This window comes from Capra hircus, chromosome 15 (assembly GCF_001704415.2).
Source record: "Capra hircus breed San Clemente chromosome 15, ASM170441v1, whole genome shotgun sequence".
NCBI classification, from domain to species: domain Eukaryota; kingdom Metazoa; phylum Chordata; class Mammalia; order Artiodactyla; family Bovidae; genus Capra; species Capra hircus.
In genome coordinates this window covers 44071669-44143757 of record NC_030822.1, presented here as the reverse complement: position 1 = coordinate 44143757, position 72089 = coordinate 44071669, and the positions used below count along the sequence as shown (strand labels likewise).

The 72089-nt window shown below is 37.2% G+C and overlaps 2 protein-coding genes across 2 annotated transcripts; both read left to right on the top strand.

Annotated features, from left to right (window-relative positions):
• PSMA1 (proteasome subunit alpha 1) lies at nucleotides 16527–29761 on the top strand. Its single transcript, XM_005689592.3, has 10 exons — nucleotides 16527–16673; nucleotides 18264–18308; nucleotides 18564–18665; nucleotides 18785–18888; nucleotides 20754–20842; nucleotides 21465–21535; nucleotides 21651–21780; nucleotides 24463–24542; nucleotides 28191–28301; nucleotides 29391–29761. Exons 1-10 carry the CDS (start codon nucleotides 16671–16673, stop codon nucleotides 29445–29447), a joined length of 792 nt encoding a protein of 263 aa, XP_005689649.1. The 5' UTR covers nucleotides 16527–16670; the 3' UTR covers nucleotides 29448–29761.
• Nucleotides 36210–70502, top strand: COPB1 (coatomer protein complex subunit beta 1). The gene is made up of 22 exons (XM_005689593.3): nucleotides 36210–36331; nucleotides 37073–37241; nucleotides 40543–40772; nucleotides 41191–41360; nucleotides 42987–43101; nucleotides 44308–44400; nucleotides 46117–46254; nucleotides 48098–48217; nucleotides 49580–49687; nucleotides 49771–49917; nucleotides 51204–51349; nucleotides 52808–52904; nucleotides 54321–54481; nucleotides 55341–55461; nucleotides 59706–59933; nucleotides 60090–60269; nucleotides 62619–62763; nucleotides 63720–63839; nucleotides 66335–66480; nucleotides 67085–67174; nucleotides 68115–68270; nucleotides 70159–70502. Exons 2-22 carry the CDS (start codon nucleotides 37151–37153, stop codon nucleotides 70216–70218), a joined length of 2862 nt encoding a protein of 953 aa, XP_005689650.1. The 5' UTR covers nucleotides 36210–36331; nucleotides 37073–37150; the 3' UTR covers nucleotides 70219–70502.

Below are 72089 nucleotides of genomic sequence, written 5' to 3'. Positions count from 1 at the left end.
TCTTAACTATGTACACCTTATGGGTGGAAATCAATGATTCTTTTCTCAAGAAAATACCTGTGTATGACACCAGCTGCTTCTAAGTTTATTTAAAAGAAAGCCATTGTCTGCCAATCCAGGGAGGGCTCAGTCAGAGCTCTGGAAAGTGTTTTAAGGGGTAGAGGTGACACAATAGGGGAAGGAAATGTTTTCTATTGAAAAGCAGTCAATTGCCTTCAACAAGTTGCCAACAAACTGGGAAAAGCCTTTTTCTTTTTTTTCGCTCTGGTTTCAGTTGAATGCCAACTTTCAGAAGGTAAGGGGGCTAGATTAAAGGGTCATAAACACGACCAAATGAGGGAGGGAGTTTTTTTCTAGGAAGTTAGCAGGAGAGATGCCATACATGCAAATAAGGTGCCATAACTGAAGTTATCAAAGGGAAATCAGGAAAATACATTCAAATCTTTGCTTTCACAATTGAAAAGGAACTTCTACAGTTTTACAATCGATCTTCCATATTCCTTACCTTAAAAAAAATGTTTTAAACATACTATGAAGGGTCTTAAGTATATATTAGTTGGGGCTCTTTCAAAATTAGTTAATTAATTAATTGATTATGAGATAAAGTGTTGGAATTTTTAAAAGCTTTAACATCAGTTTTTTAAGCTCTTTGATCACTGTCTATATGCATTGCAGTTTTTCCTGGAATCTATTTCCACACAATGGAACTACAGATCATAATAATTACAAAAAGTAAGAAAATGTTTTTAAAAATCCATTAAATATGGAATTTTAAAAAGATTATAGGACATTTGCAGAACAACTACCATAGTCTGAGATTTGTATGTTACCTACCCCATGCATAGACTACACTAAATTCTGTTTCCACTAATTTGCAAGTCTTTCATTGACATCCATTTAAATGAACAGTAACATTTATCAAGCAGGGGGAAAATACCCTTAGGGGCTTGAATGTCAGGACTTAACACTTTTCCTCTCCCCAGCACCTTTTCCTCAGGCTCTTCCCCCTTCCAAGAAGGACCAACAATGTGGGGAGGAAGAGTGTGGCCAGAGAGGAAGTAGGGTCAGAGCTCAAGAGCCCTGCCAATTAGTCAAAGGTCAGCACAGAAGGGACTGTCTGTGAAAGGACAAGGAAGCTGGCGTCTCTTGAGCCAGCTGAACTGGTCGGCAGCCAGTCTGTCTCTTCGGCCAGAGTGGAGTCCCCACGGTTTTGTGTGGCACCATAAGGAAAAAATGCTCTGTAGAATAGGGTCTAGCTTCACCTTTTTAGGTGAATAAAGGGTTTCAGCTGGGGGTCAAGAGACAGAGGACAGAGAAGACTCTACTGATATTTGCTGGCTCAGAAACTTACAGACTTATTTGTAAAGACTGAAACTAGTAAAGACTGCTTAGAACAAAAATTATGAAATCTGATCAAAGGGTTGTATGCAAAGATGCCATTTTTTTTGTACATGTACTCTCATGGTGATGGGGGAAAATAGTGAAAAACATAGCATTCTAACTAGGGGGAAAAAAAAACTATTGTTTTTCATAAATTCATAACATTTCTCATGCCAACAATTTTCTTTTGGCACTAGAACACAGGAATGATGCCCCCAAGTTTTTGCCCCTCTCCTCAAAATGAAAAGAGAAGTACAATTCATTTCTCAGGAACAAAATGCACATTTCAAAAAAAGAGCATTAAATTAACTTCAGATAACTTATTCTAAACTATGCCCCCCTTTAATTGGACTTTTCTTCAGATTTACTAAGAGAAAAAGTTGATCTCTAATCTCCATGTGTTAGTTTCTTTTTTTTTTTTCTCTCACATATACTTTCTCATGCAAGTAGAATTTTACTGTTCTGTGAAAATCCAGTTGCAATCTGTCCGTTATCAGTATCAGTCATTAGACATTTACGTTCAGAAGTGATGGACCTTTTTGCTCTTTCTGCATTTAGATGACCTCAGCCTATTTTCTGGGAAATGATATCCTATCCCCACTGGGGACAAACCTCTCCTAAATGCCTGTCTAGCTCACTACATTTTTCACAGAAAGAAGAGTCCTGAGGACTGGGTCCAATGGGGAGGAACTGCCCAAACTGGCCTGAGACAACATGGCTGGATCAATTCAGTTCAGTTCAGTCGTTCAGTCGTGTCCGACTCTTTGCAACCCCATGAATTGCAGCACGCCAGGCCTCCCTGTGGCGAGTCCTTATTTTCATCATCTTAGTTGCAAAGAGACAAGGTCATGGCCTGGAAACACAATCTTGTGCATTTGAGAGCCAGCCAAATGGAGAGAAGCAGTTGGGATAGCTGAAACCAGGGGAATGGTCTGAACAGAGCTGGGGAGATGGAGAGGGTCAAGGGAAGGGTTTCAGTTCTAAAGTCACAAATGCAAAACCGGTGCCAGAGCGGTCTTTCATGTCAACTCTTGAGAGAGGTTCTGTTGCTCAGAGGAGCCACCCAGCACTCCAGGCTAAACACAGCAAAGCACCAGATAGATCAGATCTATTTTTATTCTCTCTTTTATATATTTTATTTTCATCTCAGTACTCTATTTTTTTTTTAATCCTTTCAGTCTTCCTTCTGTGAGTTCCTGTGTTTAATCTCTATCCTCTACAGCGCTAAGCTCTTTTTCGGACTTTTAGTACTTTTGCTGTTCTTTTTTTTTTTTTTTTTCCCTTTTTTCACGTAGTCTGATCTGGAAACTGGGTCTTTTTGTTGGCCTGGATTTCTCAGGTCTCTAATCAACTCTGTGGAAAGTGGAATAGCTTGGCAACAGGCATAATAATAATAATTAAAAATAACAGTGAGCACAGAACTAAGAAATGAGATTCAAAAATAAGGAGACTGATACAGGCTTTCTTGCTGAAAATACCTATTCTTGCCAACAGAGAAGCACCCTTACAAATCAGTTAATAACATCTCTCTATGTGGAGAAAAGCAAAATCATAGGGAAATTCTGCCTTCAGGTGTAACGTTTGCTTTGTGCATTACCTCCTGGTGAAATTCCCACGTATAAACACACCTCTGAAAAGCCAAGACGAGAACAATTGCTGCCACTAGTAAGACTTCCAAGAATACTTTTAAAACACAGAGTAGGTTTGTTTTTCTGGCACAACTGCTTCAGAGAAGCTCTCTTAAATCCATGCATGGTCATGGTATATCTCCCATTTATGCACTCTTGTTTGCTGAACTTAAGTCTTGTGAACGAGTTATTTAAAAAAAAATACACTTCAAAATTACCCACACCCTGAACAGCAGGACTGCTGTGTGTCTACTCATGCTCTGGAAAGGCACAAGTCAGGTATTGGGTGTAGGCACAGGACAAACCGCATGGTCTGCCTTGGCAGCCCTGACCTCACCTGCAGACTGCCCACACACACTCCCTTCCAAACGGTGCTCCTCTGATGCCAATCGGCTGACTGAGCTACTGTGGGCAGGAGCCTATGGGAGGGGAGGGAGGAGGGGATGTGGATAAAAATTTTATAAAGTAAACTTCGAGCTTAAAACTTGATTTACCCTTTCAGTCCAAATCACAGTGGAGGTCCCAACTCTTCTTAAACATCTTGGACACTGAAGAGTTAATAGGGTATGGAAGCTGGTGCAGCTGGGGGCTGTCATCCAAGGCCAGCAGCAGGAAGGGCTTGGTTCTGGCCAGGCTACAGACGGGCCATCTGGATGCAGGGAAGGCCTAGAATGCCAGGGGCAGCTTTTCTTTTTGGTGTTCGGCTTCATTAAGTTCAGCCTGGGGAGAGTCTGTCTGGTTTAAGACCTAAACTGAGAGTCTTCTTTGAACAAGGATTTGATATTTTGAATTTTATATAAAACCAACACCCACTGCATACACTCTTGGTAAAGAAGGTCATGAAACACAACGTCTCTGGTTAAATACTTTTTAAAAAGGATGTAGACGAGATTCAGTCAACTTATAAATAGAAACTATGTGTAGTCTTTAAATAATTTCACTAAGAACAGATAAATCAGGGCAGGTTATCTGAAAAAAATTATTATTTTTTTGTATAATACCACTCTGTGAGTCTTATGAAAAATTCTTTCACTGTTTGTCCTGTAGTTCACTTGAAAAAAGCAGTTTCACCACACTGAAATAAAAAAATTATTTTCTTTATTTTTATTTTCTATTTAATTATACAACATTTGGCATAATGGTAGTGTGGTCCAGTTGTAATTCCTTTCACAGGAAATTTTTCTTTACTAAAATTGAGAAAAACAAACCTCTGCAGGGAAATTATAACAACTTCCTACTCTATATCACTCATGAACATACACTCTGTTTGGAAACCACCCTCTTTAAGAGATATGATCTATCCTTCTCGAGCTATGGCAGATTGTGTTGGCTTTGTATGTGATATTCTTAACAATTAAAGGAAAAGGTGAATGTAAATTCACTCGGACAAAACAAAGCAGGAAAGAGAAAATTATCCTTAAGAAAATTCTTACCTTAAGTGAAAGAAAATGCACGTATCTTTCTGGGTGGGGAAAGATGAGGGGGAGGGCAAGGGATGGGTGGAGATTTTTTTCTCTCCAAGGCATTAATTGCCACCTAGCAGCAGAGAAGGGAATTGCACATATAACTTTGGACTTCAATTCTAGAAAACATCGGTTTTAAAGGGCACATTACTTTTATTGGGGCTTCTTTGGTAGCTCAGATGGTAAGGAATCTGCCTGCAATGAGGGAGGTCTGGGCTCGATCCCTGGGTCAGGAAGATCCCCTGGAGAGGGAATGGCTACCCACTCCAGTATTCTTGCTGGAGAATTCCAGGGACAGAGGAGCCAGGGGGTTGCAAAGAGTCAGACTTAGCGACTAACACTTTCACTTACTTTTATTATGACCAGTATCTAAGAAATTATTAGACTACTTACTGGTCGACTATGGATTGATTTTTTTTCTCTCTTGTAGGGAGGAAAGAAAAAGAGATACAACTAGTGAAAAATTTTGCCTTATTTATAAGAATACACTTTTCATCCTAAAATGTCTCTATTCTTTTGTTTCTTAATGGTTAGGTTGCCCTTGCCACCTCAGCAATAGGCCAAAGGAAAAGAAATTCTGAAGCCATTCTGATACTAAAAAAAATTGCTAGTTTTGGCCCATTAAAGGAAGAAATGCCTGTTTTTTATATAGAATGTGGCTTTCCAAACAATCTCAGGGTGATTTATATGAAAATAAGATCAGAATGTATTTTATTTTGCTAGGGCAATAAGAGATTAGTTATTTTGAGAATTAAAAGACATTTTTAATAAAAGGTGAAATAATTTCCAGATCAAATGATTATTCAAATGTGTTAAAGAAGAGTGTCCTTATTTCAAACTTCACTAACCATGTTTTCATTTTTAGAGCAGTGAACTGAATGCCAAAGCTTACAAGGAGAGTCTCTATAATTGCATTTCATAGATCTTAGCAGCTAAATAAAAATACCTAAAAATTTTCAAATCAAATTAAAGCAAAATTAAACAGTTTAGAGAACTTAAAAAGCAAGGTGAAAAAACTCAGCTTTACTCATGGCTAAAAGTACATCTTACTTAAGATATTAGATATGAGGGGAGGGAGCGGCTTACTATATACTTTCAATTTGTTACTTTTTATTCAGATAAATAGCAGGCATTGCCACTATATTGATTATGTGATCATAGTATCACTAAGATAGTCAGCAACATTTTTTTTAATTTTAATTTTTACTTTATTTTGCTTTGCTGCTACTACTGCTAAGTTATTTCAGTCGTGTCCGACTCTGTGCGACCCCATAGACGGCAGCCCACCAGGCTCCCCCGTCCCTGGGATTCTCTAGGCAAGAACACTGGAGTGGGTTGCCATTTCCTTCTCCAATGCATGAAAGTGAAAAGTGAAAGTGAAGTCACTCAGTCCTGTCCGACCCTCAGCGACCCCATGGACTGCAGCCTACCAGGCTCCTCCATCCATGGGATTTTCCAGGCAAGAGTACTGGAGTGGGGTGCCATTGCCTTCTCCTTATTTTTGCTTTACAATACTGTATTGGTTTTGCTGTACATTGACATGAATCAGCCACGGGTGTACATGAGTTCCCAATCCTGAATCCCCCTCCCACCTCCCACCCCATATCATCTCTCTGGATCATCCCCGTGCACCAGCCCCAAGCATCCTGTATCCTGTATCGAACATAGACTGGCGATTCATTTCTTACCTGATAGCATACATGTTTCGATGCCATTCTCCCAAATCATCCCACCCTCTTCCTCTCCCACAGAGTCTAAAAGTCCATTCTATACATCTGTGTCTCTTTTGCTGTCTCGCATAGAGGGTTATCATTACCATCTTTCTAAATTCCATATATATGTGTTAGTATACTGTATTGGTGTTTTTCTTTCTGGCTTACTTCACTCTGTATAATAGGCTCCAGTTTTATCCACCTCATTAGAACTGATTCAAATGTATTCTTTTTAATGGCTGAGTAATACTCCATTGTGTATATGTACCACAGCTTTCTTATCCATTCATCTGCTGATGGACATCTAGGTTGTTTCCACATCCTGGCTATTATAAACAGCGCTGTGATGAACATTGGGGTACACGTGTCTCTTTCAATTCTGGTTTCCTCAGTGTGTATGCCCAGCAGTGGGATTGCTGGGTCATAAGGCAGTTCTATTTGCAATTTTTTAAGGAATCTCCACACTGTTCTCCATAGTGGCTGTACTAATTTGAATTCCCATCAACAGTGTAAGAAGTTTCCCTTTTCTCCACACCCTCTCCAGCATTTATTGCTTGTAGACTTTTGGATCGCAGCCATTCTGACTGGTATGAAATGGTACCTCATTGTGGTTTTGAGTTGCATTTCTCTGATAATGAGAGATGTTGAGCATCTTTTCATGTGTTTGTTAGCCATCCGTTATGTCTTCTTTGGAGAAATGTCTATTTAGTTCTTTGGCCCATTTTTTGATTGGGTCATTTATTTTTCTGGACTTGAGCTGCATAAGTTAGTCAGCAACATTTTAGAAGACAAATGCTGGTTTAAAAAGTAATAATAATCATCACTAATATTTTCTGAGTATTTACCATGTGCCAGGCAGTGTGCTAAGCACTTTAGATGAGAAATTTACTTGGATGAGAAATTCACTTGGTCATCACAATAATCATAAAAGATACTGACCAATATTATCTCAATTATGTAGCTTTAAGCAACAACAACAAAACAAAGGTTCAGAGAGGTAAAGTAAGTCACTGAAGGTCTCAGAGCTTATAAGTAGCTAGGCTTAAATACAAACCTGTTTGCCTTAAAAATTGGAATGCTCCAGGGTTCAGCTTTCGGAATTCTTTTCTATCTACTCTCACTTCAATGTCACAGCTCTGAATACTTCTCTACGATGATGAGTCGCAATTTTGTATCTCTAGCCTGGACCTCTCCACTAATCTCCAACACATGTGCCAACTAACAATTCCATGTCTCCATTAGAATGTCTAATAGATATCCCAGACTTGAAATATGCAAAACTATAGTCATCACCTTTCCCCCCAAACCTATTCCTATCTATCCTTTGTTGAATTTTTTTAAAGTATTTATTTATTTATTTATTTATTTATTTATTTATTTATTTATTTGGCTGTGCCAGGTCTTAGTTGCAGCCTATGGGATCTTTAGTTGCAGCATGCTAACTCTTTAGCTGTGGCATGTGGGATCTAGTTCCCCGATCAAGGATGGAACCAGGGCCCCCAGCATTGTGAGGGCAGAGTATTAGTCACTGGACCACCAGGAAAGTCCCTTCTTTGTTGCATTTCATTGCAACTTCTTTATTCCATTTACTCAGGCCCAATACGTAAGCTATTTTGAAACTTCTTTCTCTTACATGTCATATCCAGTCCATTAGCAAAGCACTGTTGGCTCTGTCTTCAGAATATACCCAGAATCCAGCTGCTTACTACAATCTCACCATTACAACTTTGGTTCAAGCCATTGTCATCACTTGCTTAGATTACTGTAGTAGCCTTGATCTTGTTAACCTGCTTGGCCCCCTGTAGTCTCTCTTCAACACAAAGGTCGGGATAATTCTTTTAAAATGTCAATCTTGAAATATCTGTGTTCAAAATCTTCTAGTAGCTTTCTCTCTCACTCAGAGTTAAAGTCCTTACCGTAGCCTACAGGCCCTATGATATCAGCAACCCCTAGTCCATTTCCTCTTTGATTTCATCTCATAACACTCTAACTCAGGGATGTTTGTCTGTTTCGTTTACTGAGGTATTCTCGGCATCATAGTAACAATGCTTGGCATATAGTAAGATAAACGACAAATATTTGTTGAATGAAAGAGAAATACCCGACTCTAAGACTTGTCTTTTCCATAATTCCTTTCTATGCGTACATTGGTGGCTTTGCAAGTTGAAGGTGACTGTCTGGATCATTCCGAGTAGCTCTTGTAACAGAGCAGCACTTGTGGACCAAGAGAAAAAAATATTTCAGTCTCTTGGGGTTCCAATGACTTTTAGCTCCTTTAAGCATGATTTAAGGATTTGGCTCAGGGTATATCTTGATTTTTAACCAGCAGGTGCAAAATTGATCAGTAAGGGTATTTTGCAGAAAGAATAGGCCAGAAAAGCACATTACTTCTCTGTTTAAAGACCATTATTGGTCACTTCAGGATTTTTTAGAATTAAACAAAAGTAAATTTGAATATGAGCCAAGTTGAAACTTTCCTATGGACATGTAACATTCATCGTTACTCAACTGTCCAGATGACATTCTGTAACCATTGCTTAATTTCCGGAAAAAAATTTTTTTCTAAATAACTCAAGTATGCCAATGGCTTTTGTACAGGCCTCTCATTTGGTCACACACACTGAGGAGGAAAATTGTATTATACACTTTAGATAGAATTCTAAAGTGTTATTCTTCTAAATTATGTCTTTTGCTTTCAATTTGCTATATTCCAAGTCTTAGCTATTACCAGAAGAGAGCTTTAACTTCTGAGCATTAATTTTTAAAAAAATTAAAAAGTTGTAGTGGATACAGAGAAGGCTGCCTTTAGAGTGAGCCATCTAAAAGTCTATCAAATGTTGGTTAAATAAATTATGATGCATTCATATGATGGAATACATTATGGTTATACAGACACTTAAAAGCATGTGACATGAAGAAATGTTTGTGGTGTCATGTGCAAATTAAAAAGTAGGTTAAAAATAAGCATATATATAATTGGATATAAATTTCAGTGGCAGTTTATTTTGTTGAGGTACTAATTCTATGTTTTCCCCTATCCCCTTAATTCTTTTCTTTCTCTTGGCAGCACGGTGTGGCATGTGGAAATTCCCCCACCAAGGATGGAACCCCTACTTCTTGACCACATCCAAGCAGGTATCCAGACCCCAGATTCCTATAAGGCAAACAGCAAAAGCTGCATGGAGACAACAAAGGCTCACTCTGACTTTTGAAATGAGAAGGGGGGGGCGGAGAAAGACAGAAATGCCTTTGAGGGTGACATGGAAGAGAGATTCCTCGAGATTTAGGAGATGGCAGCCTGTAAGTTGAGTGAATAGCTAAGAATCCTATCTTACTCTGTGACAAAACCTCAGAGAGGAAGACTGCACCCAGGTGCTGCTGCTGCTGCTGCTGCTAAGTTGCTTCAGTCGTGTCTGACTCTGTGAGACCCCATAGATGGCAGCTATTTCAGAGCCCACCAGGCTCCCCCATCCCTGGGATTCTCTAGGCAAGAATACTGGAGTGGATTGCCATTTCCTTCTCCAATGCATGAAAGTGAAAAGTAAACCCAGATGGCAAATTCACTTACTTGTTTCCAGACTCATGAGTTCTAAAGGTGGTAAAAAGAATATTGGAGTCAACAGATCTGAAGGGAAGATGGCACAAAAAGGAATCTCAGCAGTAAATCAATGTAGATGGATGACCAAATAATTTGAGGTAATTCTAGGTATTTCCACAATGATTAAGACCCTAGAAACTTGTGCAACCCTGGATGGAAAGGAAGTACTCGATAATAACAGAGGTTGACTTTCCCACCAGCATGGTAGGACAGGAATTCAGTTAGACTCCTGTTGACCTAAAAAAAAATGCAGTATTTCTTTCTATGGAATGAGTCATACTCCACAACTTGCATGTGCACACAGAGACAATATATGCATATTATAACTAATGGAAAAGGTATCATCAGGATAATTTCCCTCCCTTCTTTGATAGATATTTCTATAGGGCAAAAAATGACTAAATTTCTAATAGTAATTTTCTCTACCTCATGGATTAAATGGGGTTATTTCTCATACTTTTTGCATTTGAAAAAATAAATGTTTATTCCTCTTATTATTGGAAAAGTATAAAACCAACTGTAAGCTGAGTTTTTCCCCTGTACTTTTGAGTAGGGAGCAAACAGGAAAGGGTATATGTCACAATTTTAGGTTCTATTTTCCAGCTATTTCAGAGTCACCAATATTAATATGCCTAGAAGTATAGCAAAAACTAAATATCAAGAAAAGACAACAGATTTTTTCTCACATTAAAAAAGTGTTGTATACCTCCTGCACCCTGTAAAAACTGAAAATACTATTCTATCTGTCAGGTTCCAGCAAGAAACAGATGACACACTTGAAAAGGGCAACTGAAGAGAATATAATCAGAACGTGAGCAAGGAAACAGCAAGAGATGACGTAGTACCACTGCCAACCTGTGGCCGTGGAGGGAGAAAGGGTAATAAATACACTGGCCTCTGTCTCCTACTGCCTTCTGATCTTTTGCTAGTGCTCTCCATCAGCTTCCCTCATAGCTCAGTTGGTAAAGAATCTCCCTGCAATGTAAGAGACCCGGTTCGACCCCTGGGTTGGGAAGATGCCCTGGAGAAGAGAAAGACTACTCACTCCAGTATTCTGGCCTGGAGAATTCCATGGACTGTATAGACCATGGGGTCGCAAAGAGTCAGACACGACTGAGCAACTCTCACTTACTTCACTCACTTACTCCATCAGCTGAGCTCAACCGGAAGCCAGAAGGGAATAAAACTTGGGGAAGTAACCCATAAATGGTAAAGTAGGGGCAGCAGAGAATATCTAGCATGGTGACATTAAAGTGCAAGCAATTCTGTCATTTTGCTATAAATATTTGCAAATGCAAAGATTTCTGCTAGAAGAGTACTAGAAACAGAGTTTGGGACTTCAATCTTTGAACTTACGCAATATATGCAATAGATATATGCATAGATAAGGAATATATGCAATAGATTTGAAATTATTATTACTGCTTTCCTGGTGGCTCAGACGGTAAAGAATCCACCTGCAGTGTGGGAGACCTGGGTTTGAACCCTGGGTCAGAAAGATCCTCTGGAAAGGGGAATGGCTACCCACTCCAGTATTCCTGCCTGGAGAATTCCACAGACAGAGGACCCTGGTGGGCTACAGTCCATGAGGTCACCAGGAGTCAGACATGACTGAGTGACTAACACACAACTGCTAAAGTACTCTTATTCATCCATGAATTCTAAACTTTATTGAGTACCTAGATTGCATGATATATTAGATATATATACAAAAAGAAATATAACAAAGTTCCTGTCCTCTGCAGGCTTGATTTAATAGATGGAGACAAACTGTAAGTAAATAAATACTATTGTTAATATGTGTAGCAGGATGTTAAAATGGGATTCTTTCTGTTTCAGTTTTGGCTGAAGCTCTAAAGAAAGTAAACTATCTCCACATTCCACAGTAAAGTGGAAGACCACGAAAATTAAAAATTTTAAAAAGGAGGGAGGCTGTTTTTGCCATTTTAAATTGTCTACTGACTTCCTTACTGCATGTCTAGGGAAAGAGGCTTTAATGGAAATCAGATATACGACCCCTAAGCTGAGTGTCATAGTGGATTAGTGTCTGGCTCATATCTGAGGAAACCATTCATTCAATACTTATAGAATATTTATTAAGTATTCTTAATACTTAATAGTATTCACTATTCTAGGCACAGGTGACTTCAGAGGTAATTTGTTCACCTCTGCCATTTAAATCCTCTGCCTTCATGGAGGTAACATTTTAGGGGAATCTAGGCAGCAAGATTGCCGGAAGAAATATCAATAACCTCAGATATGCAGATGACACCACCCTTATGGCAGAAAGTGAAGAGGAACTAAAAAGCCTCTTGATGAAACTGAAAGAGGAGAGCGAAAAAGTTGGCTTAAAGCTCAACATTCAGAAAACAAAGATCATGGCATCTGGTCCCATCACTTCATGGGAAATAGATGGGGAAACAGTGGAAACAGTGTCAGACTTTATTTTTGGGGGCTCCAAAATCACTGCAGATGGTGACTGCAGCCATGAAATTAAAAGACGCTTACTCCTTGGAAGAAAAGTTATAATCAACCTAGACAGCATATTCAAAAGCAGAGACATTACTTTGCCAACAAAGGTCCGTCTAGTCAAGGCTATGGTTTTTCCAGTAGTCATGTATGGATGTGAGAGATGGACTGTGAAGAAGGCTGAGCGCTGAAGAATTGATGCTTTTGAACTGTGGCATTGGAGAAGACTCTTGAGAGTCCCTTGGACTGCAAGGAGATCCAACCAGTCCATTCTGAAGGAGATTGGCCCTGGGATTTCTTTGGAAGGAATGATGCTAAAGCTGAAACTCTAGTACTTTGGCCACCTCATGTGAAGAGTTGACTCATTGGAAAAGACTCTGATGCTGGGAGGGATTGGGGGCAGGAGGAGAAGGGGACGACAGAGGATGAGATGGCTGGATGGCATCACTGACTTGATGGATGTGAATCTGAGTGAACTCCAGGAGTTGGTGATGGACAGGGAGGCCTGGCGTGCTGCGATTCATGGGGTCGCAAAGAGTCGGACACGACTGAGCAACTGAACTGAACTGAACTGAGGCAGCAAGAAATTTTGATTGGCTGTGAAGATGAGTTTTTAATTTGGAAATGCTTATATTCCCAGAAATGTGAGGCAAAGCCATTCTGTGGGTGTTTCGTTGAGTCAGATACCGGCTACCAGAGAGGGGTCAAGTGGAAGTATGAGGAATCCTCCAGAGAAAGAAGCTAAAGGTGTACACCTCAGATGCTTTAGAGCAGATGACATGTATTTACCCAAGTGCAAGTAAGAAATTTGAGCATTTGCTCATTGGGGATGGAAATGTTTCCAAAGAACTCATAAAGAGTCAAATATAAACACCTGCTAAGCTCAGAGAGCATCAACAGAACTGTACTAGTCTTGTTAAGAACTCTCTTGCCATTTCGTCTTGGAAGAAGTAAGGCAACTGAGTTGGTGGTGGTGGTCGGAGGGGCATGAAGAGAGATTTTAGATTGGGACATAGGAAGTCAACCATTCCCCTTTAACCATGGCAAGCTCAAGCTGGCAGACAAGGAAAGGGACATTCTAGAAAACATATTGATATAACTTTTCTTCTTTGCTATTTAGCAGTATTTATCATGATTGAAAATTTAGGTTTCCTTTGAACTACAATTCTATTTCTATGAATTCATCATTAGGAGTTAGTCAGGAAGCTACACAAAATGTGTGCATGTACAAAAAGCAACAGTTAGAACTGGACATGGAACAACAGACTGGTTCCAAATCAGGAAAGAAGTATGTCAAGGCTGTATATTGTCACTCTGCTTATTTAACTTATATGCAGAGTACATCATAAGAAACACTGGGCTGGATAAAGCACAAGCTGGAATCGAGATTGCCGGGAGAAATATCAATAAACTCAGATATGCAGATGACATCACCTTTATGGCAGAAAGTAAAGAACTAAAGAGCCTCTTGTTGAAAGTGAAAGAGGAGAGTGGAAAAGTTGGTTTAAAACTCAACATTCAGAAAACTAAGATCATGGCATCTGGTCCCATCACTTCACGGCAAATAGATGGGGAAACGATGGAAACAGTGACAGACTTTATTTTGGGGAGCTCCAAGATCACTGCAGATGGTGACTACAGCCATGAAATTAAAAGACGCTTGCTCCTTGGAAGAAAAGTTATGACCAACCTAGACTGCATATTCAAAAGCAGAGACATTACTTTGTCAACAAAGGTCTGTCTAGTCAAAGCTATGCTTTTTCCAGTAGTCATGTATGGATGATCATGTATGGATGTGAGAGGTGGACTCTAAAGAAAGCTGAGCACCAAAGAATTGATGCTTTTGAACTGTGGTGTTGGAGAAGACTCTTGAGAGTCCCTTGGACTGCAAGGAAATCCAACCAGTCCATCCTAAAGGAAATCAGTCCTGAATATTCATTGGAAGGATTGATGGTGAAGCTAAAACTCCAATACTTTGGCCACATGATGGGAAGAACTGACTCATTTGAAAAGACCCTGATGCTGGGAAAGATTGAAGGCGGGAGGAGAAGGGGACAACTGAGGATGAGATGGTTGGATGGCATCACTGACTCAATGGACAAGAGTTTGAGTAAACTCCAGGAGTTGGTGATGGACAGTGAGGCCTGGCGTGCTGCAGTCCCTGGGGTCACAAAGAGTTGGACATGACTGAGTGACTGAACTGAACAAGAATATTCATTTTAGTATTTTTACAGTAGCAAAAACTTGGAAATAATTTAACTTCCCACCCATGGTGGTGGTGGTTGGTGGTTTAGTCACTAAGTTGTGTCTGACTCTTGTGACCCAGTGGACTGTAGCCTGCTAGACTCCTCTGTCCAGGGGATTTCCCCTCGCAAGAACACTGGAGTGGGTTGACATTTCCTTCTCTAGGGACTCTTCCCCAAGCAGCTACTGAACCAGGTCTCCTGCATTGCAGCAGATTCTTTACCAGTAACTGAGCCACCAGGGAAGCCTAGAGTTATGCAAATTATTGTATTTCCACACAACTAAATACTATACAATTATTTTAAATTATGAATATTTAAGATGACAATACTTTTTATATCTAGTATAGAAGAGTTTATCATTTTGCTTGTTAAAAAGTTATACATATATGTGAGGCATATCAATACACAGAGATATGTAGAAAAGAACTGTCAAAATTTTTATGTGCTAAATAATAATTTTAAGCATCCATTCAACATTCATTATTCACTCATTTAGCATTATTTATTAAGCTCTTAATATGTGGTAGGCATTATGCTAGGTGCTGGGAAAACAAAAAAACATTTGTTTTTTTAATCTACTAAATTTTTAATCTACTAAATTTACAGTGATTTTGAAAAATGACAACAAGCAATATTGGTGAATTTAAGAAAGGGATCACTCATAGACAACGGTTGAGAATACATTTTGGTAAAACATTTCTCCAGAGCAATTTAGTACTTTTTATAAAAGCCTTAGAAATATCCATTTCATTTGACCCTACAATTCCATTTTCAGGAATTTATTCTAAAAAAAGGAGTGCAGATGTGTATACAAAAGATATGTCATAAATAAGCTGCTTGGGAGAGGAGTAACCTAAATATTAAAGACTAGGAATTTGGGTAAATAAAATATCCAGTGCATAATACTAGGGAGTCATGTTTAACCTAGAAAATGTTTAACATGAAGAAATGTCCAAAATATATGAGACAAGGTTTAAAAAAAGAGTCTGATACTAAATTGCTGGGAACTTGAGCAAATCACTTAAGTGAGCTGAGTCTCTTCTTCACCTGCAAAGCTTAGATACTTAAGGACCCTCTCAACTCTTCCGTTATATGACTCTAGGTATCCATCCTTTCTTTTTTATAAAGAAAATACCATCCTTTGTGGTTCAGTTGGTAAAGAATCCGCCTGCAATGCAGGAGACCTGGTTTCGATCCCTGGGTTGAAACGATCCCCTGGAGAAGGGAAAGGGTACCCACTCCAGTATTCTGGCCTAGAGAATCCCATGGACAGTCCATAGGGTCGCAAAGAGTAGAACACGACTGAGCGACTTCACTTCACTTCATCATTGGCAGTCGGTAAATGTTAGGTTGGCAGCTGATTGCACAACTGTCCTAAACTATTTCATTTGAGGATTTACTAAAAATTGCTCACAAAAGAGAAAATATGTGTCTTGGAAGAAAATGTCCACCTTTTTCCATAGTTGCCTAATCTTTCAGCATCGTGCTTGGTTTTGAAGGTACAGAAAGACACTGGCGCCCTCAGAGCGTAAAGTCTCTTGGGGTAAAACCAATAATAATGTTAAAAAGACTGATGATAACAAATCCTTGAAAGATGAGTTCTCCAAGGAGTAGGAGAAAGGATTCCAAAGTAGAAAGAAAAGCATGTTCACAAACAAGATAGAGAGAGAGGATGGTTGGCACAAAAACGGACCATTATTTGTGGCCTTTCTTTCAGTATCGTTCTTCTCATATTACCCAACACCTCATATATCGTTTAAGGGGAGACTGAGCCACACACTCGATCACCTGTAGTCTCTGGTGCATCTGGTCAGGCCGGTGAGAAACTGACAGGAGTCAGCAACACGGAGGTAACTTCACCAAGAACCCAAGAAGGGGTACTTGGTAGCGGCAGCCCAGCAGCTCCTAGTTCCCGCGGGCACTCCTGGCCCAAGGTTTCCAGCCAATCTCAGTTCCTCTAGCTTCCCAGGCCCCTCCCACTTCTGAGCCGCCTGAGAGCTTTGAGGGCGGGGAAGCAAGGGAAGCCTATCGATATCTCTAGAATAAACTATTCTACCCTGCGCCGCCGCCGTCAAAGTCCGCAGTCTTCTCTGTAGATCGCCGAGCGGAAGTTTCGGCAGTGCTGTTCCATCCGCAGGTTTGCAGGAGGCCGAAGCCAGGCTCGCGCCGGAACCATGGTGCGTTGGATTCCGAGCTTAGGCAGGGTTGGGGAAGAGGTCCGCTGGCTGGGGGGTAGGGGGAGCTTCTTCTCATGCCTTCCTTAGAGCGGCCCGGGGCCATGGGACTTGGGAACCGTTGCCGACGGGATGGTTCAGGCGGTGATTCAGCATCTCCGGCCTGGCCGGGAGAGTGGAGGTCGGTAGTCTGTGCTGCCGCTGCGACCTTTCCCTGGGGTTTGTTTCGCTTTCCACGGGGTCTTGAACAGTATCTTCTCGGTCTACCCCCCGATTTCGCTCCTCAGGTTCCTTCAGTCGAGTAAATTCCGAGCGGTCCAGAGAGGGCCCTAGTGTTCTGTGTGGCAGAAAAGAAAAATAGGGACTTAACTTCAGACCTCCTTGTACTGCCAAGTGCGGACTTGATTCCAGGGTTTCGGTTGCTGCCTGGACCGCGTTCATTTTCTTGGCGGGTCCCTCTGCAGTCTTTTCCTTAGAGCTCTGTCAGAAAAAGCCCTTTTCAATCACTTTGTCTGCTGTTGCTGCTGCTGAGTCGCTTCAGTCGTGTCCGACTCTGTGCGACCCCATAGATGGCAGCCCACCAGGCTCCCCCGTCCCTGGGATTCTCCAGGCAAGAACACTGGAGTGGGTTGCCATTTCCTTCTCCAATGCGTGAAAGTGAAGTCGCTCAGTCGTATCGACTCTTAACGACCCCATGGACCGCAGCCTGCCAGGCTCCTCCGTCCATGGGATTTTCCAGGCAAGAGTACTGGAGTGGGGTGCCATTGCCTCCTCCGACAATGAGTCGGACAATGAGTGAACCGAAGCTGATATTAGTGATGAAATCAGGGTTATAGTATAGAGCTCAGGGATTCCAGGCCTGTGCCTGCCATTCCAGCGCTCAACCTTCTCACCCCCATGATTAGTCTCCCAAGTACTGTGCTGGTGGACTTAATACCGTCTTTAAAGCAGTAATGGGTCTGTTTTTATGGCAGTTTGTGTCCACTTATGACTTTCTGGGGACATTCTTGTGTTCTCATTCAGTATGAATGAATGAAAGGCACGTTCAATGTGAATGTTTTAAGTGCAGTGAAGGTTCAAGGATAAATCAGACATATCCCAAATCGTAGTATGAGGCAGAAAAGTAAGTGTAGATAAAGAACTGGTGGGAGTATGTTCTGAGATTTGGGGAGAAAAGATGAAGATTTCAAGAGGTAGACATTTGAGCTGACTTAAGAAAAGGTAGTAATGTTTTTGACCATTTATTAGGGTCTGATATAAGGGAAGAATATTAGCAAAGATAGAAAGAAAAGTGGACACATAGGAACTTTAGTAATTGACTAAACCCAAACCAAGTACTATGAACAGTGTTAGAACTGTAAGACTGATTGGGAAGCTAGGTACCATTTAGATCCGCCCCCCCCATCTCCTTATAAATGTAAAATTGACTTGCAACTGATTACAGTAGTAATCTTCCAATGAGACTGCAATAGCAGCTTTTCCTTAATGCTGGATGGAGAGAGATGGGAGAACATTTTTTTAATGATAGAGCTTGTGAAGATTTTGAATTTGTAATGTTCTTGTGTTAATAGGTCTTTTTTCATTTACTTTCAGTTTCGCAACCAGTATGACAATGATGTCACTGTTTGGAGCCCTCAGGTAAACTTTTGGTTACTGCAGTGTGTTTAGAAGCTTATGGGATTGTAGGAAGTGAGAAAATGGAATATAATCATTTTATACGTTCCTGAAACCTAAGTTTATCATTAAAGTCAGTCTTCTAGTTTTAAGAAACAGCATTTGAGATGTAACTATGCCCACTTGAGATTTGGGATTGCTAAATTATGTTAAATATATAAAAGGGTCTTGTAATGACTACGGTGTGTTGGTTTTTCTTTTTTTTTTTTTCCATTTTAGGGCAGAATTCATCAAATTGAATATGCAATGGAAGCTGTCAAACAAGGTTCAGCCACAGTTGGTCTGAAATCAAAAACTCATGCAGTGTTGGTTGCATTGAAGGTAAGTAAAGCAATAAATATATCTTCCTCCTTTAGAAAACACAGTAAAATGTTAGTTTCATTATATAAATAATAAAATTATAAACTTACTCTTTTGTCTTAAATGATGTTTCTATTTAGAGAGCACAGTCAGAACTTGCAGCTCATCAGAAAAAAATTCTCCATGTTGATAACCATATTGGTATCTCTATTGCGGGACTTACTGCTGATGCTCGACTGTTATGGTGAGTATGATCCTGGAAAACAAAAGAAATATCCCTTTTGATTCATAATTGATTACATATCTAGAAACAATCCAGATATTTTAGGAAGTTGTCTGCTAGAGTGTTTATAAGTTAAGATTATTAATACCTTAATGTATTTGGGCTCAGTTACTAAGTATTCCATTTCTTGATCACTGTAGCAGTAATTAATAGGATTAACCACATTAACATTAATGCTTTTTAGAAGTCATTGAATAATGTATTACTTGTTAACTCAGTATATATAGTTTGATGTTAGATCTGGGAAGAGCTTGACACCAGGTTTCTGAAGGATCAGCTGAACCACCTTTGCTGTCTTTAATATACCAATATTCATTTGACATTTATTTTTTGCAAAGCTCAATACTGGATACAAAGAGTATACAAAGGTGAATCAGACATAGATCTCATCTTCTAGGAGCTTAAAATCTAGTAGAATATCTGCAGTACAAGGTAGAAAGTGGAGAGCAACAGGTATGTTTCTTTGGAGGGGGTGGGGGATAAAGATTATTTCCAGTTGAGAGGCATATTGCAGATGAAGAGCTGGGGCTTTGGGATCACACAGTCTTCAATTCCCGCTTTTAACACTCAATCTGATGTTGCTCTAGTTACTCAAACTCTGAATTTTTTTAGTATTTTTTTCCAAGGTTACTGATAAATAGCCTAACATGTAGAACACTTCATACAGCATCTTTCAATGTATGTGTTGTAAGTAGGAGGTAGTTAGCCACAAATAATCTCATCTGTGATTTAATTAGGAAAGGAGGAATATAAACACTGAAGACAGTTAATAATGCTGATGTTTAAAATTTTCAAGTTATTTGGTGAGTTCCCTGTTCTCTTAGGTCAGCAATATAGTGATTACATTAGTGTTTTCTGTTAGCTGTTGAAAATATATGTTGCATTGTCAAACATTTTACTTAACCCAATCTTTCAAAAATATTGTCACATGTAATCGTTTAAAAGCTTTATTGGATATTTTACGTTATTGCGCAAAATCTTTGAAATTTTATGTATATTTTGTACTGAAGATACATCTTAATTCAGACTAGCCACTTTTTCAGTGCTCACTAGTCACATCTTATTAGTGCCTGCCATATTGAGCAATGCAGTGTTAGACAGCCTTGGGAAAGGAACTTAAGTGAAAGTAGTGAACAACTAGCTTGGTTACAGCAGTGAACATTTGATCATCGGACGTGACACACACATAAACTAGACAGAGCAATATGAAAGAAAAGGTTATCCTCTTGGCTTTCATAGGTGTGAATTTTCTTTTCCCCAGTGTTGTATTTGCTTGCATCTTGTTGGGTTTGAGACTTAACAGTGTAGTGTCTCCTCTAGAGTACTGCTATGGAGAGAAGTAACATTGACAGGAACATGTTAACAGCGCCCTAGTATGGATTCAGTTTCTTCTGTTTGTTCTTTTGGGGAAATTTTTGTCAGCTTTCAAGGAAAAAAGCAAAGTTATTCTTTTTGCTAGCTCAAGACATGGAATTAAGACAGTCTTGCTGACAGTGGGAAGGGTAAGAGGAGAGATTGCTCTTTTCCTATCGTGCAGCCTTTTCTTCTCTGTTATGTAAAGTGCTCTGAGGCAAAGGTTATCTAGAGCTAAGAAATGTGTAGTCATAAACTTAGGTAAAATTGTGAAAATTTTAAGGTTAGTCACTTTCAATAATAGAACATTTAAAATATAGAGATTTGATAGAAAAATTTATCCTTGTCATTATATGTTTATGGTTCCACTGTATGGATGTACGTGTAAACATCTGGAAGAAAACCAAATTACTTTGTTTGATTAGAATGACTCTGTGATTTGAAATTACCAGTTTTTCTTGTTTCTTTTTCAGTAATTTTATGCGCCAGGAGTGTTTGGATTCCAGATTTGTATTTGACAGACCTCTTCCTGTGTCTCGTCTTGTATCTCTAATTGGAAGCAGTATCCTTTTCATTTATGCATTTATTGTAGCATTTATGGATGTAGACTTTAAAGGGTCTTGATACTTAATTGTTATATTTCTTATTAGGAATATGATAATATATAACATAGGTAAGATTGTGCAGACTTTAAGTTGAGTCACTTTTCAGTAAAAGAATGCTTTAAGTCTTTAGAAGGAGAATTGTAGGGAGTTTTACTATGGAAGAATAGATTCTAACTGAGTTGGTTTGTTCCTTTTATCAGCCTTTATAGATAAGCAATTAATATGTTCCAGATATAGATAAGCCCAATTTCAGAAAAACTGAGCGTCAATTTTAGAAGAGATTTAATGTTTGTTTATTGGTGGTTATAGATGCTCCCCCTAAATCCTTAGATCCCTTAGATCCAAAATGAATGAAATTCTCTACACCAGAAAAGATCATCTTGCTAGCACTCACTTGGGGTTTGGTGGATAGTCAAACATCTTTTAACACTAAGCCAAAGAAATATTTATTTTCTTCTTCTTGGGGTAGTGGATTATGCAGCACTTAAAAAAACCAGAACTCTTTGTTGATAATATTTAATTTGAAATTAAAGACAGTACTTTACTTCTTGTTAGAACAAACTCTTTAACTAGTTTAAGAAACCCAGATACCAACACAGCGATATGGCCGGAGACCATATGGTGTTGGGCTGCTTATTGCTGGTTATGATGTAAGTTAATAGAGTATTGTTATATTTTAATGATTTTTTTGAAACTAACAAATTTTCTAATTTTTAGCTCAATCAGAGTCAAGAATTATGCAGTGTATTTTTCTTCTATTTGTAGGATATGGGTCCTCACATTTTCCAAACTTGTCCATCTGCTAACTATTTTGACTGCAGAGCTATGTCCATTGGAGCCCGATCTCAATCAGCTCGTACTTACTTGGAGAGACATATGTCAGAGTTTATGGAGTGTAAGTAATTTTTCTTTTTTGCCCTTCTAGTCTTTATATAGTGAATAAACACAGTATCCTATGTGAAAAAAAGCTCTACTTTTCTTAAAAAGATTAAGCCCATGAAGTGTATATTATTTCTGCCATATATACTAGTTTTTACTTTCTCTGGCTACCGGGGCAGTTTCAGTCACCGGTCAAACTTTTTTAAAATATAACTATGTATTCCTTACCTTGAAGATTTTTTATTCAATTGGTCTGAAGTGTTGTCCCAGCCAGAGTTGAGAGCCACTGTAATAGTTACTACTTGTAAATTCTGTTTACAGCTTTTATTTTCTGTGATTCTTATTTTTAGCCACATAGACATTTCTGCAATAAGTAGTCCATAAATAAATAAATCAGTTTAGTTGTGAGAAAGAAAAGTAAAAGATGTAACGTGATGATAGGGCAGGTTTTCAAATGGTTTGCTTATGCCAGGGTCTTAGATTTTAACACATGCTTTTTATGCATCAAGGTAATCATGCATCCACCGCCACCCCACCCCCCACCCCCCAGCATTTTATTGTGGTGTATTGCATTCATTGACTTTTTTTAAAATTTATTTTTCTATTGAAGGATAATTGCTTTACAGAATTTTGTTGTTTTCTGTCAAACCTCAACATGAATCAGCTATAGGTATACATATATCCCCTCCCTTTTGAACCTCCCTCCCATCTCCTGCCCCATCCCACCCCCTCTAGATTGATACAGAGCCCCTGTTTGAGTTTCTTGAGCCATACAGCAAATTCCCTTTGGCTATCTATTTTACATACAGTAATATAAGTTGCCATGTTACTCTTTGTATACATCTCACCCTCTTCTCCCTTCTCCCCATGTCCATAGTTCTGTTTCTCCATTGCTGCCCTGAAAATAAATTCTTCAGTACCATTTTTCTAGATTCTGTATATGTGCATTAGAATAAAATATTTATCTTTCTCTTTCTGACTCACTTCACTCTGTATAATAGGTTCTAGGTTCATCCACCTCATCAGAACGGACTCAGATTTGTTCTTTCTTATGGCTGAGTAATATTCCATTGTGTGTGTGTGTGTGTGTATATATATATATATATATATATATCACAACTTCTTTATCCATTCATCTGTCAGTGGACATCTAGGTTGCTTCCATGTTCTAGCTATTGTGAATAGTGCTACAGTGAACAACATGTGTCTTTTTCAATTTTGGTTTCCTCAGGATGTATGCCTAGGAGGGGATTCCTGGGTCATATGGTGGTTTTATTCCTAGTTTTATAAGGAATCTCCATACCATCTTCCATGGTGGCTGTATCAATTTACATTCCCACCAACAGTGCAAGAACATTCCCTTTTCTCCACACCCTCTCCAGCATTTATTGTTTGTAGGCTTTTGATGATGGCCATTCTGACCGGCAGAGAAGGCAGTGGCAACCCACTCCAGTACTCTTGCCTGGCAAATCCCATAGACAGAGGAGCCTGGTAGGCTGCAGTCCATAGGGTCACAAAGAGCTGGACACGGCTGAGCAACTTCACTTTCACTTTTCACTTCCACGCATTGGAGAAGGAAATGGCAACCCACTCCAGTGTTCTTGCTTGGAGAATCCTTGGCAGAGCCTGGTGGGCTGTCGTCTGTGGGGTCGCATAGAGTCAGACACGACTGAAGCAACTTAGCAGCAGCAGCATTCTGACCAGTGTGAGATGATATCTCATTGTAGTTTTGATTTGCATTTCTCCTTAATAATGAGCGATGTTGAGCATCTTTTCATGTGTTTGTTAGCCATCTATATGTCTTCTTTGGAGAAATGTCTGTTTAAGTCTTTTTCCCACTTGGAAAAAGTTTGATTGGGTTGTTTGTTTTTCTGGCATTGAGTTGTATGAACTGCTTGTATACTTTGGAAATTAATCCTTTTTCAGTTGTTTCATTTGCTATTATTTTCTCCCATTCTGAGGGTTGTCTTTTCACCTTGTTTATAGTTTCCTTTGCTGTGCTTTTAAGTTTAATCAGGTCCCCCTTGTTTACTTTTGTTTTTATTTCTGTTACACTAGGAGGTGGGTCATAGAGGATCTCGCTTTGATTTATGTCATCGAGTGTTTTGCCTAGCATTCATTGACTTTTGAATGTTCAGCCAGCTTTGCATTCCTGGGACAAATCCTTCTTGGTCATGATGTATAACATAAATTATATATATGTAAAATGTTTATGGAAACATAAACATTGCTGGATTTAGTTTGCTGATATTTTGTTGAGGTTTTTGTGTGTTTGTTAATCAGGGGTACTGATCTGTAGTTTTACTTTCTTCTGGTAGCTTTGTATAGTTTGGTATCAGGGCAATACTGACCACATACAAGCAATTGGAGACTCTTTTATAAAGAGCAAATACAGTGACAAACATTTCACAGAGTACATTTTACAAAACTTTGAGCTGTAAAATCCTGAATTTAACTTAGCATAAGAAAAGGGTAACTTTAGTAATAAAAATCATGTATTCTCTCATTAAATAAAACAATAGCAATCTAATAATAGATTGTTAGAAGATTATATGGCCAAACATTAGACTTTTTTTTATTATGATATATTTAGTGTGTGACTAAAACCATGATTTCAGACTATAGACCTGACAAATAAATAAAGGAAGCCTAGCATGAAAATAGAATTAAAAAATAATTGTTAATTTATTATATTTAGGCAATTTGAACGAACTGGTTAAGCATGGTCTGCGTGCCTTACGGGAAACCCTTCCTGCAGAACAGGACCTGACTACAAAGGTAAATACCACATTTTCCAATTGGGGATACTAACATTATAGTTTAATCATTTATTATACAAATGTAAGTAATAGAGGTGTGTCTACTTATAGTTCTTTAATTTGTAAGATGGTTTCCTCGGCTCATTCTTTCTCTTTAAGGTATTCACTAAATGACTGATTTTTAAATATTTCTTTTTGGTATAAAGCAATAAAACATATAATTCTGTTGCAGAATGTCTTTCATCAAGAGATAGGAATATCTTTGTATTTTTAATATACATTGAGCACCAATCACATGAAGGCAGGAGGCACGGAGAAAATATAATGCATACAACAAACATCTTGGCATTCCTGGGACATACATCCAGGTGGGCAAAGAGAGACAGTGTACCCACAAGTAGATTATGTAGGATATTAGAATGTGATAAAGGCTTAGAAAAAATAAAACAAGTTTAAAAGGAGAAAGAATGGCCAATAGGGTATAAGAAGGAGACAGGGTGGGTATAATTTAACATAGAGTGGTGAAAGATGGTCTCACTGAGAAAGTGAAATTTGAGGGAAAGATCTAAAAAAGTTGAGTGAGTGAGCTATGCATATGGGGGCCTTGAGTTCAGAATGTTGCTAGTATTCAACATAAGGAGGCCAGTTGTGTTGGAGTCAGTAATCAAGAGGAGAAGAAGGAATAAAGTCAGAGAGGTAATGGAGGCCACAAAGCGTATGTCCTGTAAACATTGTAGGCACTTTGGATTTTACTCTTGAGTTTGAGCAGAGCAATACTGTGGCTCGATGTAGATTTTAAAAGTCACTCTAGTTGCCATTTTGAGTGGGGGCATGGGTGGAAATAGTTTCAAGGCTGTTAGAGTAATTCAAGTCATAGACTGTGGTAGATTAGAGCAGAGCCATAGAGTTGGAGATGATGAGAAGTGGTTCGCTTCTGCATGTTTTGAAATCGGAGCCAGGAAGCTTTGCTAATGAATTGGTTGTGAGGTGTGAGTTTAGAAAATGCCTTTAGCATTTTTGCCTGATTAGAGGAAAGATAGACTTATGATTTACTGAGATGGATGAGACATTTGGAGGAAGAGAAGATCAGGCAGTTAGTTTAGAACATACAAACTTTGAAATGCCTCTTGTTTGTCCATTTGGTGATACAGTATAAGTGATTATTGGATGTTCACCCCCTAGAGTTTGGTGGAGATTGGTTTATCCTAGAACTAAGGTTTTGAAGTCTTTGTGGAAAAATGGTCTTTAGAGACTGGCTAGGATTAGATTTCTGAAAGATTAGAATAAGTTTGAAGACAAGTTTGAAGACTTGGTCAAGGGTATTCTATCCGTTAGAGATTAGAAGGTGAGAGTAGGAATCAGCAAAAAGGGGCTGAGAAATATGCCAGGGAGGTAGGAGGAAAACATAGAAAATGAGGCATCTTTAAAAGGAAATGAAGAAACTGCAGTCATCCATTGGCATCAGTGGTGGGGGCATTAGTTCCAGAATCCCCTACCATGGATCCCTAAATCCAAGGGTGCTCAAGTCCCTTATGTAAAATGATGTCATACTTGCATATAGCCTATACACAGTCCTCCTGTATACCTGAAATTATCTCTAGACTACCTGTGTCACCTAATAAAATGTAAATGCATGTAAATAGTTGTAATTGCAATATAAATGCTGTGTAAACAGTTGCCAGGGCACAGCAAATTTAAGTTTTGGTATTCAGAACTTTCTGGAATTTTTTTCCCAAAATATTTTTGATCCATGGTTGGTTGAACCCACAACTAACAAATGAAGAACCCACCAACAGAGAGGTAAACTGACTTTTAAGGAGAAGAGAGTGAAACATTGCCAATAGGCCATGAAAGATGTGGACTGAGAATTAACATTTAGACTAGCAGTGATGTTACTGAAACTTGACCAGACAGTCTTAATGGAATGGAGGAGAAAAGTGTGCTAGGAATAGAGTCAGGAGAAAATGAGAGAAATTGGAGACAGCTCTTTGGAGGAGACTTTCTGTTAACGGATCCAGAGAAAGAGGGTGGTGGTTGGTAGAGAATGTAGTGAAAAAGGGTTTTGTTTTGTTTTTTTAAGATGGGAGAGATTACAATAGTTTGCTGCATGGTTATAAAAATAATCCAGTATCAAGAGGTGTGCACTAAGTAGATTAAACATCATTATTAAGAAAACACAGATAAAAACATCTGTATAGGATAAAAATGAGAACTGCTAGACCAATCACCAGTAGCACCTAGGTGAAAAGGTAGGCTTCAGAGAGGACTGGGGCTCTTCATTCCCAGTAACACGAAGGGAGAGACTCTAGGGACATAGATATAGGAAAGGTTGGATACTATGGGAGCTTATGAACATTCTCTTCTGATTGCTTCTGTTTTTTCAGTTAATTAGAAGCAAGGTAGGTTTTGAGCTGAAAGAAATGGAGAATGTTAGAAAGAGTTGTCCAGGGAAGGGGAGATTGAATGATCTAAAACTTGTATAATACAACAACAATTAAAGGACTCCTTGAGCTTAATGATCACTAGAGAGATCAGTTACCGTATTATAAAATATGTCTTGTTATGATTGGGTAATTAATAGTTAATATGTGTATGAAGACTTTCAGTTCAGTTCAGTCGTTCAGTCGTGTCTGACTCTTTGTGACCCCATGAGTTGCAGCATGCCAGGCCTCCCTGTCCATCACCAACTCCCGGAGTTCACTCAGATTCACGTCCATCGAGTCAGTGATGCCATCCAGCCATCTCATCCTCTGTCGTCCCCTTCTCCTCCTGCCCCCAATCCCTCCCAGCATCAAAGTCTTTTCCAATGAGTCAACTCTTCGCATGAAGTGGCCAAAGTACTGGAGTTTCAGCTTTAGCATCATGAAGACTTTATAACCTGCATAATCTTTTTAAATAGCATTTCCTATCATAAAAATAATTTTCTTTCAAAAAATTAGGAAAGTTACATTAAAGTACATTAAATTGTTTTTATTTGTTTGTTTTAAAAATACCTATAATGCCATCACTCCAAGATGACTGTCTTTTAAATTGTGGGTATACAGTTTACTGTTGGCATTTACAACTTGGAAAAGTTGGCTCAGGTATCTGGCTTTCTGATTTTACATTTTTACTGAATCATAGAGAATGCCATATATATCCTTAATGTCTCAAGTTCTCACTGAAATTTTAATCTTACAGGAACTCTACTGTACTGGTTAGCATTCACTGAACATTTTTAAGAGTTGCTTTTTAATTTTTCCATGTAGAACACAGTTCTAAGTTCCCTAAACTCAATATTTTAGAATCCAAAATTTATTTCCTTAAGAACCATTATGTCTTAACATATACAGGGGTAGGCTTTACCTCTCAGATGGTAAAGAATGAAGGCTTGCTGCCTAGCAAATGGTTTGTGTCCTCACACTGGTCTTCACATTCTGACTGTGAGCCAAGTTGCAAATTTCTAGGTGACATTGACCTTCAGAATTGTTCGTGGTTATCAAAAGTGAATATTAAATCTGCAGATTACAAAAGTTTACTAGTTTTCTTCTTTTTTCTATAGGTTTTTTTTTTTTGTCTCATTCAAGTGGTACATAAATTTTTATTCAACTTTTTTTCTTTTTATCATAAGCATATTTCTAACCTAAATTCTCTTGATTTTTAAATTCTACCTTTTTTTCCCCTTCAGAATGTTTCCATTGGAATTGTTGGTAAAGACTTGGAGTTTACAATTTATGATGATGATGATGTGTCTCCATTCCTGGAAGGTCTGGAAGAAAGACCACAGAGAAAGGCACAGGTATATAACTAATTATAACCAAGAGACTAATTCTATTGTAAATTGCTATTCCTACCACAACAGTGTAAATCTACTGTTTTTGTCTTTAATTTTTGAGATAGGCTTATAATTCATGTGGCAGTAGGAAAACTAAGAACTAATACTGAGGGGGTCAGTGATCTCTAAAACACAAAAAGGGTGATTTGGTTCTCTGTTGTAGCTTCTCAGTTCTGTGTGTTGATGGGCTCAGCTAGATGGTTCTTTGGCTCATGTCACTTTGGGTGTCTCAAACATGTAGTCAGTTGGGTGGGTAGGGCTGGAACATCCAAGATGGCTTTACTCATTTGTCTTCTTTACTCACATTTGCTAGGTATCTTGGAAGGACAGCTAGAAGGGTGGCTGGGCCTTGGTCCATGTAGTCTCAGGGCCTCTCCTTCACCAGAGTATCTCTGGCAGGAAGCAGCTCAGAGGTTGCAAAAGTTCAAAAGCTCAGAAGCGCAAGCTGCCAGGCATTGTTAAGGCTGAGGCCCAGGACTGGCACAGCATTCCTTCTTTGCATTCTGTTGGTTAAAGCAAGTCATAGGGCTATCTGAGATTCTATCAGAGGTGGGACTGAGAGAAAAACGCACTGGTGACCAGTTTGGGAAACTAAGTTGACTCTTCACAAATATTGAGAAAAGGATCAAGAAGTACTGGTGAATCTCAGGTTAAATACTAGCCTTTTTTGTCAAAAGTTTGAATACACATTTGCTTTTATAGGTGCTTATTTAATAGCTGTGTAATTGGTAAAGTATCTTGTTCAGAAATTTCTTCTACAGCATGAATTCTTTTTTTAACTTGAAAAAGATGTTGGTATTATTTGGAGCGGCAAGATTTGCATTATTTAACTGCTGTTGGGAACAATGCAGGACAGTACCTCAGAGCTGCTTTGTTGGAAAATATTTTTGCTGTGTTTATTAGTGATAAGAAAAGCCTTTATTCTTGAGCAAAACAAAGTATGATGAAATGTTGGAATTGTTCATTGCTTTTTATTATGTAATATTTGTGAGTAAAAGTATATATTGGTTAAGTGTTCTTTTTACATACTTTCTTTTTTCTTCCTCTCTTAAGCCTACTCAACCTGCTGATGAACCTGCAGAAAAGGCTGATGAACCAATGGAACATTAAACAATAAACCAGTCTGTATATGTATTGTCATACATGTAAGAATGCAGAAGCAGACACTGATGACAGTAATCTATACTTAGAACCAAAAGATGCAGAATGGTGGGATAGAATGGTATGTTTTAGGAATCAGTTCAGATGTGAGTTTTTCCTAAGCTGCCACCAAAACCATATAATTGGGTTCATTTTTCTTTAAGAGGGCCTCTATAATCATTTTTTAGAAAGTATAGTTCTCTCTACTAATGTTTTTATATGAAGAACATAGTGTCTTTGTGGTTTTAAAGATAACTGTGAAATAAAATTGTTTTACCTGCTGATGTATCGGGGTTTTGCCTTTTAAGTAGCTTCAACTGTAAATAGTAGTCTGCGATTACAGCTGTGTCATCATCATATGTGGTCACCATGTTTGCCAATTAAATTGCCTTATTTTTAGTGACAGGAAAAATATTACCTCTTATATATAACAGCCTTATACTAATACCTCAGCAAATAGACTGGCTGCATGAGAAACCTCCATGGAGGTTTGGTCCAGAATACTGATTTTTAGAGTTTAACCTTGGAGATTCCAAGTAAAACCTAAGAAAAAACCACTTTCTAATAATCATAGTGGGAAGATTATTAACATGGGAATGATTTTTCATTACAACCAGCAGATGGCAGTAGTAGTATCTGTGGTCTCAATGTAGGGAATTTTTGCAAAAATCAGTTCAGTTCAGTTCAGTCACTCAGTCGTGTCCAGCTCTTTTTGACCCCATGGACTGCAGCACACCAGGCCTCCCTGTCTATCACCAACTCCCAGAGCTTGCTCAAACTCATGTCCATCGAGTTGGTGATACCATCCAACCAATCCATCCTCTGTCGTACCCTTCTCCCTCCTTCAATCTTGCTCAGCATCAGGGTCTTTCCCAATAAAACGTCAGTTCTTCGCATCAGGTGACCAAAGTATTAGAGCTTCAGCTTCAGCATCAGTCCTTCCAATGAATATTCAGGACTGATTTCCTTTAGGATGGACTGGTTTGATCTTGCAGTCCAAGGGACTCTCAAGAGTCTTCTCCAACACCACAGTTCAAAAGCATCCATTCTTCGGCGCTCAAAGTCCAACTCTCACATCCACACATGACTACTTGAAAAACCATAACTGACTAGATGGACCTTTGTTGGCAAAGTAATGTCTCTGCTTTTTAATATGCTATCTAGTTTGGTCATAGCTTTTCGTCCAAGGAGCAAGCATCTTTTAGTTTCATGGCTGCAGTCACCATCTGCAGTGATTTTGGAGCCCAAAAACCCAAAGTCTCTCACTGTTTCCCATCTACTTTCCATGAAGTGATGGGACTGGATGCCATGATCTTAGTTTTTTGAATATTGAGTTTTAAGCCAACTTTTTCACTCTCTTCTTTCACTTTGATCAAGAGGCTCTTTGGTTCTTTGCTTTCTGCCATAAGAGTAGTGTCATCTGCATATCTGAGGTTATTGATATTTCTCCCGGCAATCTTGATTCCAGATTGTGCTTCATCCAGCTTGGCATTTCGCATGATGTACTCTGCATATAAGTTGAATAAGCAGGGTGACGATATACAGCCTTGACATACTCCTTTCCCGATTTGGAACCAGTCTGTTGTTCTATGACTAGTTCTAACTGTTGCTTCTTGACTTGCATACAGATTTCTCAGGAGGCAGGTCAGGTGGTCTGATATTCCCATCTCTAAGAATTTTCCACAGTTTATTGTGATCCACATAGTCAAAGGCTTTGGCCTAGTCACAAAAAATAGCAAAAGGGAAATTTTAATCTCAAACCATCATTTCCTCATATCCTGCCCAGCCCTACTTTAGCATAAATAGCCTGCCTTCCATTATTCCTATGAACTGTGTATGTAAATACTGCAGTACAATTTTTATCTTAGATCATACAAAATGAAATTAGAGGAAATCTGTTTTTAAAAAACAAAGCCAGGGACTTCCCTGGAGGTACTCTGGTTAGGCCTCCACACTTCCCCTGCAGGTTCAATCTCTGTCAGGGAACTAACGTCCCACAAACCCTGTGGCACAGCCAAAAAATAAAAGACAAAGCCCGTAATCCAGAATTTCACTGCTCAGAAGCCCAAAGGAGTTCTTTTCTGAGATTCATATCTTTCTAGAGAGGAACAGTTCATTTATAGACAGGCAACTTGGATTTTAGACTTAATTCTACTAATTAGCTGCTTTTGACGTGGAGCAGTTGACTTAACCCTGCTTTAGGGAAATCCTTTGGAGAATTATTGTGAAGGTTAAGTGGGAAAATTTATGTGAATCTTAATAGGTTTAACTCTTGTGACTTCTTGAAGGGAGAGTGGTAAGGGAAACTCTGGCATCCTTGTTGAAGGAATGAAAAGTGAAAATGTTAATTGCTCAGTCATATCTGCTTTTCAACCCCACGGACTGTAGTTTGCCAAGCTCCTCTGTCCATGGAATTCTCCAGGCAAGAATACCAGAGTAGGTAGCCATTCCCTTTTCCAGGGGATCTGCCTGACCCAGGGATCAAACCCATGTCTCCTACATTGCAGGCAGATTCTTTACCATCTGAGCCACCAGGGAAGTCCACCTGTAACTAAATACAGGAATGTGGAGATGTTGGTCTCCACTCTGGAATCAGCTTCAAAAGCCTGCCATTTGAGTTTGCAATGAGCCCACCAGTGCCATTTGACCTACAGTAAAGCTGTGTCAAGCTCATGAAACACAAACACAAAACAGAAAGGGAGTCATTCCGTCTGTCTCCAGACTCAGTGGGTGTACTGATCTGTATTGTACTTTGAGGGAAATTTTAGTAATTTTTTTCAGTATGTAATTTTAGTCTGGCACATTGACTTTAGAACTTAAAATCCTCCCCACCCCAATAAGATTCAATTCTATTTGTACAGAGTTCATTTTGATGTCTTTTCATGTTTTATCCAGTGTGTTATACTCGGCCATTCCATTTAGTCTGTGTTAAATAATAAAATTCTTAATAATATCTTCATAAAACCTATCACTTTGATATAAAGATAACATTTAATTCACTTTGAATTTATTCAGTTCAGTTCAGCTCAGTCACTTAGTCATATCTGACTCTGCGACCCCATGAATTGCAGCACGCCAGGCCTCCCTGTCCATTACCAACTCCCGGAGTTCATCCAAACTCATGTGCATCGAGTCGGTGATGCCATCCAGCCATCTCATCCTCTGTCGTCCTTTCTCCTCCTGCTCCCAATCCCTTCCCAGCATCAGGGTCTTTTCCAATGAGTCAGCTCTTCGCACAAGGTGGCCAAATTATTGGAGTTTCAGCCTCAGCATCAGTCCTTCCAATGAACACCCAGGACTGGTCTCCTTTAGGATGGACTGCATATATGCATCTTTAAAGAACTGGTATAGTTAAAAATAAGATGCAGTAAAGTAGGTAACAGGATTCATGCCAGTTTTTTCAGTATTGAACCATTTTGTGATTTGTGGGACAAGTCCCTTTTCTCTAGGCCTTGATTTTCTAGACATCTAAATTTTTCAATTCTTATATGATAGGTTCTTGCTCTTAATTTATAATTTACAATGCATTCAAAATTATATAATTACATGCTAGATAAAAAGAAGTCCCAAAACAAAGTGCATGTTATAACAAGTGAGGAAGAAGTAGGCTCTATAAGATCCTGATACCTGTTAATAAACTCTATATTTAATACACAATGGAATATTACTCAGCTATTAAAAAGAGTGCATTTGAATCAGTTCTAATGAGGTGGATGAAACTGGAGCCTATTATACAGAGTTAAGTGAGTCAGAAAGAAAAACACCAATACAGTATAATAATACATATATGTGGAATTTAGAAAGACGGTAATGGTGACCCTATATGAGAGACAGCAAAAGAGAAACAGATGTAAAGAACAGACTTTTGGACTCTGTGGGAGAAGGTGAGGTTGGGATGATTTGAGAGAACAGCACTGAGACATGTATACTACCATATGTGAAACAGATCACCAGTCCGGGTTCGATGCATGAGACAGGGCACTCAGGGCCGGTGCACTGGGATGACCCTGAGGGATGGGTTGGGGAGGGAGGTGGTAGGGGGGTTCAGGATGGGGAACACATGTACAATGATGGCTGATTCATGTCAATGTATGGCAAAAACCAATATTATAAAGTAATTAGCCTCCAATTAAGTTAATTTAAAAAACAGATACAGTAATGTATATGCACTGGCAATGACAATTTTCAGTGCAGACTCAAACTGCTGAGCTTTTGTTACTGCTAAGTTTAGTTTTTAATGCCTTATGGGTCATTTCACGCTGACAGATTGCCACTTCTTGGGAAGTAGAATTGGAAACTAGATAACTGCATTTGTGAAAATTTCATGTTAAAAATAAAGACAAATGGAATAACTTGTTGCACACATAGCTTGGGTTGATCTCAAGGGAATTAACCTTAAGTGAAAAAGCCAAACTAAAAGGTTACATTGTGTAATTCATTTATATTGCATTCTTGGAATGAAAAAATTACATACATGGGGACCAGGTTAATAGTATCCAGGGGTTAAGGAGGGAAGGGACAGTGATGGAAAGATGATAGGAGGGAGATTTGTAATGGAATTATTAGTGGTGATCATATGAATCTTAGCTTGATATAATTGCCCAGAACTAAATACACAATGAGTACATGTAAAACTGGTAAAATATGAATGAGGACTGAATTGTATCAATGTCAATTTCCTGGATTTGATATTGTACTATAGCTATACAAGATTTTCTTTTTTTTTTTTTACAATTGGAAGAATGGAAAAACAGACTGGTTCCAAATAGGAAAAGTACGTCAAGGCTGTATATTGTCAACCTGCTTATTCAACTTATATGCAGAGTACATCATGAGAAACGCTGGACTGGAAGAAACACAAGCTGGAATCAAGATTGCCGGGAGAAATATCAATAACCTCAGATATGCAGATGACACCACCCTTATGGCAGAAAGTGAAGAGGAACTAAAAAGCCTCTTGATGAAAGTGAAAGAGGAGAGTGAAAAAGTTGGCTTAATGCTCAACATTCAGAAAACAAAGATCATGGCATCTGGTCCCATCAGTTCATGGGAAATAGATGGGGAAACAGTGGAAACCGTGTCAGACTTTATCTTTTTGGGCTGCAGTCACAATCACTGCAGATGGTTATTGCAGCCATGAAATTAAAAGATGCTTACTCCTTGGAAGAAAAGTTATGACCAACCTAGATAGCATATTCAAAAGCAGAGACATTACTTTGCCAACTAAGGTCCATCTAGTCAAGGCTATGGTTTTTCCAGTGGTCATGTATGGATGTGAGAGTTGGACTGTGAAGAAGGCTGAGCGCCGAAGAATTGATGCTTTTGAACTGGGGTGTTGGAGAAGACTCTTGAGAGTCCCTTGGACTGCAAGGAAATCCAACCAGTCCCTTCTGAAGGAGATGAGCCCTGGGATTTCTTTGGAAGGAATGATGCCAAAGCTGAAACTCCAGTACTTTGGCCACCTCATGAGAAGAGTTGACTCATTGGAAAAGACTCTGATGCTGGGAGGGATTGGGGGCAGGAGGAGAAGGGGATGACAGAGGATGAGATGGCTGGATGGCATCACTGACTCGATGGACGTGAGTCTGAGTGAACTCTGGGAGTTGGTGATGGACAGGAAGGCCTGGCGTGCTGCGATTGATGGGGTTGCAAAGAAATCAGACACGACTGAGCGACTGAACTGAACTGAGGTGAAGAATATACGGGATCTCAAGAAAAAGTGTTTTAATAAAATGAATGATGGGTTTGAGGAGCACGTGGCTTTTGTGATATATTTTGGGTTATCAAAGAATTTACTTTTGTCTGATGGTTCTAGAAAGAACAAACCTCAAAATATCTGGATTCTGAAAGAGAAGCACTGTTTGTGTTCTATCTCCCAGAGGTGAGCCTGTTTATGTTAGGTTCTGTCAGGTCTCTTTGTATTCACAATATTTTGCTTAAGGCCTCAAAGAAGTTTTTATTATTAATGATTGGTCAGAAAATCCTCCTGTGGGGGGTGGGTGGGAGGTGGGAAGGGTGAGAATGTGGAAACTTAAATGTGCAAAATCGGAGGTACTATGGCTGATTGTAGCTGTAACAGGTCTTTGGAAACAGGTAAAATCCTTTAAAACAGTGACTGTCAGTCTCCCTTTATGCATAAAAAAATTTAATCTAGGTTATTCTAAAGGATCATGAAAGGGACCGTTACTAAACAAAGACCAGAAATCAAAACCAGTGCAACTTTGATGTTCAAGCAACTCCAGCCTAACCGCAGAGGCAGAGGCGTTAAGAACTGAAATGGATCTTCATACAACTAGTGTCTCTTGGAAGAACTGAAGTTACTTCCTCAAATTGTATTTAGTTACTTTCCCAGTTTATTCGTGGGTGAGCTAGAAAAGGGATTCCAGCTCCCAGGATAGCATTCTTTCCCACTAGGCCATCAGTCCTGTAAAATGTTCTTGAGTCCAAGCACTCCCTCTCCTCCATTGGCTGCTGTGGAGTTTCTGGCAGAAAATACAATTTCTAAGTAGTGTTTAAATGACCTCAACGCCTAATTCAGGCTTGCAGGGAAAACTTAGCTTGTGTTTCCAGTATCCTCTTCGGCCTAAAGCAGCCGACGATAACAAAACAGGAAGAGGCTTTTAAAGTTCCTTTGGAACCAGAAATGCTTGCGACGTACTCGGAGCGCGCAGGCGCAGGACGGAGAGGGCTTGTCCTCTCTGAGTTGCCGTAGGGTCTAGGTGGCTGCGGCCTGGGTCGGCTCCCCACCCCCTTCCACGTCAGCGGAGGACTCTGCAGGTCCGCCGCCGCTGCTGCGGGTTGGAGCCGGAGTTTACGGTTCCGCGGTTGCCCCAGCTGCTGCCTCTCGGAGTCAGGTAACGGCCTACAAGCCCCCTCATCTTGGAGGAGCTCCCTGGGCTGGGCAGAGTCGGAGGAACCGGGCTCTAGCGGGGAGATGAGGAAGGAGAGCGACTAGGCCGCTAGCATCCGGGCCTGGCGAAGTGGAGTGCAGGGTTGGGAAGCTCTGAGCGGGCCGCCCCATCCTGGCCTGCCTACTGGGCGGGGGTCTTCTCCCTTCCAGGCCCCCGGGGCTCGCCATTCCCGGCCGGGGCTTCCTTTGCAGGAGGGAAGGAACGGGGAAGGGGCGTGGGGGTGCAGAGCACCAGTTGAGGGACTCCTGGTCCACAGAGTCGGGTCGCATAGGTGAACGTATTAAAGCGCTGTAAGGGTTTTAAGCAGAGTATTTTTGCATGGGATCTTTTTAACTTCAGAAGTTCAGATTGTGTATTATGTTTAAAAATCACTTTTATATCGTGATGGGGTGAGGCTGGGGGACTTGTCACTGTATTGTGGGCTTTAATTCTGCAGTACAGCTTTCTAGACTCTGGGCGGGGTTGTGGGGTGAGAGATAATGTAACTTAGGCTAAGGCTGACAAGTGTGTGTTTTAATACATCAGGATTTATTTCTATGCAACGTAATATAGATGGACCCTCCCCGTTTAATGCTGTAAAATTCTTAAGCCAAGCTGAATGAACTTTAGACAGAAAAGATCACGATAGTTGCTGGTTCTGTTTTTGTTTTTTCGGTTGTAATATCTTTATATTTCTTTTTCTAGGTGTGTGTGTTTTTTTTTTTTTTTTTTGCATCTGTTATCTTTAAATCTTGTATCGAGAGTAGGCTGTGACCGGGAACCATGACGGCTGCCGAGAACGTATGCTATACGTTAATTAACGTGCCAATGGATTCAGAACCACCGTCTGAAATTAGCTTAAAAAATGATCTAGGTAAATGTTGGTAATATTTTGAAAATGAAAGTAAAAAGTTCACTTGCATTTCAAGTTCCTTTATAATGAGAAATACTTAATTTTTTTAAAGATCTCTTCAATAAAACTTTGTCTTGCTAAAAATGGAAATGTGTTACTTTAGGCCTGCAGTGTTGGTTTTTGGAAATAAAAGAACATCTCAGCTTAGCTTATATCACGGTGGGGTGGGGCTAAATAAATATAATGGTTTAGTTTTTAGCTATTCCTCAAGATAACATAATGGCTTGTTTAAATGTAGCTGACAGTTCTCTGTAGATAACAGATTAAGAGTGTGTATTAGAATGTTTTAATTTCTTTGTGCACTTAGCTTCATATTACTTAGCTTGTTCTTTGGTTTTACTGCCTGTTGAACAAATGAAGTCAACACTGGAACATATATATGTTTTCTCAGAAACATTTATGCTTTTGATTTTTAAAGCATTTATGCAAAGAAGAAAATAAAAACTTTATTTCTGAATTTTAAAAGTATGTACTGTATCTCCTTTTTGTGAGTAATTCTGTCAAAAATTTTTTAAAGTAATGCACGTTCCGAGATAATAATTCTTGCTTAATTGAACTAATAAAAATAAGTTTTACTTAAAGTGATAACTGCTGTTTAAAACAGACTAAAGGGAAATTTATGCTTCAAATCTTGATAGTGTCTTTTAGAAGATAGTTTACAGTTTGAAAGGAGCTGATATTTTAGTTGCATGTTCCTGCTCTTAATCAGCAGTAATGGAATACCTTGTGATTTTAGGTTACATAATATTCGTTTTCTATTGAGGCCTATTTCTAGAGAAGGAAAAATAAATTTTTTTTATGGCATTTAAGCTGATCTTGTTTGTTTACAAAAACCACACATGCTGTATTTCCTTTTTTCCCCCATATTCATGTAAGAGTAGAGTGGAATACAAATTGAATAAACTTTCATTACTTTTTTTTTCTAATTTCAAAATCTTCAAATTTTCATAATTTAAAGGTTTTCACTTTTAAACCCCCCAAATACTTAAGTTTATTGGTGGGTGATAAGGTAAAGGACAAACTTGTCTTTAACTGTAAAAATACTCTTTTCTTAACTATACTTTACCTACTAAGTAAGTAAATAAGTAGTGTTGAATTTTACGTTTATTTTTGACTGTATTTCAATAGAGTTGAGATGAAAAGATTTAGAAATAGTTTTCAATTTGAATAACAAATAGTTTTGTTTGGTGAAACACTGATATGGTTTAATTTCACTTTACCTTTGATCACTGGATATGAGCCCTGATGACTGTACATTTCCTGGAGTATATTTTGGTGAATTAAATTGATACTTAAAACTATTTTTCATAAAGGAGAAGAACCTCTGAAAATTTTGAGGATGTGAAAAGAAGCATTCTTCACCTCAATTTGAATTGTTAGAATAAAGGGAAATAAGGATTGAGGAACTTGAAATAAATGGTGTTGATTTTTTACAAGTTTATTAATAAACTTACTTTTAAAACTTCTTAACCTTTAGTTACAAGTGGATTTTTCAGTGGCTAAGATTGCATGCTCACAATGCAGTAGGGGCTGGGTTTGATCCCTGATCAGGGGACTAGATCCCATGCTGCCGCTAAGACTCAGAGCAGCCAAATGAATAAATACATATTAAAAAAAAGAAAAAAACTGAAGATCTGCCCAGATTAATGCTTAACTTCATCCTTTTACATTTGTTCATTTCTTGATTTGATATGGCACACAGTTTTTTGTTTTTTTTCCCATGTGTAGCTACTGTGAAGCATGGAGAGATGCATAAGAAGTTAGTCTGTTTTAAAGAAAAACATTGACACTTAAAAGGCTTCCCTGGTGGCTCAGACGGTGAAGAATCTGCCTGCAATGTGGGAAACCTGGCTTTAATTCCTGGGTCGGGAGGATCCCCTAGAAAAGGGAATGGCAACCCACGCCAGTATTCTTGCCTGGAGAAGTCCATGGACGCAGGAGCCTGGCGAGCTGCCATCCATGGGGTGCAAAGAGTTGGGCAGTTGGGCACAACTGAGCATAACACTTTTTCACCTCACATTGACACTTACGGTATAACTTTGGCAGTAACCCTCACTGTGTTCGATTCTTTTAAAGAGGTTATTTATTTATTTTTGGTTGCGCTGGGTGTCTTGCTTCTCACAGGCTTTCTCTTGCTGCAGGGAGATTGGGCTGGCGGCTGCTCTTGGTTGCTGTGTGCTGGCTTTTCACCGAGGTGGCTTCTCTTAACAAGCATGGACTCTAGCCACACTGGCTTCAGTAGTTGTGGCTCACAAGCCCTAGAACTTGGGCTCAGTAGTTGTGGCTCAGGCTTAGTTGCTCAGAGACTTGTGGAATCTTCCTGGACCAGGGTTTGAACCTGTGTCCCCTGCATTGGCAGGCGAATTCTTATCCATTGTAGAATTCCCACAGGACCAGGAAGTCCTGTGTTGCATTTTTAATGCATACCTTAAATTCGTTAGTATTCAGCATACTTGTCTCTTAAGTTTCTGCCTTCAGATTTTGGATCCAAAAGATTTTAACCATAAATTCTTCAGTATGCAATAATGATGTGAAATTATAGATTGTTTTGCGTAACATAGAGCGCTTATTTTTAGGTTAAGTAACAGTAAACTAGCATCTTATCTTAAATGTGTCATCCTTAATTATAAATAATGGTTGCTGATCCAATACATTTTAACTTTCCTCCAATTTTTTAGGTAATTTCTCAAGAAAGATTCTGAAGTTTTATAATCTGTGGAAATATGATGAGATTTTTGGAATTAATTTAGTCTGTTAATTCCCAACTTTTTCGAGTTTGAGGTTCTTCCTAATGTTGAAAAAAGGTCACTTATCCCCATCCCCACCCTTCATAATAGTGGCTGTAACTTTTTTGAAAATAGGTACTGACTAAAAGCTACTTTGAATTCCAAAGCATATAACGTATCTGTTTACATTTTGAAAAATAGCTACAGGTGTGTTTGAGATACATGTTTTTTGGTATACCTATAGATTCATGGCTTCCACATTAACTCCATTGGTTTAGGGTCAAAGATCTAATCCAGTGCTTTTCTATTATATGTAAAGAATCATGAGGTTCAGAGATAAATGACTTTAAAATCATACAGCTTGTTTTTGGCAGAGCCAGGTGGAAAACCCTTGTCACTTGGGTTGGTACCTTTATTACTATTGCCTCTGATAAAGTGAGAACATGTTTTATTTTGTTAATTGCTTTTAAAATTATCTGAGGAATTTTCTTTTAAAATAATTGTGCTTAAAAAAAATTTTTTTTTTTTTTAATCAGAAAAAGGAGATGTGAAGTCAAAGACTGAAGCTTTGAAGAAAGTAATCATTATGATTCTGAATGGTGAAAAACTTCCTGGACTTCTGATGACCATCATTCGCTTTGTACTGCCTCTTCAGGATCATACCATCAAAAAATTACTTCTGGTATTTTGGGAAATTGTTCCTAAAACAACTCCAGATGGGAGGCTTTTACATGAAATGATCCTTGTTTGTGATGCATATAGAAAGGTAAACTAAACCGTAATTATTTCCAAATATTGCTTAGATTTTTAAATAATTGTAAAGTTGGTGGTGTGGGCTCTGTTTTAATTTTTTAAATTAAATCTCAGAAATGTAAGTTTTAGATATTTGAAGCAGAAGTTGTAAAAAGTTATTGTGAAAAGTTTTATTGTTGCTTTTTTCCAGATACTTTCCATGCATTTTTATGTTATTAATAAAAAACAGTGACACATAGAATACAAGACATTGATGTGATAAGTAAAAATTGTTTTTATCTATAGGAATCTGATGGAAATTGTGTAATAATCTAGGTATTTGTCCTGAAACCTACTTCCTAATTTTTTTTATTGAAAAATTTTGTATATAAACATTGTGGTTTTTTGTAAAATACTGGGACTCATCATTTCATATTTGATTTTTATATCAGGATCTTCAGCATCCTAATGAATTTATTCGAGGATCTACCCTTCGTTTTCTTTGCAAGTTGAAAGAGGCAGAATTGCTGGAACCTTTAATGCCAGCTATCCGTGCTTGTTTGGAGCATCGACACAGCTATGTTAGAAGAAATGCTGTTTTGGCCATCTATACTATCTATAGGTAAATAAAGGTCCTCCTTTGGCTTACTTCTCTATGGACTGTTTAGTCTTTCAGACCAGAAGAAGTTTCAGAGTGGTTCCTTACAGATTTTATGTACCTTGCAAATATGTTTTGATTAGCCTGAACATTTTTCCTTATTAAGTTGTTAACATTTAAAAGTCAAAAAGATCTGGCAACACCAGGTCCTGGTTTCTACATGACAGTAATCTGCTGGAAGTGAATGGCAGGGCCCCATTTAAACAGGTTGCATGCTTTCCAGTTTACGTCACTACCTGTCTTTCTCAGTTTTAGTACTCCAGCCCAGTTAATTAATTTATTAACTTGCTTAGCCCATAACTTTGAGGTTTTGGCCTTATTTTAGAATTCTCTTTTTGCAGGATGTGGGTCTTGTCTTTTTATGCTTAGAGGTCTTAAGGAGGAAACTTTTTAATAGGAAGGGTTGCAGTTCTCAGCTGATTCCTGTTCTTAGAAAACTAAAAATTTTGGACTTTAGGCTGGAATGCTTGGTTTTTACAGTCACTGGTGTCAGTCTATTTAGAATTAGGATGTAATTTATATAAACATCTTTGTACTTTAATAGTCAATAATTTAGTAATTTCACAGTTATATGGGATTTTGTATCTGTTCACGAAGGTGGTAATCTGGTTAATAATATAGAGTTCTTTGGAAGTTATCATTACAGATTACACAGGTTTCAGAATTTAAACTTAGAGTACACACAAAGAAATTATGATGATTATAGGACAACTGGAAATTTGAACAGTCTGTATGATGATAGTAAGAAATTATTAGTTTTTACTACATGACAATGTTAGTTTGAAAAGAAAGTTCTTAATTTTAGAGACGCATACTGATACATTTACAGAAGAAATGTTAAATGGTCTCGGATTTGTTTCAGAATAATATGGGAGGAGAGGAAGTGAGTCAGGTGAAACCAAAATGACTATGAATTAATTATTGTTAAAGTTAGGGGGGAAAAAGGGCTAGGGGATGGTTTTTATTAAACAGGTGTTCATTGTTCTGTATACAATACAAACACTTCTAAGTTTTCAAAGTAAGAAATTAGTAGATAAATACAGTGCATAAATAGTAAAATTGAAGGGACTATTTCTTCTCCAATAATTCTTTTTTTTTTTAATATTTAAAAAATTTATATGGCTGCAAGGGATCTTAGCCGCAGCATGCGGAATCTTTAGTTGTAGCATGTGGGATCTAGCTCCCTGACCTGGGATTGAGTACTGGCCCCCCTCCATTGCAAGCACAGAGTCTTAGCCACTGGGCCACCAGGGAAGTCCCTCCAATAATCCTTAATGTAGGATCTTTCAGTACCTCAAAGTTGTCATTATGAGCATCAATATTATAGCCCTAAAGTATATGAAAGAGAAATTAGAGCTGTCCAGTTGATAGATAGCATGTTGAGTAAATCAGCTTTCTCTAATTTGAACTAAAAAACACAATTTGATAAATAGATGAATATGTAAATTTCTGATTCATACTTACAATTTTCTAATTGATTTAAAGTTTAAAAAAGCAAAACGATTAATAATGGTATAAGGTTTGATAAAGGTTAATTTTGGTAGAGTCCAGAGAGTTACTAAATATGAATATTACCTGTTTTATTTGAAGAAACTTTGAACATCTTATACCGGATGCTCCTGAATTGATACATGATTTTCTGGTGAATGAGAAGGATGCAAGTTGCAAAAGAAATGCATTTATGATGCTAATTCATGCAGATCAGGTGAAGTATTTTTTAAAAAATACTTTTATGACTATTTAAGTGAGAATTAAAGATATTACACAAGTTTTTAGTAATTTTGTTTGTAGTACATATGATATGTATTATTTTGATTTTTTTTTAGATTTTTGAATTTAATTTATATAAAAATAGAGTTTAAAAATTCATTTTGTGGTATATTGCTTATGTATGTGTTCTTTTCTTTTTTTAAGTACACATCAGACAGACATTTTTAATAACAGCCATTTTACAGTTCTTCTGGATTGAAATTATTGTGGCCATATGCTTTGGCACCCAGGTTTGGGGCTTTATTTTTCCTTCTGTTGGTAAAGATCTAAAATTGTTTAATAGAGAAAAACAGAAGTTCTTTATAGGGTCTGTCCCAAGCCATAGCTTTGAAAGAGGGTGGAGTTCAATGTAGATGTATGTTTTTGTTAGGCTTTTCAAACTTCGTATGTAAATGTCAGCCCTATATCCAGCTCTGCTGGTGATTAAAGTTTATTCTTCTGCTGGTTAGAAGAGATTCTGCACACATTGGTGGCATTTAATCTTAGAACTTTTGCCATCCAGTATTTATTATCAAAATATGCATGAAGGCTGAAAAAATAATGGAATCTGTCCATTCTTCTGAAATCTAGATGCTATCATTTTATCTTTGTAAACAAAATTATAAGAATGCTGCTTATTTGGGCCACAAAGTTTTGTCCTTTTGTACAGTTGGTTTTATTGACCTGTGTTTTTGGTGTTATGCTGTTTACCTACATAATTAGAATTTCAATAAAATTTATTGATACTTTTACTATAGAGATGTTGATGAGACCATAGTTCTCTATGTTACAGTGTTAAGGGTGTGAGAATCAGTGAGATTTTTATTTTAGGTCTCAGAAACAGAAATAACTGTATTCATAGGCAATTGGTTTGTTTAGGTTGTGTAGATACCCTGAATCAGGTAATACATAGTGTTTTTCTCCTTAGTTTAGCTGCTAGAAAATTCTAATGCTGGATTTGTGGCCCATTTCTATTAATAGAATATATATTTGACTTTGTATCTTATATTTATGTGTTAACCTGTATTTTTTTCCTCAGTTAGGGTTTCTTTGCCCTGATTTCCTCATTTGTTTTAGGTTTAGTTGTGTATGCTTTTTTTTTTCTTTAAGTCCTTTTATTGAATGAGGTTGAGTTTGATAAATATATTCTTTTCTTTTTTAGGATAGAGCTTTGGATTACCTAAGTACTTGTATTGATCAAGTTCAGACATTTGGAGACATTCTTCAGTTGGTTATCGTTGAACTAATTTATAAGGTAAAACTAATCTATAATGGATAAAATTAAGAGTTTGAGATAAGGTTAAACAGTCTTGAGGGCACAACTTAATTGGTGGGATAATATGTTTTAACAGTAGAAATATTTTGCAGCATGGCCTATTCAAGTCTTCCCTACTCCCTTTGGTTTGTCATATTTTCCAGATTCTTCCATTCTTTCTAAATCTCCATAAAGAATTCTGTAAAAATTCATGGTTTGACCCAACACATATGTGAAGAAATTGTTGTATACTGCTCAGTCACTGAATTGACTATGAATTAGGCTTTGAACTAAAAGTCAAGATCTTTTTTTGAATACATAGCCAACTACTTTGGAAATCTAAAGACAAACGAGGAAAAGTCTTAAATATATTTTTGTTCCTTGTTTGTAAAAGAGAATAGAAAGATTTTAAATATGTTAAAATGACATTTTATGCCATTGACTCACAGGAATTTTAAAACGATCAGAGATTTGGGTTTTAAAATGAAGTACTTTATTGACAACATTTTAATTCAATATATCCTTCAAAAAATTGATTATATCTTAATATTCTGAGAAAATAAAAGATGCAGTAACATCTAGTTTTGCTATTAATACCATTGGAGGCCAACAAAAATATATGTTAGGAATGGATTTTATTGCATAGAATGGCATGAACAGAATACATAGCGGACCCTGCTAACTCATTACATCCTCTTTGCTTCTGCAGGAAAGAGGCCCCTTTCAACACAGGTTATCCAGTCATTTTGAATTGACATTTAAGATGAAGCCAGAACTATGACTATTACATATGTAAATATATAAATATAATTCATCTGTATGGTTCAGGGATGCCACTGAGATTCTCAAAAGTAGGAGTTCTCTGCTGTCGAATGACCTCTTTGTCTAGTAGGGTCCAGGTTATAGTGAGAGGAAAGAGGTCTTGAATCTTAGTGGAGTAATAGAGATTTGACTAAACATTTTAGAAAAATCTAACATAAATGCTAATTTCAAAAGAGGAAAAATAAGAACTATTTACTTCACAGGTAAAAGTATTAAGATGCATTTAGAATGGAATAGAAAATGTTATTTGTCTTCTCAACATTGAATATGGTCCCAAATTATAAGTGCAATAGTAGTATTTGAAAAAGAAGTGCTCTTGCTTTATTAAAAAGCTAGTATTTTTCTATTATTATTTATTGAAATTCATGTAATCCAGCATGTTTACCTTTTTGATGTGACATCCAGAATAGAATGTAGGACAAAATTTAATACCTATTACAGTACGCATGTTAGTTACTTGGTTAATGTCTTGTGTATAGTGTGCATGTCTTTAATTATAAGCCATCTGAAAACCTTTTATGAAAGAGTGGAAATATAAATTATTATTGAGTGAATAAATGAATGAGTAGCTGTAACAGTTAGTTATTTGAAGTAAAATCTATTTCTTCCGGAAATTACCGGTGTTGTATCATGGTGTCTCATCCTGCATTGGCCAACATCTCTTAGCTTTCAAATGAAGAAAACTATGGCAGCCCACTCCAGTGTTCTTGCCTGGAGAATCCCAGGGACGGGGAAGCCTGGTGGGCTGCCGTCTGTGGGGTTGCACAGAGTTGGACACGACTGATGTGACTTAGCAGCAGCAGCGTATCCCATAAGCTGACATCTGTCTTTAAGAATGTGTTTGAAAGCAAGTGTTCCTGAATTAAGTTGAAACCTAAATGTTTTCTTCTCCAGGTCTGTCATGCTAATCCATCAGAAAGGGCTCGTTTCATTCGCTGCATCTATAACTTACTACAGTCATCTAGCCCTGCTGTAAAGTACGAAGCTGCTGGAACATTAGTAACCCTCTCTAGTGCACCCACTGCCATCAAGGTACTGTCCTTTTTTGTGTGTCTGTGTGCCAGTTAGATGATAGACATGCTGTCTTCTCACTTGATGTAGTAACCTTACAATCAACTACAAATTTTAGAAAATTCTTTGATTTCCAATGTAGTCCAACCTTCTTTTCTTACTTTCTGCTTTCATATGTATATAAAGAGTAAAAGTGACAGAATAGCAGTATTTGTAGTTTCTGGAGCATGATACTGGTATTTTAAGATCTCTACCCCATACTTCAGTTACATTAAGAACTAGATCTGGGGAAATGGATGCTGAATCCTAAATAATGTACCCTAAAACAGTTCCAGTGAATGTTTTCGATAATGAAATATTTTAATATACTGTCAAGACTATGTGAGGAACCCTACTCTATTCATAGAATGAATTATTGTAGAAAACCAGATTGTATAAATAGGGGAATTTAGTGCTTTTACCACCAATACTTAAAAAATTCTTTTTTAATGTGTTATTTTGAAATAATTTTAAACTTACAGAAAAGTTGCAAAAATAGGTCAAAGTTCCCATTACCCTTCACCCAGCTTCCCATGATGTTCATGTCTTGCATAACAATTGTGTAGCTGTCAAAGTTAAAATTGTCATTGGAACAATATTGTTAACTAAACTATCGACTTTATTCAGATTTCATCAGTTATCCTACTAAAGTTCATTCTCTGTCCCAGAATTCAGTCTAGGATCCCATGTAACACTAAGTTATCATGTGTCCGTGTCCTTCTAGTCTGGGATAGTTCCTCAGCCTTCCTTGTTTTTCATGACATTGATACTTGTGAAGAGTACTGGGTCAGTTTGTTTGTAAAATATCTCTTAATTTTGGTTTGTCTGGCATTTTCTCCTCATTAGTTTAATGTGCAAATATTTTAGGGAAGTACCACAGAAGTGGTACACCATTCTCAGTGTATCCTATCCTACGTGATGCTGATATACCTTATTACTGGTGGTGTTAAACTTGATCATTCAGTTAAGGTGGTCTCTGTCAGATTTCTCTACTGTTGACTTACGATTTTTCCTTTTGTAATCAGTAAATATTTTGAGAACATACTTAGAAGCTCTGCAAATATCCTGTTTCTCCTCAGACTTATACCCAACTAATTTAGGCACATATCAGTAGATCTTTTCTATAGCAGTTTCTATTATGATATTCTAATGGTGATTTTTTGTTACCCTCATTTTACACTTACTATTTGGAGTTCTGCAGGGAGGAGCTGTCCCTTCTCCTTCATTATTTCTTCCCTTCCTCCCTCTCTCCTTTCCTTCTTTCCTTCCTTTTCTTCTTTATATCATTATGGATGTTTTATGCTGTGGATTATAATCCAATATTATTATTTTGTTGATCAGATTGTCCTAGCTTTAGTCATTAGGAGCTCTTTCAGATTTGCTTCTTTGCCCTTTGCTTTTAATGACTCAGAGCCATCTTTATATTCTTGATTTTTTCTGTTCTGTAATGCAAGTGGGTTAGAGTTTGTACCTAAACTTAAAAGTTGCTTAGTAGCCAAACTGTTGGGGATTCTCTATCTGCTTTTTTCTGCCTTGTTCCTTAGGTTCAGCCCTTAATTTTTGGCTGTTAATGAGGGTTTCTGGCTGTAACAACCTCTTCTCATCCTTTTAATTTGTGGTGCTTCCAATTTTTTGTAATTAAAAAAAAAAAGAAATTTGTTAAAACTTGGGTAGTAGAGGGACACATTCCTCTGAGAAAAATGCATAAATTTTCAGTGCAGGATAGTGAATGTATTTTGGCTTCTTGGAGGCTTTACTTATTTAAAGATTCTGTGTTTAAGATAGATGAATGTGTTCTTAAAATATATTTCTTTTTTTTACATAGGCTGCTGCTCAGTGTTACATTGATTTAATTATTAAGGAGAGTGACAACAATGTAAAGCTTATAGTTCTAGATCGATTGATAGAATTAAAAGAACATCCTGCTCATGAACGAGTACTACAGGTAAATATTTCTGAAACAGAGAAATCCTAAATAGAATCTTCTTTCAAATTGAAATAATTCCCAATACTTTTCATCTTGGTTAGCTTAAATGCTTGGAGATTTGGTGGTTTAAATTTTGGTCAACTAAGGTATAACTCCTGAAGCAGCGTAGCCTTTTGGGGTATTGTTGTTGTTATTAAAAATAATTTCTAACATGAATTAATGTGTTACCTTTTATCTTTTCTGTTTGTACTGCACTTGATGTACTTACAAGTAGAGATGTATTTGTTTTAGTTTTAATTTACATTTTTTGCAAAGTAATTAACACCAACGGAGAATGAAAGATTATTAGATTCTAGAAAATTATCAATATACCTGTTTAATCTGTGACAATGATTATTATAAAACTAAAGCCCCATGATAAAAATAAAGCTACGTTCAATGCTGATCCTGGATCAGTAACAACAAAAACATTTTCTATAAAGGACATTATTGGGAAAGTTGGGAAAATGTGAATGCAAACTCTGTATTAGTTAATAGTATCATTAATCAGTGTTAAGTTCTCTAAATTTGATAATTGTGTTATATACAAAATTTTTCTTACTCTTGGGTATACAGTGAAACATTTCGGAGTATAGAGAATAAGACACAGCAAATGTGGTGAGATATTAACAACTGGTATATATAAGTAATGGTTATAGAGGATTTTATCCTTAAAAATTTTAGAACATTTTTATCAGAATTTTAAAAAAATATAAAGTTTTAAAGAAGTGAAATATTTTATTTTGCTATATTTAAAAACACTTGCTATAGAATTTTAAGTATGCTTCTTTAAAATATTAGTTTCCTGCAGAGCCAAAATAACATTATCGCACTTAACAAAATTGTTAATGAATCATCCAATTTTCCCAGATATTCCTAAAACACTCTTTTGGTTTGATTTTTCCTATTTATAGCCATACATCACACTTGGTTGTGATATATGTAATTGTGATGTGTGGTTCCTTGAGTCTCTTAATTTGAACAGTATCATTTTTTCAGAACACTGACTTGTTTGAGAGACTCCTCCTGGATGTATCTGGTTACTTTTTTTGGTGTCATTTAGCTTGTTGCTCTGATTTCTATATTTCCTATAAACTGCACGTTTGAGCTAAAGCTTGACAGAGTAAACGTGTTCAGTTTGAATGCATCATATGTGATACTACATACTTCATGTTGCCTTACATCAGGCAACTCAAATTATCTGTTTTGTCCAACAGTAGTGATTTTATTATTGATCAGAGAATTAAGGTCATGATAGAACCCTCTATTCTACAGTTAAGATTTTCTTCTTGTGACCAGAAATACTGATATTAATTCTAGATTATTTCTATTCTTTTTTAGGATCTGGTTATGGACATCCTAAGAGTATTGAGCACACCAGACTTAGAAGTACGCAAGAAGACTCTGCAGTTAGCACTGGATCTTGTCTCCTCTAGGAATGTTGAAGAGGTAAAACAAAATTCTGACAGCACTTTGTAAGCTGTCAAGTCAAACATGATGTCATTCTCACTTATTTTTGCTTTGTTCTACAGCTGGTTATTGTCCTTAAGAAGGAAGTAATTAAAACAAATAATGTGTCAGAGCATGAAGATACTGACAAATACAGACAACTACTTGTGCGAACATTGCATTCCTGTTCTGTCCGATTTCCAGATATGGCTGCAAATGTTATTCCTGTGGTATGTAATCCCAGTGATCTTAATCTTGAAATTCTCTAAAAATAAAAATTAGGAAATTTTAGTTATTTGACAGTTAAATTCTGGAAATCTCAGCTCTTTGTAATCACTAAATCTCATAGTAAGAAGAGATCTTTATGTCTGCTACTAAGCTCAAAAGGATAAGGACTTTGACTTCTTTCTCTCATATCTTCACTGAAAAAACAACAACAAAAATAATGACGAATATACCTCCATATACTATTATAACTAATGTTTGTTGGTGGTGGTTTAGTTGATAAGTCGTGTCCGACTCTTGTGACCCCATGGACTGTCTGCCAGGTTCCTTTGTCTATGGGATTCTCCAGGTAAGAGTACTGAAGTGGGTTGCTGTTTCCTTCTCTAGGGGACCTTCCCAACCCAGGGATCAAACCCAGGTCTCCTGCATTGTAGGCAGATTCTTAACCAGCTGAGCTATGAGTGAAACCCTTAATGTTTGTTAGTATTACCTATAGTAAAATATTCTGTGTATATAAATCAATCAGTAGGGCAAATAAGTTTCTTTCAGATAATCAATAATTTTCTCTCTTAAATTTGAAGGATTAGTTAGAGGAAAAATTAGCATACCAAGAATGTTTTGCTTTCTGTCATTGTCAGACAAATGAGGTATGTTATTGTAATTTGAAATTTTGACTTTGAGCTCTCAATTTTCTCTGAAATGATTTTACTTTTGGTTACAACTTTGTGTCTCCAGTTAATTTATTTTGAATTGTGGGTTTCCAGCTTCAGTTTTTGTTTTATTTTGGCTATGCTGGGCCTTTGTTGCTGCGCATGGGTTTTCTCTAGTTGCAGTGAGCAGGGGCTACTCTAGTCGTGGTGTGCAGGCTTCTCATTGCAGTGGCTTCTCTTGTCGCAGCACAGACTCTAGGGTGATGGGCCTCAGTAGTTGCGGGGCACGGGCTTGGTTGCTCCAAGGCATGTGGATCTTCCTGGACCCCTGGACCAGGAATCAAACCTGTGTCTCCTATGTGGACAGGTGGATTCTTATCCACTGGACTAGCAGGGAAGTCCTCTAGCTTCAATTTTATTATGTGTTTTGTAATAAACTTCGCTGCATGTAAACTGAAAAGTCATCATCCCTTTGTTTACATAATGGTACTTGTCTCTCAACTTATATTTTGCTGTGTATTTGGAAAGTATTAATTATTTTCTTTGTAAACTTGTTCAGTTTATTTATTAACCTTAGGTAATAGGTAATTTTCTTTCTGAAAATGTGTAATTGTTATCCCTTCTTTTTTTTTATCTTTTAGTTAATGGAATTTCTCAGTGACAGTAATGAAGCAGCAGCTGCAGATGTCTTGGAATTTGTTCGTGAAGCCATTCAGCGCTTTGATAATCTGAGAATGCTTATTGTTGAGAAGATGCTTGAAGTCTTTCATGCTATCAAATCTGTCAAGTACGTTTGAAATCTGTTTAAATGTAAAGTTAAGTAAGCATTTTACCAATTTCTGTCTTTAAGGGTAAGTTGATAGAAAATATGACAGGAGAGCTGTCTTAAAACAGTTAAGACAAAATGAAACAAAATAAATGTCAGAAACAGGTCACCCCTACTCTCACCCTTAGTGAATCCATAATCTATCAGCAAAAAAATTTTTGGTAGGTAGGTATGATTTAGGTAGGTTTCTCCATTCTCATCTCCTCTAAAGCATCATAAATTCTAAAATGACTAAGAAACATATTTTTATTTATTTGTTTTTTTATGTACCTTGACCAAGTGGGTTTATTACAGAGATGCAAGACTAGTTAAAAAAATTCAATCTATGTAATCCGCCATATTAACAAGGGAAAGAATTACCCCCAACCTGTACCCCATGCACATACAAGCAAAACTATTAGAGCTAATAAATGAGCTCAAGATTGCAGCTTACAAAATCACTATTAAGTATCAATTGCATTTTATACACTTGCAAGGAATAATCTGATAAGGCAAATTTTTTAAAAGGTACTATTTTGGGATACCATCATTATTTATATTCCCTCTTTAGCATTTACTGAAGTGGAGCATTGAAAATAATAGCCTAAATCTGTAATGTTTCCCTTCAGATAGTCTTTGCTAGTGAGAAAGGACTATTGCAGCTGAGTTTGCTTCATTTAAATCATCTGATGGATTGTAGTAGACTTGCCTTACATCTGCCTGTATAGAAAAGAAGGGAGTATAATATTGGTTTTATGATATGAAAATGTATTGAGATTTATGGAAGTGAGAAAGATTTGTTTCTTTCTGGAAAAATAAAAATCATGTCAAAGTTTAGCTTTTGGCAGCCATAACCTCTTAGGGTTTCAATTTCTAGAATTTTTTTTGAAATAAATTTAATGAAAATCTTAGGGAAAATCTTAGGGAAAAGACTTAATTTACTACAACATTTTTAACTAGAAAATTGTTGCTTGCTTTATTTGAGGTTTTTTTCTGTAGTTTTGATTCTCTGCATTCCTTCCTTTTTCACTGGTCTATTTGGCACCCCTGCCTCTTCAGTGAATTACTTGTTATATAAAAATAATACATACTTTTAATAGTGGTAGGTTATAAAATCAAATTTACTTGAAATTCTGTCCGAAATGAAAGACAACACATTTCTAGGAAACATTTAGGTATTTTATTTTTTAACCTCCTGGGTTTACCAGTTGTAGAATGTTCCTAAATAAAAAACACTTACTTTCCTTTTAATTCTTGTGACTTCAGGAGAGAATCAAAGAAACTTAGTGTCTTGTTATATTCTTTCTTCACATTTCATCCATAGTCCCTTGGAACTGCAGAATATTTTTTTCTTCCTTAAGCTTAAACTCACAAAAAAAGACCACTGCTTCAAGATTTGTTGGCCGAGTCAGTTCTTCATAGCTTGTATTCTTGCCTTAGGATTTACCGAGGAGCATTGTGGATCTTGGGAGAATACTGTAGTACCAAGGAAGACATTCAGAGTGTGATGACTGAGGTCCGCAGGTCCCTTGGGGAGGTATGTTTTACTTTAATATATGCTACTTTATGCAGTGATTTTTATTTTAGTAAATCTGACTTTTATGTGGTGATTTACTTTTGTGTTTTTATTTAATAGTGTTTGGGCTAAAGAACACTGAAAAAAATTTTAATTACTCAGATAATTAAGCCTCTGGTCAATGGGAAATTAAGGGAGTTGCCCTCCTCTGCATTGATAACATGTGTTCTTTTATCTGTATTATTTACCATTCTGGGTAAGATTTTATTTGAACAAAAGGTTATATATTTTAAAAAGGAAAAAGAATTGTAAAACTGCTTAATCCTCTGTATTATAAAAAAAAGAATTCTTGTAAGAACAGGGCAAACTTTAGAACACCTATTTATATACTAAAACTGGCAGCATTTTCCTCATCTAAACAAGCCCATATAGTAGAATAGAAAGAACAGTTCTTGTTAGAAACCTGGATTCCAGTCTTGCTTCTGCCAGTAATAACTCCAGGACTTTGGATATAATTTCCTTAACCTGACTGGACATCAGGTTTTTCATCTGTATAATAAAGGAGTCGGTAGATAATGATTGACGACTCTTGGAGCTCATAAATTAGATGATAGACTGGTATTAAGAAATAAATACATAGTATCTACTTGGTTTAAAAGAGAGGAAGGAAGTTGGGTGACTTCCTTGGCAGTCCAGTGGTTAAGACTCCACAGTTCCTATGCAGGGAGTGCAGGTTTGATCCCTGATGGGGAAACCAAGATCCCATATGTCATGTGGCCAAAAAAAAAAAATTAAAAGAGGAGGTTGGTAAATCTGACTACATACACATAAGTCAGATTTATTTCATTTTGTGGAAGAATGGGTGCTGGTTTTGATTAGTATTTCAACGAAAGTGAGGGAGAAGAGGAATAAGGCTTAGTTACTGTCCTAAGCGTTTTCCTTTTCAGTAACTTATATGTAGAGAATTAAGATTTCTGTTTAACAGATTAAGAAACTGAGGTTTCAAAGTAGTTTTAATTAATTTGCCCTGAAGCCTTAGACAGTGAAGAATCTGTCTGCACTGTGGAAGACCTGAGTTGGATCCCTGGTTTGAGAAGATCCCCTGGAGAAGGGAGAGGCTACCCGCTTCAGTATTCTTGCCTGGAGAATTCCATGGACAGAGGAGCCTGGCGGGCTACATACAGTCCATGGAGTCGCAAAGGGTTGGACATGGCTGAGTGACTAATACATTCTACACGTACAACTAAAAGTAGCATCCAACTCCAAAGCCCCTTTCCTCACTACATTATTCTGAGGAGGAAGGAAAATTGGAAGCAGAGTCCCAAGTTCCAAAAAACCCCATTGAGGAAATAGTTCTATAGAGAACTATAGAAATTATTGAATATTTAAATATGTTTGGCTTCCTACTGATATTTGATATTTCCATTTGATTTTTAGATCCCAATTGTAGAGTCAGAGATTAAAAAAGAAGCTGGTGAATTGAAACCTGAAGAAGAAATAACTGTGGGACCAGTTCAGAAGTTGGTAACTGAGATGGGCACCTATGCAACTCAGAGTGCCCTTAGCAGTTCTAGACCAACCAAGAAAGAGGAAGAAAGGTAATTTGCAGCACCTGGGACCTGCGAGCTGTACTTCTGTGTATAAAACAGTCAGAGGATTTCTTTCTCTTATTAGTTTGCTCTTTTGACCCAGATAGAAATCTTCACTATTTAAGATACTTGGAAGGAAAAGGATGTTTAAGTTTCTTCCAGAAATTGTGTTAATAGTTTTAATTCTCTGCTCCTAATATATATTCTCATTGAACTATGTTCTATTTAAGATTACTTTACTCACATAGAAAATACTAAGTGAAGGTAACTAATGACATTTCAGTTTTATTTCCAAATAACATTTGGAAATTACGTTACCACTATCCCTCTCCAGAACTTTTTCATCATCCCAAACTGAAATTTCAAGATTTTGCACTTCTAATTGATGGAATAAAATTTTTATGTTTTCCTCCATATTTGCTCTCCACTTATATAGTGAAGATGATGAAAATTTTGATGATGTCTAAAATTTTAATGGTTACTATGTATTAGGCATTGTACTAAATAAATAGCTTGTCTCTGATAGTCTTTGACAGTATCCTGTTGATTAGCCACATTTCATACAGGAGGAATTTGAGGTTTAAAGAGGTTTGGAACTACCCAAAGGGATGCAGTAAATGAATATACACCTTTAACTGTTTTCTCTTTATTTATTTAGCTCTTTTAACATTGCAGATGTGTTACAGCCATGTATTTTTTTTAATCTTTTTCCTTTTTTATTCTGAGAGGTAAAGAAGGAGCTAGTTGAGATCTTTATCATCGAAGGGTGGCAGTGAGAGTATGAAATAGGCTTCCTTGAGTCATTTATACAAAAGCTACATGCTGCTTAAGAAGTTGGTGGGTTTCATTTGCCTTGATTGCTTTGCAGACCTCCCCTAAGAGGATTCCTTCTGGATGGAGATTTCTTTGTTGCTGCCTCCCTTGCCACAACTCTGACCAAGATTGCCTTGCGCTATGTGGCTTTGGTTCAGGAGAAGAAAAAGCAAAATGTAAGTTCATTTATTCTACATTTACCTAACATGAATATTGAGTGCCTGCTATATGCATTGAACAGTGAGGACCCAAAAGTGAATGAATGCTAAATTCCTATCATAAAAGAGCTTATGCTTTAATTGGGGAAATGAACACAGTAATATAATGAAATATATGTATATAATATAATGATTGTAAAATTGACATAGTAATGTAATAACAACACAGTATGATTAGTCCATTGGAAGTGATACACGGGTTTATGAAGTTATTTCTGATTGCTGGGATTAGTCAAAGCCCAGTGAAGGAAATGCCTGTCTCTCCAGCATCTTCATCCTGCTAGTCATTGTCTGTTTTATCCTAGAAATGCCTCTTAAATATATTCCCATTTTTGCAGTTCATACCTTCTTCATGGCTTCTGACTATTCTGACTGTATACTCATTTACAATAATGTACTGTCGTTCTACCCAACCCCTACTGCCATCCTTTATGTTATTGTCCTATATTTTATTTCTGCGTGTCATTTAATCAGCCCTGTGATGCATAATTATTATTTTTGCTTTAAATAGTTATCTTTTATGTATATATGTACCATTTCTTTCCCTTTTCTTATTTACCTAGTGACCAAACTCATGCTGGGAAGGGATATACTTAGCAAGTTTTAAGTAGTTGAGAGTTGGAAACAGGGCACAGTTCAAGTACCTCTTTGGGTGGGTTTTTTTTTTTTTTTTTCATTTTTGCTTTGTTTGCTTTCATATTTTTCTTTCTGGTAAAATACATGTAACACAAAGTTTACCATTTAAACTATTTTTAAGTGTACTGTTCAGTGTTGTGAGTCATTCAAATTGTTAGCCATTACCACTATCCCTGTCCAGAACTTTTTCATCATCCCAAACTGAGAATAACCAGCAAACCATAACCCCATATTCCCTCCGCTAGTCCATGGCTACCACCATTCTGCTTTTCTGCCTCTATAGATTTGCCTGTTCTACACACCTAGTATAAATAGAAGTATACAATATTTGTCCTTCAGCGACAGGCTTATTTCATTTAGCATAATGTTTTCAAGGTTCATTTGAATGATAGCGTTGTCAGAACTTCTTTCTTTTTTCAGGCCATCTAATATTCTGCTGTTACTGTTTATCCATTCATTCATTATTAATAGTCAATTTTCTTCTAAATACTTTTTAATGAGAAAAAAGTTATACTTAAGTGTTTTTAATTTTTTGTATACATGCAGATTTCTATCTGATATTTTCTTCCTGCCTGAAGAAGTTGATTATTCTTATAATGCAGGTCTGCTGATGATGAATTCTCTCAGCTTTCATTTGCCTGAAAAAAAATCTTTGCTTTCATTAAAAAAAAATCACTTTTGGTAAAACTGAGTGTTTTTTATTTTATTTTTATTCATATCTTTTTTCACATTGCTAAAATAAGGAGTGATGTAATGAAGGTTAATGAGAAAAAAATCAGTCATGGTTAAAACACTGAAGTACAAATCTTATTAATATTGTAGTGGAGATAGAATCATCAAAAAATAGGATTACATTCAGTTCAGTTCAGGTCAATGAAAACCTTTCCTCAGAGTTTATTATGACTTTTATCTTTGAAACACTTTTTCCCTAGTAGTGATCATTTTGTGTTTTACCATATTGTAGTTTCATTTAACTTTATAACATTTTCCCAATGCTCTTCTAAACCCTTCCTAATCATAATAATATTCAATAGCTCCATAATAATCCATTAGATTCTTTCATGTAGTCAAACCTGCATATAAGATGACACTTTATTTTTAGATTAGGGATTTTTGAAGGATTTTTTTTAAAATGTCCATCGTATAGCTTTCCTCATAAATCCATAAATAAGATTCAGAAGATCAGGTAAATTACAAGATGTTTTATCTCTTGTTAATCAATTACTTTTATTTATGAGGAGTAACTTACTTTGTAATTCTCTGAGGGCCCTTATTTATTTATTTAGGTCTCGTCTGTTCTTTAAATTATGCTTCTTAAAAATCTCCAACATTTTATGTCTTGGTTCTGCAAGTTGGGAGAGCATTTGCTGGAATCTGTTTAAGAGAACCAGCTTTCTGGTAACATACTAATTCAAGAAATTTGCCACCTTTGGTACAAGGCAGAAGGAAGTTTGGTTGTTCATCACCGTGCTGTCTTGGCTTTCCTTCATTTATGCCTTTTCCAACACGCTTCATTTCTTAATTTAGATCTGACTTTCTCTCTGGTATCATACACCTTTTGCCTAAAGAATTTGCTCTAACTTCTCTTGTAGTGCAGATCTGTTGACAGTTAATTCTTTAGGTTTTTGTTTGTCTGAAAAAGCCCTTATTTCTCCTTCAGTTTTGAAAGATATCTTTGTAGGTATAGCATTCTAGGTTGACAGTTTTTTCTTTTAGCGCTGTAAAGATGTTGCTTCATTGTCCTCTGGCTTTCCATACTATCAAGATGTTGCTCTTGTGCCTCTTTGTGGAGTGTGTCCTGTTTTCCTCCAGCTGGTTTTGGGTTTTCTCCTTATCACTATAATTAGAATTTCAGGCTTCAGTCATTTGATTAGGAAATGCTTTAGTGTGCTTTTCTTTATGTTTCCTTTGCTTATGGTTCATTGAGCTTCTTGAATATGTAGTTTTATAATTTTTATCAAATGTGAGAAATTTTTGGTTATTATTTCTTTAGCTACTTTTCTCTGTCTCCCCTTCTCTTTCCTTCTGGAGACCATATCTGGACACAAAGGATTATTAGATTTATTCTTCCCCAGGCTTCTGATAATTTTTTCATATATGTATGCTGATCACAATGTGTAGATACATTTACATCACAATGGTGGAAAACAATATGGAAAACCAAGGGACTGGTCTAGATTAAAAGGAGCTAAAGAGAATAATAATCAAATAAAATGCATGAACCTGATCCTGGATTTTTAAAAAAAAAATCTTATGACAATTAGTAAGATTTAGTTGAATTTGGAGTGTAGTAGATATAGTTGGGAATTGTTACATTTTTTAGGTGAGATAATGATATTATGATTATCCAGGAAACTGTCCTGAATCAAGAGATGTTTGCTAAAGCACTTATGAAGTAAAGATTCTTGCTTTCATACGTTAAGCCAAAAAAATTGTTGTTGTTGTTTAGTTGCTAAGTCAGAAGTCTGACTCTTTGTGATACCGTGGACCACCAGGCTCCTTGGATTTCCCAGGCTAAAATACTGGAATGGGTTGCCATTTCCTTCTCCAGGGGAACTTCCCCACCCAGAGACTGAATCCACACTCGTGCATTGCAGGCAGATTCTTTACCGTTGAGCCACCTCAGAAGCCCAAGTCAAAAAAGTAAATGTACATATATGGTTAGAGTAAGAACACAGTTTTGGCAGAATATTAACAATTGGTGAAGTGTATCATTCTTGGGCTCCAAAATCAATGCAGACCGTGACTGTAGCCACGCGATTAGAAAGACACTTGCTCCTGAAGAATAGCTATGACACACCTAAACAGTGTATTAAAAAGCAGAGACATCCCTTTGCCAACAAAGGTCCATATAGTCAAAGCTATGATTTTCTGGTAGTTGTGTATAGATGTGAAAGTTGAACCATAAAGAAGACTAAGAGTTGAAGAATTGATGTTTTCGAACTGTGGTGCTGGAGAAGACTCTTGAGAGTCCCTTGGACTGCAAGGAGATCAAACCAGTCAATCCTAAAGGCAATCAACTCAGAATATTCGTTGGAAGGACTGATGCCAAAGCTGAAGCTCCAATACTTTGACCACCTGATGCAAAGAACAAATTGGAAAAGACCCTGATGCTAGGAAAGATTGAGGCAAGAGGAGAAGGGGGCAACAGAGGATGAGATGGTTGGATGGCATCACTGACTCAATGGATATGAGTGAGCAAACTCAGGGAAATAGTGAAAGACAGGGAAGCCTGGCGGGCTGCAGTTCATGGGGTCACACAGAGTCAGACATGACTTGGAGACTGAACAGTAACAAAAAATCATTTTTTTATCTTTCTGAAGTTGGAAAGTATAAGAGAAAATAGAGGAAGAGAAAAAAGTTTTTAAATCTCTGCTCTCTATCAGTTGAGGGTTAATGAAGGTTTTAGAGGGTGGCAGGAAGGAAAAGGGTGTAAAAAATAAAATCTAAAATATTCGGGTTAAGTGATATTAGGTTTAATTTCTTGGATTTTGAGTTATATTAAAGTGACGTTATTGCATTTGGAGAAGCCTGACAATAAATAAACCGTTTCTCTCCTTGTCTAGTCTTTTGTTGCTGAAGCAATGTTGCTCATGGCCACTATCCTACATTTGGGAAAATCCTCTCTTCCTAAGAAGCCAATTACAGACGATGATGTAGATCGAATCTCCTTGTGCCTCAAGGTCTTATCTGAATGTTCACCTTTAATGAATGACATTTTCAATAAGGAATGCAGACAGTCCCTTTCTCACATGTTATCTGCTAAACTTGAAGAAGAAAAATTATCCCAAAAGGTAAGGTATATATATGATAAAGGCATAAAAGTGCTTTGTGTTCTTTGTTGTTGATTTTTCAGTTCTCATATGTGAGGAGTGTCTATGTTGAAGGCCTCCAAAAATTATCGTTTTTTCCAAATTAAAGAGAGTTGGTATATTGTTTTTGCAACACAGAAAGAATCTGAAAAAAGGAATGTGACAGTACAGCCTGATGACCCCATTTCCTTCATGCAACTAACTGCAAAGAATGAAATGAACTGCAAGGAAGATCAGTTTCAGCTGAGTTTGCTGGCAGCAATGGGTAACACACAGAGAAAAGAAGCCGCAGATCCCCTAGCATCTAAACTTAACAAGGTAACGATATACCAAATACACCAGTGGGTTATTTAAATTTGCTGCTTTAGAAAGTAATAATCAAAAATTTGTTGGTCCTGCTGTTTATTGTAAAAGAAAAATAACGAGTACAGCATATTTTTTTGTCCTTACTGTGATTGATAGGTTCATTAAACATGAATTGAAACTCGATGGAACCTGATACTTTTCTATATGCTAGTACTATTAGTCCCATGGCTGATTTCATAACTTGTTCCAGTTGTGTGTCAAATTACCGTAAACTAAAACATAGAGCCAAGGGATCCTGAGAGGTTAACTAGAGCTTTTAAAAGGTAAAACACTAGCCTCCTCCCTGACACCCTGCCCTCAGTTTCTCCTGTCCCCTGCTACTTTAAACAGGGCAACTCCACTTTTATATTCTTAGTGTATTGAGTTCCATATAGGATTTCATTAGGAAAAGTATTCTCATCTCTCTCTTTTCTCAAATATTAAATTTACACACCCATGACCTAGTTTAATCCTTCCTCTGTTAGATAAGTAAACAGTCTCAGATTGATTTTGTTGCCCAAGGTAAGATCAGTGGCAGAATAGGAACTACTAAAACACTTTCTCCCTTAAAATTGGTAATTGATATTGACAGTATTACAGTTATAAAATTTTTTCACTTTTGTTTTTTTAAATTGTAAAATTTACATAAAATCAAATTTACCCTCTTAACTTACTTAAAAATATATATATATACATATATATATATATATATATATATCAGTTGATTTGGCTGTGTCAGGTCTTAGTTATGACACTTGCTTAGTTGCCCTGCAACATAAGAGATCTTAGTTGCCTGACCAGGGATCAAACCTTCATCTCCTGCATTGCAGGGTGGATTCTTGACCATTGGACTACCAGAGAAATCCCCTCTTAACCATTTTTAAGTGTCCAGTTCAGTGGCATTAAGTGCATTCACATTATTATGTCACCATCTGTACCATCTATCCCCTGAACTATTTTCATTTTTCAAAACTGAAACTCTGTGCCCATGAAACAATATCTCCCCATTCCCATCTTGCCTCAGCCCTTGGTAGTCGCATTCTACTTTTTATCCCAGTGAATTTGACTATGCCAGGTACCTTATATTAGTGGAATCACAATTTAATCCTTTTGTTACTGGTTTCTTAGTTCATTTAGCCTAATGTTTTCAGGGTGCATCCATTTTGTAACATTTGTCAGAGTTTCCTTTCCTTTCAAGGCTAAATATATACCACATTTTGTTTATCTATTCATCTGCTGATGGACACTTAGGTTGCTTCCACCTTTTGGTTGTTGTGAGTAATCCTGCCGTGAAGGTAGATGTTTGGATATCTCTTTGAGGTCTACTTTTGTTCGTGTTAAACCCAGAAGTGGAATTGCTGGATAGTATAGTGATTCTGCTTTAGTTTTTTGAGGACCGCTGTACTGTTTTACATAGTAGCTGCACTGTTTTACATTCCAGCCTTCAATGCAGAAGGGATTCTGATTTCTCCATATTCTTGCCAACACTTACTTTTTATTTCTATTACAGTAACCATCCTAATGGATATGAAGTGACATCTGGTTTTACTTTTGATTTGCATTTCCCTAGTGATTAGTGATGTTGGGTGTAATGTCTACTCAAGTCCTTTGCGAGTGATTTTAATCTGGTTGATTGTTTTCTGTACGTTGAGTTGTAGGATTTCTTTTTCTATTCTGGATACAGGTCGCTTATCAGATGTATGATTTGCAAATATTTTCTTCCATTCTGTGGCTTGCCTTTTCACTGTGTTAATAATGTTCTTTGATGCACAAAAGTTTGTGATTTTTAATGTAGTCTCATTTACCTATTTTTTTTCTTTTGCTGCCTGTGTTTTTGGTGAAATGTTATGTTTTACATTTTTAAAATATTTACTCTGGATTTTTCTTTTCTTTTTTTTATGGAGTTGCAAAAAGTCGAACACAACTGAGCAACTGAACTGAACTGGATGTTTTTTTAAAAGTTTTGGTAGGGGTACATCTAAAAATTTGTCTTCATGGAATTACAAGAATTTCTTGCTTGTAATTATTTTTCCCGAGTTTGAGTAACAACCAGTGTGTGTATGTGCTGAGGGATTTAACTGAAAATCTATTCAAATCTGTTCAGTTCCTAAGTTGAGATAGTGTTTAATGTACTTGCTGAACATATTTAACATGGTAATGTGTAAGTTTCAGTCACCATGTCTAAATTATAAAACAATTTTATTATACCCATTTCGAATGACTGGTTTAGTCTAAGTACATCTGTTAATCACCTAATATTCCTAGTCATTTGGCTAGGCTATATCTGATTGTCTCAGTCATTTGATTGTTTTTGTTTGACAGGTTACCCAGTTGACAGGTTTCTCAGACCCTGTGTATGCAGAAGCCTATGTTCATGTCAACCAGTATGATATCGTCCTGGATGTACTTGTTGTGAACCAAACCAGTGACACCTTGCAGAACTGCACGTTAGAGTTAGCTACTCTGGGTAAGGAAATTTACCATAAAGGGAGTTTTATTATATGGTAAATCTTGATGACAGGTTGTTAAGAGAAGTGTACAAGTTTTAGTGTAAGAATTCTTTTGAGCCCTTCGTGACATTTTGAATCAAGTCTTAGTTTCTGAGCCTCTGTGATACTTTCTTATGCTTACGTTCTTTGGTACTCCTAGATAGGTTCATTCAATAAGCTTGAGCTAACATATGTCAATTTTTAAAAATATACATAAGAACTGTTTATATTACAGATTTACCAGATAGCTTAGTTAGTTTCAATTGCCTTAGTGCAGAACAAGGTATTTTCTGAGTTCATAACTCAATACATACCCCATGTGTGGCCAAAGTAATACATTATCACATTTAGCAATGTGAGTTTTTTTTCCTTCTTAATAAAGACACATGAATTAGACTTTTTCTGATCATTTACGTATCTGGCTTTGAAGTTGGAAAATTCAAATTGTATATAGGAACAGTGCACTTTCCCTACAAAATTCTATATGACTTAAGCAAGAGTTAAGAGGCTTTAAGAAGTCAAAGGAGAACATAGTTCTGTCCTGTCTTCCTCAGCATAGCTTGAGTCCTACATAAAGAACTAATTCTTTCTTCAGGTTGTTTTATCTTTCTTTATAATGGAGTGTATAGTTTAAGACTTAAGCTTTTTGAAAAGTTTGTATCCATTCACTGAAATAAAATGGTATGCCTAAAACACACCCCCCACATAAGTGAATTTAAATATAGGATTATTCTGAGAAGCCTATTACCTTTTAAAAGAAAATGTGCATATTGATGTGCATAATGGTGCTAAATGATTTTTTTATCCTCATATTTGAATCGTAATCCTTATTTTATTCCTTCTTTTGCCAGAAACTATTGAGCTGTATTTTAAGGTTTTATGATTGGAGAGGTTAATATGTATGTCTTTTTACCACGTCTAAATTTTTTTTCAGGGGACTTGAAACTTGTGGAAAAGCCATCTCCTTTGACTCTTGCTCCTCATGATTTTGCAAATATTAAAGCTAATGTCAAAGTAGCATCAACAGAAAATGGAATAATTTTTGGTAATATAGGTAAGGAATTGTTTTATAGCCTGTGATGTTTGGATGTTTTTATTAAAGAATTTCTGTAATGAGTAGCTGTGTGACATTTCTTGAGGACAGGACTTGAATCCATTCATTTATTGATTTATGGGGCATCTGCTGAGCTATTCAGGGTTGTACTATGTTCTGGATGTACAGAAATGAGAGTCACTGTCCTCAAACTGTCAAGCAAGAGAAGAAGAATAAGTAATATAAAGTTACAATACAGTATGCCAACAACTAGGTTATATACTATGTGCTTTGGGATCATAGGGGGAAGATGCTAACTATGGAAGGCTTTATAAAGGAGGAAGGAATGTTATTAACCGTTGAACTAAGTCTAGAACCGTGCACAGGTGTTTGTTGCCAGGCCACCTAGGGATTAGCTTGCACAAAGGTATTTAGTCAATAAGCTCTCTTTTTTAAAAAAGCAGTTTGTGTGGTAGGAACAAAAAAAATCTCTGTCCTCAGATAGCTTCTAGTTCAGTAAGGGAAAACAAATGCATGAAATAGGTAATGTGCAATACAGAATGTTAAGCGCTGTGACAGAATCCTGTGCTGGGTGAATTGGAAGTCTATGCAGAGATGCGGTTATTTCTCACAGAGTGGTGGGGGGTTGGGAGGAAAGGCTTCGTGGAGGAGCTCAAGTGGGGTTTTGAAAGATCAGTAAGTGATCTACAGACAGAGATTCATTTGAATCAAATGCAAGTAGTTTGATAGACCTGGAGTTGAGAGTGGGGTGGAGCCTGATGGTAGAAAAGAATGAGCTTGAGAAGGTTAGTGACAGCTGTACTATATTTGTCATGCTAAGAATGTCAGACTTGATCCTGGATATAAAGAGGAGCCATTGAGGAATTATTGGTGAATCACATGATTAAATATTTCTGTGGCAGCACTAAAGAAGACTGATTGGAAGAGGCAGGAAGGTTAGCTAGTAGACTTGAAGTAGCCCAGGTGAGAGATGACGGAGAGTTTGAACCAGCACAGTAATGGCCAGGATGAAGAGAAGGGCTGAATATAATAGATATTAAGGGGGTAGAATGTCCAGGACATGGTCACTGATTTAATAGTAGGTGGCTAGAGCAACCCTCAGATTTCCTTCTTGGGTGTGTTGGGTTGGTGTTTATGTTAATCACTGAAATGGAATACAGGAGAGAAGGACAAATTTGAGAGAGATAATAAATTAAACGGTCTTTAAGTTACTGAAGGGCAGTTCGAGATGACCCTGGAACTTGAACAGAAGGTCTAAAGTAGAGATGAATATTCGGTTTTAAACCATAGAAATGGAAGAAATTGCCTATAAAGGGCATAAAGAGTTAGAGAGGGGAGATTTGAAAACTGAATCCAAGAGAACAAGAATATTAAAAGCTGTTCAGAGTTTTTTATTCAGAGCAATATTAAAAGAAGGAGAAGCCTGTAAGGGAAATGTGGTTAGAGAAGTAAGGAAAAATCTTGAAGATGTGTCCAAAGCTACAGATGATCTACAAGAAGCGTCCTTTAGATTGACTATCAGTGATACTAAAACATTGCTTATGGTATATCTTGGGCAGTGGTGGTAGGTTCAGGGCTGCATTGGACTTGGAGAAATAAAGATAGTGAGTGTAGATCACTCTGAGTGTAGGACCTTGGTTTTGATAAGATTGAGAGGGGGCAGTAGCCAGAAAAGAAGTAAAGGATGAGGGAAGATTTTTTTTGAAGATGAGAGAGCCCTGACTATGTTCATAAGCTCTAATGGAAGAAAGTCAGTGTGAAGGTAAAGACATTAAGAGTGAAAGAGGTGATGACTGATGGAGTGAGGTCCTCAAACAAAGCAGGCATCATGGATGGCAGCAAGTATTAACCTTGAAGACAAGAGGCAGCAAAAGTGAGGTGGTGAAAGTTGATAAGTTGATTCAGAGAAAAATACATTTATTTTTAGAAGTGGGGCTGAAAATTAAAGGAACTTATTCTTGGTAAGCTTAGTTTTCTCTAAAAGTAGATACCGTGGGGGAGTGTCAAGAGGAGAGGCTAAAAGGAAGAAAGGTAGGCTCCAGTCAGATTATGACTTTCTACTATGGCAGAAACATATATAGAATCAAACAGTATTGTGTCATTAAGTACTATAACTCAGCAGTATTCAGAAATGTTTGTTAGGCACCTGTTACTACTGTGGGAACACTATTACCTGTATATCTTTCCACAGTGTCTATAACACATTGCAACTGCTATGTAAGCACTCATTGACTGAATCCTGGCCTCTACCACTTAACCAGTTGAGTGACCTTGAGCAACTTAACTTTTCTGTTTTTGTTTCTCTGTAAGATGGAAAGTAATAATACTGTATTGATGGGAATATTAAGTAGGTAATTAATTTGTAAAACAGATAGAATAGAGCCCAGTATATAGTAAGCAAAACTATTTGCTAATATCGTAGTTGTTTTTTAGAAACACGAAAACTTTTAAATTAAAATTTGCCTTTGGTGATTGGGAATCTTTTTAAATTGCAGTTTATGATGTCTCTGGAGCAGCAAGTGACAGAAATTGTGTGGTCCTCAGTGATATTCACATTGACATCATGGACTATATCCAGCCTGCAACTTGCACTGATGCCGAATTCCGTCAGATGTGGGCTGAATTTGAATGGGAAAACAAAGTTAGTCCTTAGATGATTTTCTTAAACTCCTTATCTTTCTTTTTGGCTAGTGTTGAGGGATTCTTTGATAAAATTAATCTCAGATGTGAAAAGCAAACACTTTCAGTATCTGTGCTTACAAATTAGCCTTAACTGGAAAGCATGCAACTGGTGTGGTTAATTCACTGTTGTAAATTGGTGAGAGTAACAGTTCTATTAAGTAATCTAATTGTTCAAGACATTATAAACAATGTTCCATCCCTTGTGTGTATGAATAGAAACTTACCATTGAATCAGTATCCAATAGAAGCTTTGCAGAGTCAGTGGCTTGCTAGCAAACTTTGTTCCTGTGACCCTTGATTTTTATTAAAGCTATTTTATATACAACATGGTGACTGTCTATGAAGTTACCTCTACTCGTAAGTTCTGATACCAGCCTACAGTTTGTTGGATTTTGTAGATGTCATTTACTTTTCGTTGCCCACCCTTTCCCCTTAAGTGCTTGGAAGGAGGTTTTAATATGACACATAAGTGATTGTTTTATCAGCCCTAAGATAAGAAATTCACAACTTTCTCTTTGTTAAAAGTATAATCTCTTGACTTTTTTTTCTCTTCCTCTCTACAGGTGACGGTTAACACAAATATAGTTGATTTAAATGACTATTTACAGCACATATTAAAGTCAACCAACATGAAATGCCTCACTCCAGAGAAGGTAAGATTTGCCTGGGTACTTCTTAAATTTGATACAGAGTAATGATAGATTCTTGGCTTTCTTGTATTTCCTGTAGTATATTGTGTTTTTACTTAGCCTGAGAAAAGCAGTCATTCGGGACTAGTTAGAAAAAAACTATCCCATAGAATATGTGAATCTGCTTACTGCTTTCTGCTGAAATAAGAACAGTACCTGCTTGTCCCTAGAGCAGTGTCCCAACTAAATAGTCAGATTGACTTTTCTTTTCAGTCTTCTCCCTTTCAACTAAAGACTTATTCCAAAGTATACTAGATTATCAAATGTCCATGACCTCTTCTTTTGATTCTGATTTTGGGTCAGAATATATCTAATCAAGTATGGAATTGTTAATATACTCTGATTTTCTGCTCTGTCTGTGTATGTATGAAAAAAAAAGACTAGAGAGAAAGACCAAAAACTGAAACTGAGAATGTAAGGAAGTTTTCTTTATAAAATGTCTGCTGATGTTGCGATACTGCTTTAATCAGTGAAAGAATACTGCCAGACCAAATCAAGTAGGCTTTAATTCATGTTAGTCTATTCAACAGATATTGAGTCTGATAAATATTATATGCCAATACTCTGTGAGCTGCTGGATATACAATAATGAAGACAATAAAAATAGTCTCTTTCTTTATAGAGCTTAAGGTCTGGTGTAGGAGGCAGTCAGACAACTCTAAACAAAGAATATAGAAATGCAAATTAGGATAAATGCTATTTCTTTGATCAGGTTTATCGAGATACAGACACAGTAAAGCTCACACAGTTTATGTGTATAGTTCTGTGAGTATCAACAAGTTCATATAGTCATGTATGAGTAAATGGTGAATAAGCTGCTTTAAGTGGTGATAATTTACCCGTGCTGTTTAGTCTTGCTTAAGTGTAGTTCTCTAGTATTGAGTTTCTCACAAATTTCTTTCAGGCACTTTCTGGTTACTGTGGCTTTATGGCAGCCAACCTCTATGCTCGTTCCATATTTGGAGAAGATGCACTTGCAAATGTTAGCATTGAGAAGCCAATACAACAGGGACCAGAGGCCCCTGTTACTGGCCACATAAGAATCCGTGCAAAGAGTCAGGTAACAGTTGCTTTTTTTGAGATGGTCTCTGAACTGAATAGAAAGAGAAAGAATCTGTGTCTCTCTCATTTCTGTATCTAGTAGCCTCTGGCATACTAGTGTTTTGTGCATTGCCCGTGCTCAGTGGCTCAGTTGTGTCTGACTCTTTGCAACCCTGTGGACTGTAGCCTGCCAGGCTCCTCTGTCCCTGTGATTTTCCAAGCAAGAATACCAGAGTGAGTTGCCATTCCCTTCTCCGGGGGTCTTCCCGACCCACGTTTCCTGCACTGGCAGGTGGATTCTTTACCACTGAGCTACCTGGGATGCCAACCATCTTATGTAAAGTCCATTTAAATATACCAATTTTATATACTTTCATCTCAGTTCTATAAATTTTTATGCCTTTAACCTTTGTTTTCATTTGGGATCCAATCAATCCAATCAACAAGCTTGGTCTTAGAGGGAGGAGTTTTAGAAGTTTGGTTTTTTTTTTTTTCCCCTGTCCATTTTACTGACCTTTGTGTAAAAAGTTCTGGCATCTCCAGAGTGAGGTTGAGCTGAGGAGTCCTGGCCCTTTGGTCTAACTGTTGCCCCAATAATTACTGGTCAAATATCTCAGTGCAAATTTTTGTAGCCTCTTAAATGCATATTTTAAAACTGGGTAAATAGAAAAGACTTGTTTGGCTATTAATATTAGGGACTAGTAGGGGGTCCTTTTTGGCCCATTTAACCTTAGGTAATACATAATATCAAATCTTGTTTTAATCACATAAATGCCCGTTTTATTTATCCCATTTTAAATAACCATCTAAAGATTTCTTTATTCTTGTGAAATAACTCCTCCTAAAAAAAAAAAAACTTCTACCTTGTTGGAAATTATAGCCAGTCTTTCCTTACAGACTTTTACTGTTGACACTAGATGCTTATATATATGTATGTATATACAGTATTTATATTTATATTTTATATTTATGATATATATAAATTTTATATTTATAACAATATTTTATATCTATAATATATACTATTTTAATATTTCTAATAATTATATATAATATATATGCAGCTAATGCAACATCACACTGGCTCAGACAGTAAAGAATCTGCCTGCAATACAGGAGACCTGGGTTCGATCCCTGAGTCAGGAAGATCCCCTACAGGAGGGCATGGCAGCCCACTCCAGTATTCTTGCCTGGAGAATCCCCATGGACAGATGAGCCTGGTGGGCCATAATCCATGGGGTCACAAAGAGTTGGACACAACTGAGCAACTAAGCACACACACATATATATAATAATCATACTTGGTAAAGAATCCACCCGCAATGCAGGAAACCGTGGTTTGATTCCTGGGTTGAGAAGATCTGCTGGAGAAGGGATAGGCTACCCACTTCAGTATTCTTGGGCTTCCCTGGTGACTCAGCTGGTAAAGAAGCTGCCTGCAGTGCAGGAGACCTGGATTTGATCCCTGGATTGGGAAGATGAGAAGGGAAAGGCTACCCACTCCCGTATTCTGGCTGGGAGAATTCCATGGACTATATAGTCCATGGGGGTCACAAAGAGTCAGACATGACTGAGCAGCTTCCGCTTTCACTTTTCACTCTTGAAATATAACTCCTTCCTTTAATAAATGGCCCACCTTTTGGGTCTGTCTTTCTGGTTTATTTGCAATCAGATTAATTCCTATGGAGTGTTTCTGAATGTATTCTTTAGTTTTTTGAAATCTAGTGACTCTATAAATCTAGCACTACAAGTACTTAACCAAGTAGAGTTTTGTTGAGTCTATTTTGTACGTCTTAGTGTCAGTGTTGATGTGGTATCTTTGAATGGGGGCTTGGTAAGATGGAATAACCTACTGATTACATATAGTTTTAATAATTATGTATAAACATCTTCATTCTTTCTTACAGGGAATGGCCTTAAGCCTTGGAGATAAAATCAACTTGTCTCAGAAGAAAAATAGTATATAAGAATAAACAAAAGTCTTTGCAGCTTTACAGTTAAAATTTAGGTATGGGCTTACTGGACTCAACATCTTTTGTACTCTTTTTGTGCTTTGTGTTATATAGAATCTGAGTTCATGCTAAATGCATTCCAGCCAATAATTTATAGCCTTTCCCTTAAATCAAGATTGATTTTAAAATTATAGTTTGTCTTTTGTCTTAACAGTTTTGAATGCTGTCTTCAAAGTATATAATGTTTCTCACATGTATCAAGACCATTTTCACAGTACAATAAACAGATCTATTCCTAAGTCTTTTGTTGTTTTATGAATAAATGTATAATTACATAATTTTAGTTAGGTAACAATGAATTTCTTTTAGTTGCATTATAGATCTCTATTATAAATTTAAATTGCTGTTTGAGTTGTGAATATATGTGATATGAAATGAGATAGACCTTGATTTACTTAATTAATGGTTACTGATTTAATATTCTGACATCATTGTATCCAAAAATGCCTCATCATGTTCTAAAGGGCTCTTCTTTGAAATTTAGGTCCTAGAAGAAAGTATCAAATATCTTGAGAAAACAGATCCATGTTCATTTTATCTTTTAATTAATTTTATTGGCGTATAATTGATTTACAATGTTGTGTTAGTTTCTGCTGTACAACAAAGTGAATCAGCTTTATGTGTACATATATCCCCTTTTTCTTAAGATTTCCTTCCCATTTAAGTCACCACAGAGCATTGAATAGAGTTTCTTGTGCTATACAGTAGGTACTCATTAGTTGTCTATTTATACATAGTAGTCTATATATATATATTCTAATCTCTCCATACTCCCACTCCCCTCTTCCCCGTTGGTATCCATATGTTTGTTCTTTACATCTGTATGTCTATTTCTGCTTTGCAAATAGGTTCATCTGTAAAAATTTTTCTAGACTCCACATATAAGTGACGTTATATGATATTTATTTTTCTGGCGTCACTGTATATGACAGTCTCTGGGTCCATCCATGTCTCTGAAAGTGGCACAGTTCTGTTCCTTTTCATGGCTCGTGTTCCACTGTATATATGTATCACATATTTCTTATCCGTTCCTCTGTTGATGAGCGTTTAGGTTGCTTCCATGTCCTGGCTATTGTCAATAGTGCTGCAGTGAACTTTAGGGTGCATATATAGTTCTAAATTATTGTTTTCTCCTGGTATATGTCCAGGAGTGGGATTGCTGGGTCATGTAGTAGTTCTGTTTTTAGTTTTTTGAGGAATGTCCATACTGTTCTCCGAAGTGGCTGTACCAACCTACACTGCCACCAACAGTGTGGGAGGGTTCCCTTTTCGCCATACCCTCTGCAGCATTTGTTTGTGGATTTTTTGATAATGGCCATTCTGAGCAGATGAGGCGATGACCTCACTGTAGTTTTGATTTGCATTTCTTTAATGATTAGTGATGTTGAGTGGACCTTTTTTTCATGTGTTTGGTGTCCATCTGTATCCATCTTCATTTTAAAGAGTTTTATAAACTGACTAGACATACTATTCTTAATTATTCTGAATCATAATGAAAAGTAGATAATCTAAAATAGAGTTTTAATCTTCACATTTAGCTTTGGGTGTTCCTTTATGTTTGTTAGGAATTAAGTTGATTCCAGCCAGCCAGTTACTGAAGGTGCACTGGGAGCATCCAACTCCAGAGGATTCAGAAAGCTGTCCTGTTTTCCCTGTTGCCTCTGTGTCTCACCGTCTCCTCCCCTTTTCCTCACTTTATGCCAGGGCTGGGCACCATCCCCAGGATGATTCTAAATGCCTTTGTGAGCTGAGCTGAGTTCCCTCAGGTCAGATTGTGCTGTACTTTTGGCCATCGCTTTCCTTGGGGATGACTGAGGTAGTCTGCT

What these genes read in the sequence shown, in the direction of transcription:
- PSMA1 (XM_005689592.3), top strand. An exon ending in TGCTTATTGCTGGTTATGAT is followed by an intron (nt 21,536 to 21,650) that starts GTAAGTTAATAG and finishes TTCTATTTGTAG; the next exon opens with GATATGGGTCCTCACATTTT. An exon ending in GACCACAGAGAAAGGCACAG is followed by an intron (nt 28,302 to 29,390) that starts GTATATAACTAA and finishes TCCTCTCTTAAG; the next exon opens with CCTACTCAACCTGCTGATGA.
- COPB1 (XM_005689593.3), top strand. Translation starts at nt 37,151, where the DNA reads ATGACGGCTGCCGAGAACGTATGCTATACGTTAATTAACGTGCCAATG. An exon ending in CATGCTATCAAATCTGTCAA is followed by an intron (nt 51,350 to 52,807) that starts GTACGTTTGAAA and finishes TTCTTGCCTTAG; the next exon opens with GATTTACCGAGGAGCATTGT. An exon ending in AAGAAAAATTATCCCAAAAG is followed by an intron (nt 59,934 to 60,089) that starts GTAAGGTATATA and finishes TTTGCAACACAG; the next exon opens with AAAGAATCTGAAAAAAGGAA.